This window comes from Capricornis sumatraensis, chromosome 20, assembly GCF_032405125.1.
Source record: "Capricornis sumatraensis isolate serow.1 chromosome 20, serow.2, whole genome shotgun sequence".
Taxonomy (NCBI): domain Eukaryota; kingdom Metazoa; phylum Chordata; class Mammalia; order Artiodactyla; family Bovidae; genus Capricornis; species Capricornis sumatraensis.
Genome location: NC_091088.1, coordinates 31,756,019 through 31,827,666, shown reverse-complemented (window position 1 = coordinate 31,827,666; position 71,648 = coordinate 31,756,019). Strand labels below are relative to the sequence as shown.

At 43.1% G+C, this 71,648-nt stretch overlaps 2 protein-coding genes across 3 annotated transcripts in view; both read left to right on the top strand.

Moving 5' to 3' along the window:
* Positions 1–20,923: 20,923 nt before the first annotated feature.
* CSNK2A2 (casein kinase 2 alpha 2) lies at positions 20,924–56,343 on the top strand. The gene is made up of 12 exons (XM_068993385.1): positions 20,924–21,027; positions 21,764–21,875; positions 29,920–30,021; positions 33,049–33,099; positions 42,324–42,383; positions 45,618–45,701; positions 46,509–46,619; positions 46,880–46,981; positions 47,816–47,916; positions 48,727–48,875; positions 50,285–50,378; positions 55,971–56,343. The coding sequence occupies exons 1-11, from the start codon at positions 20,924–20,926 to the stop codon at positions 50,359–50,361; spliced, it is 1,053 nt and encodes a 350-aa protein (XP_068849486.1). The 3' UTR covers positions 50,362–50,378; positions 55,971–56,343.
* A 6,335-nt stretch (positions 56,344–62,678) lies between these two features.
* CFAP20 (cilia and flagella associated protein 20) overlaps positions 62,679–71,648 on the top strand; it is a 13,044-nt gene continuing 4,074 nt past the window's right edge. For both annotated transcript variants that reach the window (XM_068992573.1, XM_068992572.1), the window contains exon 1: positions 62,679–62,965. In XM_068992573.1, coding sequence (XP_068848674.1) covers positions 62,882–62,965 — 84 coding nt within the window. In that variant the 5' untranslated portion in view covers positions 62,679–62,881. The remainder of the gene's footprint in view (positions 62,966–71,648) is intronic.

The window sequence follows — 71,648 nt, the reverse complement described above, 5'->3', positions numbered from 1 at the left end:
TTCCGGAGTCCTGCGCTTCTGAGAAAATGACTTACTCCTCTTTCAGCTGTTTTTCTGGTGCTTACCTGCATATTTATAAACAAGATGCTTATGTTCTATTTCCTGATTTATCAACATGACCTTCTGCCTTCCTGTGGTAGATGCAGATTTCTTGCTTTATATGCACCCGACCTACCTGCTTGCCTCCCCTCTCCTTGTCCTTCCCATATAGTTACATGACAATTTTCTGGTTAAGTCAGTATTTGAAGTATTTTTTCTTGCCAAGCAATGGTTCTCAACTCTAACTGCACCCAGGGAGCTTTCTGGGGGGGAGCTGTGCTGGGTCTTTGTTGCTGAACGTGGGCTTTCTCTAGTCACGGAGAGCAGGGCCTACTCTCCGGTTTCAGGGTGAGGGCTTCGCATTGCAGCGGCTTCTCTTGCTGCGGAGCGTGGGCTCTAGAGCGGGTGGGCTTCAGTACTTTTGGTGCCTGGGCTCAGTAGTTGTTGTGCACAGGCTTAGTTGCTCCGTGGCATGTGGGATCCTCCTGGACCAGGGATTAAACCTGCATCCCCTGAACTGGCAGGCAGATTCTCAGCCACTCGACCACCAGAGAAGTCCCCAGATCCTGTTTGTTTGTTTTTTTTCTCCCCCGAGTTTTTTCTTAAAAACCAGGATTTGTCAGCTTTGGCAGAATTCCAGTTGTAATCAGAGAATTCTTAGCTGTGGGCAGGTCTGTGAGTTGGAGGATATTTCACAGCATCCTTGGCCCCTGCCCACTAGGTGCCAATAGCATTTCTCCACACACACACACCACCATCCCGCCCCCAGTTATGATAAGCAGAAATGTCTCCACACTTTGCCTAATGTCGCCTGGGGCAAAATCACCCTCAGCTCAAAACCGATCTGAAGTTCTCTTAGCAACAAGTGACCCACTTAGCTGTTTCTTCTTCCTTTGTTTCTGGTAAAACCAGTTATTTATGATTTTTGAGGTTGTTGTTCAGTGGCTCAGTCATGTCCAACTCTTTGTGACCCCATGGACTGCAGCATGCCAGGCTTCCCTGTCCTTCACCATCTCCTGGAGTTTGCTCAAACTCATGACCGCTGAGTCGGTGATGCCATCCAACCATCTTGTCCACTGTTGCTCCCTTCCCCTCCTGCCTTCAGTCTTTCCCAGCATCAGGCTCTTCACATAAGGTGGCCAAAGTATTGGAGTTTTTTCAAGGACAGGATGTATATTCTCAGCCTGCCATTCTCCTGGGTGCCCAGATAAAGGGTGATTTTTCTCTTCATTTATTCCCAGATTTTTTTCTATCAAGTTTATTTGGGGGTTTTCTTTTAAATAACTTTGAGAAACTTTCAAATGTAATACATGTTTATGACTGAAAGTGGAAAGATACAGAAATACCCGGGAAAGAGAATTAAAATTTTCCCTTTAGGCTCCCTCAGATACACTGATAACATTCTTTTGGTGGTTCTCCTTAAGCCCTTCTCCTGGTCAAGGAACTAGATCTCATGAGCTGCAATTAAGACCCAGCACAGCCAAATATTAATATATAATTTTTAAAGTGTTTTGCAATCAGTCTCTGCTCCTGCATCCAGAGAGCTACTCCTTATTCAAGTTCTGATGGGTTTATACTGATTAAGGTGACCACTTGTCCATATCATTTTTTATATACAGAAAATGACCTCTGTTCCCTGTTAAAGTATAACTTTAAGAACATTCAAAACACGACTCATACAAATGAGCTGCACGCAAGATATGTTGAATTTGTTAGTGAGGGAAACAGCAGCATGGGGAAAGATGGTTCAAAGAGGAATCAGACTAAAAGGGGTTATCTAGTCCATCAGAAAATTCATGCTAAAATCAGTTTACTGGTTAGAGACAACATTAATCACTATTCTACAGGGCAATAAAACTGTGACCTTTGGGGTTATCTTTTCTATCAGGCAAAAATTATTTGCATCTCTACCAAATTCTACAAGTTAACAAACAACTTTGTAGAACGTGGGCTCCAAGCAACAGGAAAGTTTAAGTTGAACAAAGGTACAACTCCAGATAGTGAAATAATTCAGAGGTGGCCAGTTAGATAATGCTCCAGCATGAGCTGAAAGGAGATGTAGTCCTCCTTTTGCTCGATTTCCGAGTTTGGGGTAATTTTTCTTAATATCCCTGTTCTGTACCCTGGCTCCCCAAGCAAATCCTGCACAGTATTTCCCTAAGGGAAAGTGGACATGGATTCTTTGGTCTCCTTGAAATCTCTCATCTTCCTCCTATTCATCCACATTCTGGAAAGGTAAGACCAGTCCCCAGGGACCTGGGTATTTCCAATGAGCTGCTGTATACAGCAAGATTTCCTAGTCAATATGGCTGACTCCTTCCTTTCTTTCCCTCTCTCTTTCTTCTTCCTTTCATTTTCTTTAACATGTCATCCTATACTTTGATTTAACATGCTGATTTTCTTTTTTTTTTTTTCAGGCCACCCTGTGGGACTTGTGGGATCTTAGTTTTCTCTGATCAAGGATGGAACCTGGACCCTGCTAGTGAAAAGCACAGGGTCCTAACCACTGAACTGCCAGGGAATTCCTTCTTCTTCCATTGTTACTTGCATTAAAAATATAGAGAGAGATGCTATTTTCAAATATCTTTGGACATTGATTTCTAACATAATTCCACAACTATACGAGAACAGACTCTGTATGATTCCAATGCCTTTAGACCATGAAATGTTTGCCCCTTGTTTTATGTCCCTGGATATGTTTCAGTGTCTCCTAGTCTATGGTCTATAGGAGCTTGAATAGAATTTGTAGCCTATTGTGTGAAAATTGTATAGATCTTAATTATGTTGAATTGGTTCATGGTGCTTTTAAGGTCTACTATAACCCTAACCCACTCCAGTAGTCGTGCCGGGCAAATCCCATGGATGGAGGAGCCTGGTAGGCTGCAGTCCATGGGGTCGCTGAGTTGGACATGACTGAGCAACTTCACTTTCACTTTTCACTTTCATGCACTGGAGAAGGAAATGGCACCCCACTCCAGTGTTCTTGCCTGGAGAATCCCAGGGTCGGGGGAACCTGGTGGACTGCTGTCTATGGGGTCACACAGAGTCAGACATGACTGAAGTGACTTAGCAGCATCAGCATATCCTTCTGTATATTCATTCCATTAATTGTTGAGAGTTTGATGTTGAAACTCCAACTAAAACTCTTAATCCATCTACTTTAAAAAATAATTGTAATGTATACTGGAACTAAACTTTGTTCTGCATTTTCCAAGTCTTCTGTAAATCTGTTATACTTTCATAATATAAAAAATAAAAAAGGAAGAGATAAATATACATATATAAAACTGCTTTACTGAGATATAACTTACTTACTATATACTTATTTAAAGTGTACAATTCCAGGGACTTCCCTCCTGGTCCAGTGGTTAAGACTCTACGTTTCCACTGCAGAGGGCACAGCTTTGATCTCCAGTCAGAGAACTAAGATTCTGCAACCCAAAAAAAATGATATGGCCATAAAAATTTAAAAAGTGTACAATTCTATGTTTTTTGGTTTATTCACAAAATTGTGCATTGTTTTAAAACATTTTTATCACCCCACAAAGAAACCCTATCCCGATTAGCAATCACTCCCCATGACCTCCCAGCTCCTGGCACATGGTCGTCTACATTCTATCTCTGTGTGGTTGCCTATTCTGGACATTTTCTGTAAATGGAATCATACAACCTGTGAGGGTTTTTTTGTGTCTGGTTTCTTTAATTTGGCATTGTATTTCCAGGTTCCATCAATGTCACACCCTGTGCCAGAGCTTCATTCCTTTTCATTGCTAAATTGTATTCCATTGGAGAGATAGGTCACATTTTAATCTGTTGATGAACATGAATTGTTTCCATTTTGGGGATCTTATGAAAAATGCTTCCATAAAATTTAGTTACAAGTTTTTTTGTGGACACATGTTTCCATTTCTCTTGGGCATATGCCTAGAGGTATGATTTCTGGAACATGTGGTAACTTTATACCTGACATTTTTAGGAGCTTCCAAGCTGTTTTCCCAAGTGGCTACACCACTTTACATTCCCACCAGCAGTGTAGGAGGGTTCTAATTTCTCCACATCCTTGTCAACACTTGTTATTATCAGTCTTTTGATAAAAGCCATCCTAGTATTACCTAGGCAGGTTAATTTGCCCAGTGTGCAATAAGCCAAACACTGAGATACCAAGTTTTACCACAAAGAAACGGTTTATTTATGAGGTAGCCAAGCAAGGAGACAGGAGAACAAGTGTCAAATCTGCCTCCTCACCGGAGACGGCCTTGGGATATTTATGCAATAAAGAAGCAGGTTGGTCTTGCTGCTGCTGCTGCTGCTAAGTCACTTCAGTCGTGTCCGACTCTGTGCGACCCCATAGATGGCAGCCTACCCGGCTCCCCCATCCCTGGGATTCTCCAGGCAAGAATACTGGAGTGGGTTGCCATTTCCTTCTCCAATGCATGAAAGTGAAAAGTGAAAGTGAAATTGCGCAGTTGTATCCAACTCTTAGCGACCCCATGGACTGCAGCCTACCAGGCTCCTCCGTCCATGGGATTTTCCAGGCAAGTGTACTGGAGTGGGGTGCCATTGCCTTCTCCCAGGTTGGTCTTAGGAACAGGGAAAAGAGGAAGGGAAAAGATGAGGTAATCAGTGTTCCATGCAGATCTGTCTGAGCTACATGCTTCTTCATGGGATGCATGTTCAAAGACAGAGGTGTTTAGAGGGTACAAGGAGGATTGGATTGGGAGTTCAGGATGAGCAGATGCAAACAATTATATTTAGAATGCATAAACAACAAGATCCTATTTTATAGCCCAGGAAACTATATTCAATATTCTGTAATAAACCATAATGGAAAAGAAAAAACAAAAAGGAAAAAAAATGGAGATCACCTTAACATGATCTAAGAGTGGAGTTTTCGGCCATCTGACATCAAAAGGTCACTGAGCAGAAACTCATGCATGCTCAGTTGGAGCATCAGTGGTCCTGCAACCCCTTCCAGGGCCCCAAACTGAGCTCTTGTCTAACATTCGGAAATGACTTGTCTGAGGAGACACATGTGCTGACAAAGCAAGAGATTTTATTGGGAAAGGGCACCCCAGTGGAGAGCAGTAGGGTAAGGGAACCCAGGAGAACAGCTCTGTCACATGGCTCGCAGTCTCAGGTTTTATGGCAGTGGGATTAGTTTACCAGTTGTCTTTAGCCAGTCATTCTGACTCAGAGTCCTTCCTGGTGGTGCAGGCCTTGTTCAGCCAAGATGGATGCCAGAGAGAAGGATTCTGGGAGGTGGTCGGACACGTGGTGTCTCCTTTTGACCGTTCCCAAACTCTTCCAGTTGGTGGAGGCTTATTAGTTCCATGTTCCTTACCAGGACCTCCTGTCGTAAAACAACTCATGCAAATGGTTACTATGGTGCCTGGCCAGGGTGGGTGGTTTCAATCAATGTGCTTCCCCTAACAGTCCCATCCAGTCTTAACCTGCTCAGCTCTAACTAGACACAGCTGACTCCAAGTTTCTGGGAAACAACTCCAGCAAAAATCTTATTGTCTGGGCTATGTGCAACTTGAATGACATGCAAGGGATTTTGTAGCAACATATTACCTTGATTGGTGAAGGCAAGTTACAGGTGTAATGGCTTGAACTCTGATTATTCATGGTTTCACCAATGGGTCTGAAATGGTACCTCTTTGTGCTTTTGTGGTCTGGCCTCTTAAACCAGCCTTGCTCAGAAACCAATTTTGCAAACCAATCAGGACTTCAGCCCAGTGACCTCAAGGTTTAAGTCTCTCTTGGGGAGAGGAGCCTGATGTATAAGTGAAAACCACGCTGCTGAGCCATCTCATAGTTGGGGGCTCCCGAAGGGCCAGGGCAGCTAAACCACGCCCTGACCATCTTGGGGAAGGCACCTAAAACTCGTGGTCTTCTAGCCAAGTGGTTCTTGTGGTAAATGGAGGCGGGAAATACCCAGGTTGTTGTGGGAGGCAAAAGAGAGGAGGAATATAGTCTGTCCCTGGGCTGGACCCCTTCAAGGAAACTCCAGACCTCTCTAAGTTGTCCTTTGAGTACTGGCCAGAACAAAATGACCTCCTTCAACACCCTGCCACACTGTCAGAGACCCCACCCTTACCCAGTGCTAAGTAAATAAATTGCCACCTTTTAGAAAACGTGAATGCTTCTGGGAGGAGTCGGCATCTCGCTAGATGTCAATAGCTTATTGTGAATTAGTTTATCAGATGCTCACCCACATTCTGCAGAGACGGGGCTCAGAGGAAGTGGGAGTTTTGACTCACTGGGAAGGGTGGAGGGGACAGGTTGAAAGGGGTAGCTCTGCTCAAGGGGTAAGGTTGCTGGAGGCTAGGACGGGGCCAGAGTTGGAATAAGAAGCCTCCTGGGTAAGTTTTCACCTCCATTCATCAACTGATAAACAGTGATCATGATTAGTTTATTATATGTTCCACATTGTGCTAAGCGCTTTGAATACAAATGTTCTACTTTATTCTTTTTGTTTGTTTGTTCTGTGCTTTCCGGATCTCAATTCCCCTGACCAGGAATCCAGCCCATGCCCCCGGCAATGGAGGCAGGGAGTCCTAACCACTGGACCACCAAGGGAGGTTCCTCCTGATTCATTTCCTAACAAGCACTTCTGGAGCGCCATATGCCACCACCGATCTCTCACACCCCACATGCTACATCTAATTTATTACAGATTCCGTTGGCTCCCCCTGAAAAATGATTCTGGAATCTGACCCTTCCTTACCACCTTCCTAGCCCCGTAGCTCACCCATTGGTTTATTGCAGGGGTCTCCCACTGGTCTCCTGGCTTCCATATTTTCAGTCACAGCAACCCTTTTAAAAAGATTCCTCTCCTGCATGCAGAATGCTCCAATGGCTTCCTATCTCAGTTACTATAAAAACTGAAGTCTTCACCACGCAGGGTGCTGCTACCTGAACTAGGCCCTCTTACCTGGCAGATGTCATCTGCTTACAGACTCACCTACAGGACTCCAGCTGCTCCTCAGACACACCCATGGGCTTGTGCTCACAACAAGGACTGCAGCCTTCTGCCTGCAACACTCCCAGCATCTTCATGTCTCAGCGTAAACGTTGCCTCCTCGGAGAGACCTTTCTTACCACTCCCTCCTCCATCTAAAATGGCCTGCATGTACCAGGTTGCTGGCTGTCAGAAAAGAGGGTTACGAATGGAGAGAGGGAGAAAACTAGGATGAATTCCATGGCGTTAGACTGGAATTGGAGATATGGGGAAATCCACATTGCGCTAAGTGCTTTGCATACAAATGTTCTACTTTATTCTTTTTGTTTGTTTTATGCTTTCTGGATCTCAGTCCCCCTGACCAGGAATCCAACCCATGCCCCCTGCAGTGGAGGCGGGGAGTCCTAACTCATGGTTTCCAATATACACAGATATAGAGAGCAACAAATACAGAAGGAAATGAGGTGTGTGGATGTGAGTGCACTCATGTATGTACTCACACAAGCACACACACGTATTCTACATATATATAGCATATATATATTATATAGCTCAGTCCACACAAGAAGGCTCATTCCAAAAAGAATGTGCATACATTGCACCCAGATCTTGGTTTCTAAATACTCTTCTCCACTAAAAGGAATCAGGACACCTTGGAGAAATTCCAGGTGTCCTGGCCTGGGACAGGGAAAGTACAAGATGCACTTGCAACATTTTTTTTTGGTGCCAAAAAACTTCGAAAGGACACAGGCGCCAGCTTGAAGGAACTCCTACTAGCCAAATAAGGGACAGTCTTAACATCAAAATAAATAATGACAAGAAGTGATTATAACTCATAGAATAAAACAGGAATCTACGGGTTATGAATTCATACCAATGGTGGTGCTTTAGTCACTAAGTCGTGTCCAACTCTTGTGACCCCATGGACAGAGGAGCCTGACAGTCTACAGTCCATGGGATTCTCCAGGTAAGAATACTGGTGTGGGTTGCCATTTACTTCATATCAATATAAAGAAACAAATGGGAAGTCTGATGAAGACCAGGATAATTACAGTTTTCAAAACACTTCCCTATAGAATACATATCCCTTAAAAAGGTAAAAAGAGTGACTTTACAGTGGAGAAATTTGGCAGACACTACCATGATAATTGCTTCCCAGTTGGCACAGTGGTAAAGAATCCACTTTCCAATTCAGAAGATCAGAAGACTCTGTTTTGATCTCTGGGTTGGGAAGATCTTCTGGAGAAGGAAATGGCAACCCACTCTAGTATTCTTGCCTGGAAAATTCCATGGACAGAGGAGTCTGGCAGACTACAGTCCATGGGATTGCGAAGGGTTGGACACAACTTAGCAACTGAGCACACACACCATGATAAGCAAGTGATTGAAGTTAGTACCTCAGGTTAAGGGGACGATAGACTTCTAGGCTGCAGTCCATGGGGTCGCTAAGAGTCGGACACGACTGAGCGACTTCACTTTCACTTTTCACTTTTATGCATTGGAGAAGGAAATGACAACCCACTCCAGTGTTCTTGCCTGGAGAATCCCAGAGATGGCGGAGCCTGGCGGGCTGCCATCTATGGGGTCGCACAGAATCGGACACGACTGAAGCGACTTAGCAGCAGCAGCAGCAGGCTTCTCTGGTGGCTCAGTGGTAAAGAACCCGCCTGACAATGCAGAGATTCAGGTTCTCCCTGGGTCAGGAATATCCCCTAGAGAAGGAAATGGCAACCCACTCCAGTATTCTTGCTTGGGAAATCCCATGGACAGAGGAGCCTGATGGGCTATAGTTCAAGGGGTAACAAAAGAACTGGACATGATTTAATGACTAAACAGCAACAGCAAAATGGGACGATAGAAATGATACGTCACCTGACTGGATGCTACAAGAACGTGGCATTATTTCTGTAATATTTCTGTCAAGACTATACAGTCTGAATCAAATCATGAAGAAATATCAGATAACCCCCAAATGAGGATGAAGCTACAAAAGTACTGGCCCATAATTTTCTAGAACAAATTGAGGAACTGTCCTCAACTGAGAGAGATTAAAGAAACATGACAATGGTTACTGTATGGCAATGGATGTTATCAAGACTCAATTTATGTCCTTTATATCTCAACTTGAAAAAATGAGCTGACTCATTTGAAAAGACCCTGATGCTGGGAAAAATTGAAGGTGGGAGGAGAAGGGGATGACACAGGATGAGATGGTTGGATGGCATCACTGACTCAATGGACATGAGTTTAAGTAAACTCTGGGAGTTGGTGATGAACAGGGAGGCCTGGCACACTACAGTCCATGGGGTCACAAAGAGTCAGACATGACTGAGCGACTGAACTGAACTGAAATGCCACACGAGGTCCTGGAGGAGATGCTTTTGCCCTAAAGGATATTAGTGGGGCAAATGGAAAATTAGGACGAGGGTCTAAGGATTATGGTGTCAGCAGAAGGAACCAATTCTTGAGCTAATTAGGGTGAGTCCCTGCCTGACTCCACGATGGTTCCAGCAACGCCACAGGGGTCTACTGCGCTTGCCACCAGGGCCATCTTCTCCCTCCCATCTCTCTCACTGTGGTCTGGGTCTCCTCTTCCACTTTTTCAGTGAACAGATTGGTCCCCAGTTAGGGGTGTGGAGTTGTGATTTTCCTCTTGGGCCTGGAAGTCCATCCACAGGAGCCTCTGTTGTATACTGTGCTCTTGTGAGTGGCAGAGGTGGCAGCCCCTCCATTCGCAGGGTCAGCCCAATACTAGCATTTGGGCTTTCCGTGTCATTGTCCAGTCAAACAGAGAAAGGCTTCCTCAAGCATCCAGAAGATGATGCCCTTTCTAAAACAAAAAGCAAAGCTTGCAAGTACATCATCTTTTCGTTTAGTTGCTTCTTTATTGGTTTATGTGCGTGTGTTTTTTTCTTATTCCTCAGGGTATATCCCCTAGAATCTATTGGGGGAAATAAAAAAGTATCAAATCTCAGGTTCAGCGTCTTCTAAACAGAGGCGTCATGGTGGCAGAGTAGGGACTGGAATCCAAGGGGAAAAGTCCAAAATCAGGAGGATTCCACCAGATCCTTTTGCCTCCAACACTCAGAGCAGCTGGTCCTTCTGGAGAGCACACTTTTCTCATTTGCAATAATACCAAAGTGATAAACACATATCTGGGATTTCCACGGGTGACAAACTCACAGGGACTGCTAATACCACTGTGCTTTATTTGTTTTTACTTTTGTTTTTCTTACGACATCCATAATGGAAGGAAATGCTAAATTTTATTTAGATGTTAGTGAATAAAGATGTAATTTTTTTTACTCAAGGTTCTGAACCCACTGAATTCTAGCACACTTACCCAGGTTAAGGAGCCTCCTACACACACACACACACACACACACACACACACACACACACTGGTTAGTACATGGTAAGCCTGACAACCAAGAAATGGCTGCAGAAAAGGACCCACAGAAAAGCTAAGGAGGAAATGATTCAGACTTAATTCAAGACAAGATGGTGGAAGCGAGCTGCCAGCTGGACTTGGTGATGGATGAGAGGTGGGAGTTGATGGTAATTCTGGACAATTTGGAAGAGCAGTTGGTTTGCCCAGACGAGGATAAAAGTTTGTGAAGTACAATGGTCTTGCCAGGGGATGTGGTGGCTATTACCAGAGTTCAGCCAGTGCATGAATGTTAAGTCAGTCAATCAGGGTCTCACTCTTTGAGACCCTATGAGCTGCAACCCGCCGGGCTACTTTGTCCATGGGACTTCCCAGACAAGAATACTGGAGCAGGCTGTCATTTCTTTCTCCAGGGGATCTTCCCGACCCAGGGGTGGAACCCTCGTCTCTTGCATCTCCAGCATCACAGGCAGATTCTTTACTGTCTAAGCCACCAGGAAGCCTCCCCACCTTTTCACCTCCCACTGGTGAAAAGCTCCCATTAACCCATAGGCATTGGGAGAAAGGCCAAGATAAGTCAACAGCCACTAAACATTAGTTATTTCTTCAATTATATAAATAAATGATTACAAGACTCAAAGGCACTTAATGTATCTCCTTGCAGTCCCTTTTCTACGCAGTTGTTACAAGACTGGGAATTTACCTGCAAAATAAGTACATACATTTTGGTGCAAAGCAAAGCAGAAAAGCATATGTTGTATTCCATGTTCCATGGAACAACAGACTGGTTCCAAATAGGAAAAGGAGTACATCAAGGCTGTATATTGTCACCCTGCTTGTTTAACTTACATGGAAGAAGTTAAATATAGGCTGGAAGAGCACAAGCTGGAATCAAGATTGCCGGGAGAAATATCAATAACCTCAGATATGCAGATGACATCACCCTTATGGCAGAAAGTGAAGAGGAACTAAAAAGCCTCTTGATGAAAGTGAAAGAGGAGAGTAAAAAAGTTGGCTTAAAGCTCAACATTCAGAAAACAAAGATCATGGCATCTGGTCCCATCACTTCATGGGAAATAGATGGGGAAACAGTGGAAACAGTGTCAGACTTTATTTTTGGGGGCTCCCAAATCACTGCAGATGGTGACTGCAGCCATGAAATTAAAAGACGCTTACTCTTTGGAAGGAAAGTTATGACGAACCTAGATAGTATATTGAAAAGCAGAGACGTTACTTTGCCAACAAAGGTCCGTCTAGTCAAGGCTATGGTTTTTCCAGTGGTCATGTATGGATGTGAGAGTTGGACTGTGAAGAAAGCTGAGCACCGAAGAATTGATGCCTTTGAACTGTGGTGCTGGAGAAGACTCTTGAGAGTCCCTTGGGCTGCAAGGAGATCTAACCAGTCCATCCTAAAGGAGATCAGTCCTGGGTGTTCTTTGGAAGGAATGATGCTAAAGCTGAAACTCCAGTACTTTGGCCACCTCATGCAGAGTTGACTCATTGGAAAAGACTCTGATGCTGGGAGGGATTGGGGGCAGGAGGAAAAGGGGACGGCAGAGGATGAGATGCCTGGATGGCATCACTGACTCAATGAACATAAATTTGGGTGAACTCCGGGAGATGGTGATGGACAGGGAGGCCTGGCATGCTGCAGTTCATGGGGTTGCAAAGAGTCGGACACGACTGAGCGACTGAACTGAAATGAAGATAAAAAGGCCCGGAAGGAATCAAACTGTGGGAGTGTGGAAGAGAAAGAAGACACTGTTCACTTTTGACTTTGCTGACTGAGTTTCTTGAGGAATATTTAGTAACTATATTCTACTGTTTCTTGTAGAGTTTCTTGTTGAGTTATGAGCTTCTTGTTGCTGTTACAACAAATTACCACAAACCCGGTGGCTTAAAACAACACAGGTCTATTATAGTTCAAGAGGTCAGAAGTTTGAAATGGGGGTCATTGGACTAAAATCAAGGCTTCCTTTCTTCTGGAGGTGCTAGGTGAGCATCCATTTCCTTGCCTTTTCCAGTCTGTAGGCTGACTGCAATCATTGCCTCGTGGACCCCTCCGCCTTTCAAGCCAGCAATTGCATCATCCTGACCTCTGCTTCCATGTTCACATCTACCCGACTGACTCTCCTGCTTCTCTTTGTCATTTATCAGGACCCTTGTGATTACATTAAGCCCACCTGGCTAATCCTGGATAATCTCCCCATCTCAGAGTCTTTTATTTAATTGCATCTGCAAAGACTTTTTCCATGTAAAGTAACATAGTCACATGTTCACAGGTCACAGAGATTAGAAAGTAGATCTCTTTGGGGAACAAGGCAGGGATGGTGGTATTATTCTTCTATCACAATTACTTGTGTAATTTTTTAAAAACCTTATATAATAAAATTTTTCTCATCACTAAAAATCCCTGATAACTGTAATTTCTAATGATGCCTATATTTTACTGTAGGGATACACCACTGTTTATTTAATTGGTTGCCCCAATTGGGGATCTTTAGGCTGTTCTACATTTTCATGATTTTAAAGATGATAATTCTCTTTAAGATTTTTTTTTAACATGGGCCATTTTTAAAATGGTGCTTCCCTGAAGTTCAACCGGTGAAGAATCTGCTTGCAATTCGGGAGACCTGGGTTTGATCCCTGGGTCAGGAAGATCCTCTGGAGAAGGGAATGACAATCCATTCCAGTATTCTTGACTGGAGAATCTCATAGACAGAGAAGCCTGGAGGGCTACAATTCATGGGTTCACTAAGAGTCGGACACTAAGTGACTAACACTACACTTAGCTTCATTCTAGTTTAGTACTTTACCATAGCTTAAATGGTAAAGAATCAGCCTGAAATGCAGGAGACCACGTTTCGGTCCCTGGGTGGGGAAGTTCCTCTGGAGAAGGGAATGGCAATCCACTCCAGTATTCTTGCCTGGAGAAGTCCATGTACAGGGAAGGCTGGTGGGCTACAGTCCGTAGGGTCCCAAAGACTAGGACACAACTGAGTGACTAACACACACATAACATTTTTTAAAGTGTCTATTGGATTTGTTACAATGTTGCTCCTGTTTTATGTTTCGGTTTTTTGGACCCAAGGCATGTGAGATTTTAGCTCCCCAACCAGGGATCAAACCTGTACCCACCCCTTTGGAAATAAGGAGTCTTAACCCCTGCAAGAATACACAGAAGTACTGTACGAAAAAGATCTTCAAGACCCAGATAATCACTATGAACAAAGCTAGTGGGGGTGATGGAATTCCAGTGGAACTATTTCAAATCCTGAAAGATGATGCTGTGAAAGTGCTACACTCAATATGCCAGCAAATTTGGAAAACTCAGCAGTGGCCACAGGACTGGAAAAGGTCAGTTTTCATTCCAATCCCAAAGAAAGGCAATGCCGCAGAATGCTCAAACTACCACACAATTGCACTCATTTCACATGCTAGCAAAGTAATGCTCAAAATTCTCCAAGCCAGGCTTCAGCAATACATGAACAGTGAACTTCCTGATGTTCAAGCTGGTTTTAGAAAAGGCAGAGGAACCAGAGATCAAATTGCCAACATCTGCTGGATCATCGAAAAAGCAAGAGAGTTCCAGAAAAACATCTATTTCTGCTTTATTTACTATGCCAAAGCCTTTGACTGTGTGGATCACAATAAACTGTGGAAAATTCTGAGAGAGATGGGATTCCAGACCACCTGACCTGCCTCTTGAGAAATCTGTATGCAGGTCAGGAAGCAACAATTCAAACTGGACATGGAACAACAGACTGGTTCCAAATAGGAAAAGGAGTACGTCAAGGCTGTATATTGTCACCCTGCTTATTTAACTTCTATGCAGAGTACATCATGAGAAACGCTGGACTGGAAGAAACACAAGCTGGAATCAAGATTGCCGGGAGAAATATCAATAACCTCAGATATGCAGATGACATCACCCTTATGGCAGAAAGTGAAGAGGAGCTAAAAAGCCTCTTGATGAAATTGAAAGAGGAGAGTGAAAAAGTTGGCTTCAAGCTCAACATTCAGAAAACAAAGATCATGGCATCTGGTCCCATCACTTCATGGGAAATAGATGGGGAAACAGTGGAAACAGTGTCAGACTTTATGTTTTGGGGCTCCAAAATCACTGCAGATGATGACTTCAGCCATGAAATTAAAAAACGCTTACTCCTTGGAAGAAAAGTTATGACCAACCTAGATAGCATATTCAAAAGCAGAGACATTACTGTGCTAAGGTTCATCTAGTCAAGGCTATGGTTTTTCCAGTGGTCATGTATGGATGTGAGAGTTGGACTGTGAAGAAGGCTGAGCACTGAAGAATTCATGCTTTTGAACTGTGGTGTTGGAGGAGACTGTTGAGAGTCCCTTGGACTGCAAGGAGATCCAACCAGTCCATTCTGAAGGAGATCAGCCCTGGGATTTCTTTGGAAGGACTGATGCTAAAGCTGAAACTCCAGTACTTTGGCCACCTCATGCGAAGAGTTGACTCATTGGAAAAGACTCTGATGCTGGGAGGGATTGGGGGCAGGAGGAAAAGGGGACGGCAGAGGATGAGATGGCTGGATGGCATCACGGACTCAATGGACGTGAGTCTGAGTGAACTCCGGGAGATGGTGATGGACAGGGAAGCCTGGTGTGCTGCAATTCATGTGGCCGCAAAGAGTCAGACACGACTGAGCGACTGAACTGAACTGAACTGAACCCCTGGACCACCAGGAAAGTCTGTAAAGATGATGATTTTCATGATAAACACCTTTAGGTCTTTGGAGAGATATACTGAATCTGAAATGAGTTAAGGAAATGGACTTGGTGGTTAGAAAGACCAGCATTCAAATCCAGGCTCTGCTTCAATTATCCATGTCACTGAAGTCATGGTTTCCACAACTGCAAAAAAGGAGATCCTTACAATAGCCCCGATCTCGCTGGATTTTTAAACAGCTTTCTTGAGATATCATTCACATACCATACAATCCTGTCAGTTAAGGGGTTAATTCAATGGTTTTTAGCCTCACGGTTTTTGCAGGATTCAATGATATTGAACACACAAATTTTAATACTATTAATAATTCTCTGCTCATAATTTTCATCATTTTCTTGGGCTAGGTTCTTAGAACCAGCAATATAGCATAAATGCCTGTAAACCTCTCAAATATTTTGGAAATAAGCTTTGTGAAGACAGAAAGTGTTATTAGGACAGTTTTTTTAATTTGGGGGGTTGGGGGTTATTTTTTAGTATTGGATAAAATTTAGGGGCACAAATGCGGGTACAAAATTCTTGGGGTGGTTGATTCAAGATGCTCTCTTTCATTCTCCCTTGTGTAACCCTGAATTAGACTCATCCCCAAGCCCCCACACAGAGAGTAATTAGGGGAAGTCGATTCAGGTTCATGGAATGTCCCTTCCCTGTTGGCCACCCTTGTGAAGCCACTAGCCTGTCCTTCTCCATACCCAAGTGAGTCTTATTCCTTCAGTAAGAGCTATACTGGTACCATCTCCAGTTGCCCATCTTAATTGACACCAAGCACGCTGCACAGCAAACCAGCAGGAAAGAGAGGAGATGGATCTCTCTACCAAGTCCACTGTGTGCCCAACCTACCTACGAGAAACCACAAATGCATATTCCATTTGGCCGTAGGAGGGCTGACTGCAGGTTTCAGAGCTGAGTTAGCGAAGTGTCAGCCAAATCCAAGGGCATGTTGCACCAGACTGTTGTGTGGGTGAGTCTTCAGGCATCCCGCAGGTGTGGGAGCAGGTTACGTGAGATGGGTGTGCGTTAGGTGGTGAGGGTTGAAAGGAAGGTGCAGAGATGGTGGGTGGGGCCAGAGGTGGGCGAGGGTGGAGGTGAGGAATGGGGCCGCAGCTGGGGTTGGACCTAGTAGTTAGACCTGTAGCTTGGAACCATTTTTCGGTCATGGCTTCCTTTGAGAATTCTATGGATGCTAAGGAAAGAATGCACACACCCAAACACATACACACACACACACACACACACACACACACACACACACACACACACACACACACACACATTACTCCACAAATTTGCATACAGCATCAGGTTTCTGAAAACTGAGGAACTTCAGCCAAAGGCTCAGGATTAAAAACCTCTGTCTAGACTAGTTCACAGGGACTTGTCAGAAAGAAACCCTAGGGCTACACTAAGAATCTGAGAACGTTTGTGTCTTCTTCTGTAACAGAGGCTTGCAGGCTTGGGAATTAAACTCCAAAGCCCACCTAACCCATAAATACTTCATTTTCTTCCAGTTTTTATTTTGAAATTTTTCAAAGTACCAAAAAATCACAAGCTCATGTGATCTTCAATCACACTCTTTAATTGTCAACATATGGTCACCATGTTCCCTTAGTCTCTCTCCTCTCCCTATGTATGCGTGTGTACTCACGAACCCATGTTTTTCTGGAGAATCATCTGAGAGTAAATTGCAGAAGTTATGTTACCACATCCCTAAACACTTGGCTTGTAACTCCTAAGATCAGGAGAGTCACCCGCCTAAACAAGGCAATCCTCACACTCATAAAATTTAACATGGACACAATACTTTATGTAACTTACATCGTATATTTAAATTTCCCCAGTAGTCCCAGTAAGTGCTGACCTTTTAGCTGTATTCTTTTTTCTTCCCTTCCTCCCTCCCCCCACCTTTCCTATCTTTTTTTTTAAATTCAGGATTTAATCCAGGATGATACACTTCATTTAGTTATCTCTCTCAGGCGCCTTTGATTGAGAGCCCACAATTCCGGAGTTTTGTTTTCTTGTTTTCTCTTGTGACAGTGACCTTCTTGAAGAGTGTAGGTGCTGTTTTGCAGAATGCTCCCCAGTTTGGATTCAAGTTCAAGTTTTGGGGCAAATGCTGTGTCCCTTCTTGGTGCATCATATCAGAGGGTCAGTTGGTCCCTTATTGATGATTTAAGTTCGATTCATGATTAGAGTGATGATCTCCACGATCCCCTTTGTAATTAATGCATGCTTTGTTATCAGTGAATACAGTAGGGTAACACTGTATTCAACGAAAACCTTGAGCTGTGGCAAATGCTGGGTGAGCCAGCGGTAAGTATCTACTCAGTCTTTGTTCTCAAGCTGTTTTTTAAAGTGGACAATGTCCTAGGAAACTGGCTACGAAATATACAGTTTTCTGAAGAATGTGGGTGGGTGCTGATATAGAGCAGTATCAACTCCAACATTAAAAATGAACTGAAACCTGAGACTTGAAGAGGAAAAAGGAGTCAAGCACAGGAAGATGGGAGTAGAGGGAGTGGAGGTGACCCTGGCCACGCTTGGAGGCTAGAAAGAACTGAAAGAGGGGTGCATGGTGATCTCCAGGAGGGAAAAGTCATAGGAGAAGGTCCTGATCTGATCCTAATAATATTGAGCATGTAGCACGTGCTAGACACTCAGATTTTAAGAGTTTTACATGGTTTGTTGTTGTTGAGTCTCTAAGTCATATCCGATTCTTTTGTGACCCCCCCAGATTGTAGCCAACCAGGGTCCTCTGTCCATGGGATTTCTCAGGCAAGAATACTGGAGTGGGTTATCATTTCTTTCTCCTGGGGAATCTTCCCGACCCAGGGATCGAACCCATGTCTCTCGAATTGGCAGGAGTATTCTTTACCACTGAGCAACCAAAGAAGCCTCTTTTACACAGCTTCAGTTCAGTTCAGTCGCTCAGTCCTGTCCAACTCTTTGCGACTCCATGAATCGCAGCACGCCAGGCCTCCCTGTCCATCACCAACTCCTGGAGTTCACTCAGACTCACATCCATCGAGTCAGTGATGCCATCCAGCCGTCTCATCCTCGGTCATCCCCTTTTCCTCCTGCCCCCAATCCCTCCCAGCATCAGAGTCTTTTCCAATGAGTCAACTCTCCTCATGAGGTGGCCAAAGTACTGGAGTTTCAGCTTTAGCATCAGTCCTTCCAAAGAAATCCCAGGACTGATCTCCTTCAGAATGGACTGGTTGGATCTCCCTGCAGTCCAAGGGACTCTCAACAGTCTTCTCCAACACCACAGTTCAAAAGCATCAATTCTTCCGTGCTCAGCCTTCTTCACAGTCCAACTCTCACATCCATACATGACTACTGGAAAAACCATAGCCTTGACTAGACGGACCTTAGTCGGCAGATTAATGTCTCTGCTTTTGAATATGCTTTCTAGGTTGGTCATAACTTTTCTTCCAAGAAGTAAGCATCTTTTAATTTCACGGCTGAAATCACCATCAGCAGTGATTTTGGAGCTCAAAAACATAAAGTCTGACACTGTTTCCACTGTTTCCCCATCTATTTCCCATGAAGTGATGGGACCAGATGCCATGATCTTCGTTTTCTGAATGTTGAGCTTGAAGCCAGCTTTTTCACTCTCCACTTTCACTTTCATCAAGAGGCTTTTTAGTTCCTCTTCACTTTCTGCCATAACAGTGGTGTCAGCTGCATATCTGAGGTTATTGATATTTCTCCTGGCAATCTTGATTCCAGCTTGTGTTTCTTCTAGTCCAGAGTTTCTCATGATGTACTCTGCATAGAAGTTAAATAAGCAGGGTGTCAATATACAGCCTTGACGTACTCCTTTTCCTATTTGGAACCAGTCTGTTGTTCCATGTCCAGTTTGAATTGTTGCTTCCTGACCTGCATACAGATTTCTCAAGAGGCAGGTCAGGTGGTCTGGAATCCCATCTCTCTCAGAATTTTCCACAGTTTATTGTGATCCACACAGTCAAAGGCTTTGGCATAGTAAATAAAGCAGAAATAGATGTTTTTCTGGAACTCTCTTGCTTTTTCGATGATCCAGCAGATGTTGGCAATTTGATCTCTGGTTCCTCTGCCTTTTCTAAAACCAGCTTGAACATCAGGAAGTTCACTGTTCATGTATTGCTGAAGCCTGGCTTGGAGAATTTTGAGCATTACTTTGCTAGCATGTGAGATGAGTGCAATTGTGTGGTAGTTTGAGCATTCTGCGGCATTGCCTTACACGGTTTAACTTCCCCATAGCCCTATGAAGTAGGTGCCATTACAGTTTTTATGCTATAAAATCTACAGCACAGAGAGGTTAAGTTGTTGGCCCAAGGTCACAGAGCTTGTAAGTAGCAGGGCTGGGATTCAAACCTGGGATGGATCTGACTCCACAGTCTGTGCTCTTAACCATATCAAAAAAGGAGGAAACAGTCTCATCTAGAGAATAGAATATGAAAAAAAGATTAGAACAAACTGGGCTGTGCGAGGAAGTTGTGTTGATAAAAAAAAAAAAAAAAAAAGTGGTATGGGAAAGCAAGACAAAAGGCCCAGAAGATTATAGAGAGAAGAATGTTCAGGGCTAGAAAGCAAGATAATAAAATAGGCCAAGGTTTGGTTGGCCACCCCACCCTCAGTCCATGCCCAACCCCCAGCCCAACCCTACAGGCAGAACTCTCACAATTCCTCTCCTGGTGTGGTCCCAAACAAAACCAGAGTATTTACATGATCTCAAAGTATCGCTTATTAATTATGGAGGGAAAAATAGGAGCTTTACAGCGAGCAACCTGGCTGACTCCAGCTAAACGAAGTGTCCGATGTGAACATACAGAGGGGTCTTAGGGAAGGTTCTGGAAGGGAATTTTGGGGACAGTGTATGAGAAGGGTTTTATGAGGAAGGTGATAGATGAGAGAGACGGGCAAGTCTTGAAGTTCAAGGGTCTATGGGTGACCGGTCACGGTCCATTGAGGGGAAGACGGCGTGTCTCTGGGAAGGAAGGGGAAATCTTATGACGGAGGGGTTCTGAGAGCTAAGAGCAAGTCATTAGGAAGGGACTTGTTGGGAACAGTTTGGGTGACAAAAAGGTCACAACAGGGTCAGTCCGGGAGGTTGGGGTGGGTAAACTCTGGATGACTAGAGGGCAGAGCGTTTGGGGCAGGGGTCTCTAGGGGAGTCCTAAAACGGTTTACGAGGCAGAAGGCCCCAGGGCCACAGCCTGCAGCTGGGGTCGACCCTGTGGGGAGCGCGGCGGGCCAGACCCTGGAGGGGGAGATTGGAAGTGGGCCTTGAGGGGCGGGGCCGGGGCGGGGCCGGGCCGCCGGGAGGGTCCCCCCGCGCTGCAGGGGGCGCTGTGAGCCTGGGCGGACCCGGGCCGGGCGGCGGCCGCTCCTAGTGAGTGCGGCCCCTTTTCCGGGTTTCCTCCTCCTCCTCCTCCTTCTTCGCCGCCGCCGCAGCCGTCGCTGCCCCTTTCCCGGCCGGCGGCTGCCGCTGCTGGTGCCGCCGACAGCGCCGCCGCCTCGGAGCCGCGAGCCGAGCGGAGGCCGCCGCGGAGCGCGAGCGCTGCCCGCCCCGCCGCCCCGCCGGCCGCTCCAGGGCCGGGCCGGCTCGGCCGGCGCCCCCCGCGCCCCCCAGCCCGCCCGCCCCCGCGGGCCCGGCCTGGCGCGGCCGCCCGCCGCCGCGCTCCTCCTCCTCCTCCTCCGGCGGCCCGCTGCCCGCCGCCTCCTTTGCCCGTCGCCCCGCGCCCCTCGCCGCGCCGCCACCCTCGGCGCCCCGCGGCGCCCCCCGGTCCCGCCCGCCATGCCCGGCCCGGCCGCGGGCAGCAGGGCCCGGGTCTACGCGGAGGTGAACAGCCTGAGGAGCCGCGAGTACTGGGACTATGAAGCTCACGTCCCGAGCTGGGGGTAAAGCCGCCGCAGCCCCCCTCCGGGCCCTCGCACCCCCACCCCCGCCGCAAACCGCACTCGCCCCCCGTGGTCTGTCTCCCCGCTGGCCCCGCGCCTCTTCGGCTCTGGGGTGGGAAGCAGACCCTCCCCACCATATTCTCGTCTCCCTCTCCCCGCTTCTCGTTCCTTCCTCTCAGCGGTGCGCACCCCTCTCACCTCGGGGAATGCTCTCTTACTGACAAGTGTAGGGATCCAGGGACCAGAGCCTGGTGGAAGTGAAGGAGCAGCCCTTCCTTCTCACGCGTTGGGGTTTCTGTTGGGGTGGGAAGTCAGCAGCTGTCCTCTTGAGCTATTAAAATTCTCTGCCTTTTTGAGGTTTTTGAAATGAGGCTGGGTGGGAGGAAATTTTTTAAAGACGTCCAGATTCTCAAAGCGAGCGCTGCCTACCTTGCGGGAGTGAAGTAATAAGGCAGGTGCTGTGGGCAGAGGGGCACTTGTGAGCCTCCAGGATGGATGCTCTGATCCCACCTTGTCTCCCCCTAGTTATGAGGGACTAGTTAGGTTAGGAGCTACGTCCAGTGAAAAGAGCCAAGTTTATGTTGTGGCTTTCATTTAGGGAATAAGTTATGGCATGAGGTATATAGACACTTCCAAGTGCTTGATCAGTGGAAGCGCCTGGATGAGGATGTGTAGTGGGCATAGCCGTGGTTAACCCCAAGTCCTGGCATTTATGTGTCCTTCTTGTCTTTCCCAGTAATCAAGATGATTACCAGCTGGTTCGGAAACTTGGTCGAGGAAAGTATAGTGAAGTATTTGAGGCTATTAACATCACCAACAACGAGAGAGTGGTGGTAAAAATTCTCAAGGTGAGTGTCTTATGAGTGGCATTAAAATTTCTTTTTCACAGGTCAGAAGGATACAAACTACTCCAACCACATTCTAGAATGAGCAGGACAAACTCATTTTAAAAACCTTCTGCCCCATGTCCCTCTGCTACTCCTCCCACAGCTGTTTTTGTTTGAACTTTTTTTCCACACAGACCTTTTTCAAATCTAAGCATGGTAGTTCAGGAACATCCTTGTTCTAAAATGTAATTGTGGGCTCCCAAAGTGAATATTCCAAAGAGCCTCCATTTGTTACAAACTAAATAGGTATTCACATGCAAGAAGAGCCTCTTCATGAAGAGCCCAGTTGATACAAAGGCTCCTTGAGCACTGAATTTGTTATTCCAGAAAGAAAGATGGAAACAGAGTAGCTTCAAAGAGGAGTTTGAAGGCTGAGTGGAAGGAAACACCCCAGTGAATAATTGCTTGTTTTTTCTCCTTTGGTGCTAAACGGTTCAGATGGGGTACATACAGTGAGCTAACAGGGCCAGGGAGGTCATAGTTGCTTATCAGCCAGTAAAAGTGAAGTTGGGAGCAGTAGAGAGTACGCTTAGAATCACTAAAATAATGATTGGAACAAACCAGCCTGAATCTGGTTTAGCAGCCTAAGTTTGTAGCAGATACACACTTTGTCATCTCTTGGAGACATGATCTTACTAAGTATGAAGAGTTGGCTAAATTCTCTTCCAGGTAACTGGTTATATAGCTTTGATAATGTTTTACAGGGTGGACTAAAAAAGAGTTCTTAGAATCTGTGAAGGGTATTCATCATTGCCAGATTATTTCATTTGTGTGCATGTCATTTAGTGAAATCTTGAGGTGACCAAAGAGTTAATTAATATAAGCACTTTTACACAAACAGGAGTTCCAGTATAGCCATTTTGGAGAGATTCTGTGGATAAGAATATAGGATTGAAAAGCTGTTTTTGTCATCTTAAGTAGAGTTAGGGCAGCTGTGTCCCTATTTAAAAAGAGGGGTCAGGCTTGGACTGTCTGAAAATCGCTTTTCAGAAAAATGAGTGACTCTACTGATACTCAGTACCAGTCTAGCCTAGTGATGAAGAGACAGGATTATGATTGAGAGAAATAGCCAAGTTACTAATTTATGCTGTCAGAAACGCTGGGGGTAAGAAGTAAGGAACTGATATTGAAAATGTGGAGTTTTTTACTCTCCTCTTCCCTAAATATGAGTTGCACCCACAGAATCATGTCATCTTTTTTGTTATTGTATTTCTTCACAAGCATAAATATTTAAAAAGATGCTTTCTTCAGAGAAGTCACCTGGGAAAGCCATACAGCTTTTTTCTTAGTATATTAGCATAAATGTTTTTACTATAAGCTGGTTAAAAATCTCTCTAGGAAGTAAGCAAGACATAAATTGAAATTAGGAATATCCACATTCCATTGCTGTGCATTTGGAAGGACGAACTGCTGACACTAAAGCAATTTCAGAAAAGTGTCTAAACTTTCACATGATGGCAGCATCTTTAGAGTAAGCGTGCAGCTTCCTGTGGTGTCTTTTTGGAAAAGGAACAACATTGAGGTGTACATGGAAGTAATAGTATGTTCAGTTAGAGAAGCGTCACATTGCTCTTTGGTCATCTTTGTATAGAACTTCATAGCCTCAGTTACTAGATGGTTTTTTCCCTGCTCTGAAGGTGCACAGGATATGTTTAGGGAACCCTGTATGGAAGCCGAAGGTTATATTTAACCCACAAGAAATGTAGGCACAGAGAAACATACCTGACATCACTGTGTTGAAGTAACCCTCAGCCAGGGCTCCTGTTTGCTATTTCTCCCTGTCTCTTACTGCTCATTTTGGCATTGGGCTGTAAGATCTTAACGTTGAGCACAGAAAAAGTTCCACTGTTCTGAAATAAGACTTGGGAGGCCCCTCTAATGTTCTAGCTGGCTCAGTGTTTCTTGTATCTTTTCCACACAAGTCCTTCTTGGGGTACAGCCCACACCACCTTGTTTCTGCTGATGAAAAGTACACTCACTTTTGTTTTTCAAAGCACTGTGACATTTCTATCCAGATTTTGTTCTGTCTGAAGGATGGGCTGAGAAACTACTGATGGTATTGTTGGCTTTTCTCTTTCCGACAGGCTGAATTAAAGTAGATTAAAAATATTGGGTTTTTTTGTTTGTTTTAAAAAGAATAGGGCTTTTATCCAAAGTTATGTGCCCCTATTCAGATAAGTCAGAGTTATGACTAATCCTACTATTGTCATGTTTGGCCACGGGAAATTAGTTCTTTAACAGAATGCCAGTTGCTCATAATTTGAAGGACTCCAGAAAGAGCTTGCTCTTCATCTTGGCCTACTGGATTTCAGCCGCAGGAAGGAACTTCTGTGCTGATGTGCACATGGTGACCGAGACAGAGTACGTTCTTTGAGGACAGGAACGGCCTGCTTCTTTGGTGAATGTTTCTATCCAGTGCTTTCCAGCATATGAGAATGGTTGGATGACGAATGACCACAGAGGAATTTCTTATCTCTTCATTTACATCAGTAGATGTCTAAACATTAATAAGAGGTTTTAGGAATTTAGAAATTGGTGAGCAGAATGTTTCTATCTGGCCTGAATTGAGATTCTGAAACAGAAATCTTCAAAGAACACTCCCAATCAATAGAGAGGTTGTGTCTTTTTTTGGCAGAAATTGTTTTGAGAAGGGGGAGTGGTGGTCAGGGTTAATATAGCAGGGCAGAAAGCCACTTTCATGCCTAAAGTTTCATCTTTTGATTTTGAGAAATCATTTTTTCAGTTCCTTTGTAGTACCTTTTAGAAGAGCGTACACAGAAACAAAAGCATCTGGCCACTTTGGACAACTTTTAGCACTTTGTGAGTATCACCTCTGTATATGGATGTCATCTCTTCTTGAAGTCCTTGGGAGGCTGCAAATTCAGCTGTTTTCCAACTAGAAGTTAAAAGCAATACCAGATTTTAAAAAACAAAAGTGCAGGTTTTTGGACCCATGCTGCAAGTACTGGAAATCCTCATCTTAGGCTTCCTGTTGGTATTACTTCATACAGAGTTTGTCCGTTCCCTGCCACCACCACCCCCCCCCCAAATTAATTATCAAGCTTCAAACAAAGCGTGGTGGTAATACAGGTTTAACTTTGTACTGTCAGGAGGTAGTGTTAAAGATGATTGATCCCAGATCCTTTTTAGTTACTTCACAGTGAGCTGGTGCTATGGAGGTTTATGAAAGTGATGTTTTTTCCTATTTCTACTTTCTCAGCTGGTAGGTTTTTTGCCCTCTGTTTGCTTTATTAGGCAAGTGTACCAAGACATCCACTACGTGAAACAAGACATTAATACTAATACGTCTCTCGGTATAAAAAGAGGATTGTTAAAGTATTAAAAATAATACAAATTTTAAAAATTGTGACTGAGTCAGTGCTGTATCCAGCGCTGCGAGTGTGGGGTCAGAGATGCAGAATGTGGCCAGCCTGTGGGACAGAATCACATTAGGGGAGCATAGACATTATTAGAACCCAAACCTGCTTTTACAGATAAAGCAAGACCCAGGAGAGCCTGCAATTTGCTCAGGGTCCCATGGCCAGTGAGATAGAAGCATTGAGTTCATGACCTTCAGTCCCTGCTGCAGAAGCTTGGTAGACGTGAGAGGCACGAATGGGACATCAGCTGGGTGTTTTGAACTGACCTGGAAAGATGGACGAGCATGCACTATAAGTCAAATGGAATTTGTTTATTTCTAATGATTTTTGGAGGTGTTCTTCTGGAAGGAAATACCTGACATCAGTGGGTTGCTGCTTGACATGTTGGGTAGATGAAAGCCTGGAGAGCTATAGGGACTCGGACTTGGCTTCTCTGGTTTGTATCCACAGCAGCATATTTAACATATAAGTGAAATGTTACTTTCCTTTCTTGTTTGACATCATAAGGACCGGTGCTTTTATACTTTTTTTTTTTTTAACATATACAGTACCTCCAGGTCTCATCCTAATCACTTGCTAAGAGGGCAGAGCCAGTAGGAGAAAGGACTGTACCATCCTCTCTGTGAGATGCAAAAGGCCTACTATGTGACTCACTTTTAAATTAAAATTTTTTTAAATCCTGAGGATAACAATTGCCCTCAAGAAATTGATCATGTATTGGGGAAGATGAGAGTTGAAAAATCAGGGGGAAATTTGTTGTGAAGAATAAACCCTGCACAAATAATGTTGATATTTAGGTCAGTTGCAGTGGGTTCTGCCAGGGTAATAAAAGCCATCATCCAGACTGAGCATTCTTTCTGTTCTATCCTGCAGTCCTGACAACCATTGTTCATTGTAATTGTTTATTGCAGGTGATGAAATTAAAATCTTTGTGGGGCAGTTGTTGATTTGGTAGTGGAACAAAAGTAATCCCAGGTTTGAAGGTTCTGAGCTGTGTTCCTGCCTTCCTTGAATGTATCAGTTAAGTTGTGCTTGGAAAGAAATTAAAACAGGACTTTGCCTGTTAATATTTGCTGGGATTTATTGAGGTCATAATTCTTAATGCCTTTTTAGACATTAGCTTGCAAATTCAGTCACAATTAAATGCTAGCAGTTGGAATCATTCTCAGATCCGGCTTTTTAAAGATCAGCTCTGAGTAAATATATAGGACAGATAACTTACTTTATCAACTTTCGTCTTTCTGAGCAGCCATCACTAAATTGGTCTTTGTTTTAAAATGTTTAATGTTGCTGAATAGGGAAAGAGAAGCAGGACCACATTGAACAAGATTTGAATCACATTCAACCAAGACTGCTGACTACCTTGGGACTCTTCACCTGAGGGCAGAAACCTGAAAAAAATCTTATTTTTCTTTCTTTTCAGAGCTCTTGCACAGAAAATTTTAAAGGCGTTTTTCTGCTTTAAATACTCTCTTTACGTGTATGCCAAAATACCTTTATTATTAAAACTTGAATTAATACTTTAGTTTCTTTTGTTTAGCTTTTTTATCTACTAGACTTTGAGTATAAGTTTTTTTGTTTTTTTAATAGCTAAACTGATTCAGTTAGAGCCAGATAGTCTCTGAATTGGGATAAATGAACCTTAGGTGAGAGAAGGGCTTTTAATCTAACATGCAGATGAAATGTGAAATGGTGGAAATGTATTTTCCACTTTAGTGGTGGTGAGTGAGTGTGGACAGTAGGCTGGAGGATTAGAGCAGCCTTATTTCTGTAAAAATTCATGGTCTATCTTTCTTCAGATGCCAAGGATCCTCCCTTATAAATTCTAACTTTTTCCCTTGAATTCTATTTATAGAATGTAAATCATCGCGGTCATAAATATCTGGGCATTCATTGGTTTTTCGGCTTCTGGAGGTCTCCCAGGTTCAGAGGAGTAAGCTTGAGGCTAGAGAGAGTTGCCTGAAGCCTGGTTCCTGTAGAGACTTGGTGCCCCTGCTCTGGAGTGAGTCTCCTGCACCGTTCATCACTCCTCTTACAGTCTGTCAGTCTTTTCTCAGTATGTGAGGACTCCAGCTGCAGTGTGGCTCCATTTTGCCACTTCAGATTTGTCCTGCTGTCCCCAGTCTGACAGGTGACAATTGGGCAGTCAAATGTGCTTCACTTGTTCTGTGAGTTACCTTAAGACATAGTGAAAGATACATTCATCTGAACTGGATTATCCAGGAACTGCGTGCCTGCCGGATACGTTGCTGAATAACAGAACAAGGCAAGGCTCTATATGGGACATTGTCATAGGAGCAGCTTATTTAATGGTTACCTTGTACTTGTTCACTTTTAGAGGGAGAGGGGGCTCTTGGTGAACACAGGCTTCTGGCCGTTGTTTTTTTTCTCCCTCTGTTGCCACTCCCACAGATTTGTAACTACTATCCAGGAGTGGATGATAACTCTAGAATTTGTTGGGGCTTCCCTGGTAATTCAGTGGTTAGGATGCTGAGCTTCCATTGTGGCAAGGGACAGGTTTGATCCCTGGTCGGGGAACTAAGATCTCACATGCCTCACAGTGTGGCCACAAAAAACCCCAGAATTTTCTTATGTTGAATATACTGGTTGCATTTGATTTTTCTTTTAACTTTTTGACAAAATTTCAGACTACTGAAAAATTGCAAAAGTTCCCATGTATCTTTCATGCAGATTTCTTAAATATCCTTTTCTCTCTTTTATTTATATATATACACACTTGTTATACATACAGATATGTATGTGCTGATATATACTTCTTTTACTTAAGTGCTTGAAAGAATGTTATTTATCCCTAATTTCCTATATTTCCTAAAAACAAAAGCTATTTCTTACATAACTCAATGCCATGATCAGAAATCAAAAGTTAATATTGATGCATCTACAACCTCTGTTCTCATTTGCCAGTTGTCCTTGTAATGTTCTTTATAGCAAAGGAAAATCCCAGATCATGCGTTACATTCAGTTGTCATATTTTTTTTAATCTGGAGTACTTGTTCAGTCTGTGTGTTTCATGACATAAACATTTTTAAAGCTTGTAGACTACTTATTTTGTAGTATGTCCTTCTCTGGCTGTTTTCTGACCAAGTTTGTACTTGATGTTTGAGTGCCTCACTTTTCCAAAGTATTGAGTTCTGTAATTATGAAAAAGGGAAATAGTAAAATTCCTAAGTGGAATGGAGAAAGAACCACAGTAGCCAGATCTGTTCTACTGAGAATGCTGACAATGGAATGGGCGCGATTGTGGCAGCTGGCTTGGAAGAATGCAGCCAGACTCCAGCCTCTCAGTTGAGCGCCCTCCTACAGGTGATGCAGGTGCTCTGTGTTTTACAGTTCCTCTCTGGTTTGTGTTCAAAGCTGTAGCTTGGTGACCAGCAAGAGATGCTGGTTCCTCTGGCTTGTGTGTATCTTGCGTTTCACCCATCCCACTGCCGCCGCCACCACATAGACACGGTCTTTTCCATCTTTTCCATCACGGCTAACCCACGGGGCCGTCTTTGTCTTTGCCTGCACTGCTGTAACAGTGTCTTGCTGGGGCAGTACTCCTTTTCCTAAGTTACGGTGCTCCCATGGCCACACTTGGGGAATGAAGGCCCGGTGGCGAAGAGTGAGGCCTGCAGAGTCAAGCTGACTAGATTTGAATCCTGCCCCTGCTCTTGACTGCTAGCTGTGTGATCTTGGGCAAATAGCTCAACTTGGCTGAGTCTTCTACATAGGAATTTTGTGAGAATGAAACATGAAAATAATGCACATAACATCTATTGACTGCTTCCTATACACTAGTTGCTGTTTAAGTACTTGATAAAGCATAATTGATTGTGATAATGCTTATTTTTCTAGAGCTGCTTTAATTATTCTTCAGACTCTTTAGCCCATTTATGACAAGAAATAACATGCATAATGCTGACATTTTTGATTAAGGTTTCCGGTTTGCCTATCCAGCAGATTGAAAGGTTAGTGGGTAGCAGGGGTTTTCAGTCACTGCTGTGTCAGAGATTGGTCTTTTCCTTTGCTGATCCATCATCTCTTCCTTTAGGAATGGGGTCTGTTGGGAAGTTTTACTGGCTCTGAGCTGATTTCAGAGTCTAGATATTAAGGAAATGGGAGTGGTGACAGGAAATGGGAGCCAGCAGCTGGGAAACAAGTTTGTAACTTGATGTCAGTGAACTGGTCTTCACTCCTAGAAGACAAAATTACATGCGACCCGTTGGAAGAGCAGGTGTCTTAGCAGTTTGTTTCAGTTTTTCCATTTATGAGTGCATGATAGACAGCTGTTAAGAGCTATAACGTTTTCCATTGGGCAGTTAACTAGTAAACATTTTATTTTTAAAGTATGACATAGGCATTCAGAATTTCATGTGTCCTAAATGTAACTACTTAAAAGATTTGACATGTAAGCTGTATGAGTCTGTGAATTATTTCATGTAATCTTAAAAATTCTTACGGCCAGGCTCCTCTTAAACCTCATTTTATTCCCCCATCTCTTCTAGTTTAGACATGCCCTTGTGCAAGATAGTGCAATAGCCATTTGATAGAAACAGTGTTCTAAAGTTTTATTTATTAACTTCAAAAGGAGTCTTACTTCTCATTACTCTTGTATATTTAAGCCAGTGAAGAAAAAGAAGATAAAACGAGAGGTTAAGATTCTGGAGAACCTTCGTGGTGGAACAAATATCATTAAGCTGATTGACACTGTGAAGGACCCTGTGGTAGGTGCCTAGCTGTTGAAGGGGAGAGGTGGGGGGCTGGTGTGTGTGTGTGTATGAGAGACAGAGAACCTGAAAATAATGGGAAACATTGTTACAATATGCTGGGAATGATTGTGTTTGTCTTTACTGCTAAAGGATTTGAAAACCAGAAAAAATCATGGTGGCCCAGTGATACTACCCACTACCACTTTTATGGAACCTTAAAGTATTTGTAGAAAAAAAATCCCTTTCCCAGTTTTATAGCCTCATTATTTTGATTCAGTCCACAAACGTTTGCTTCAAAGCTCCCTTATGCTCCTGCTTTTCTCCCAACTTTGAAAGCTTATTACTGCCAATTAACATTATTTTACCTCACTTAAGTAAGCCTGACATTTGAAAATCTGGGTTTACAGAAGGAGATAGGAAGTGTGGCCATGTGGACACTTCCCGTGGAGAACTGAACAGATCACAGACCCCTTCAGGTCACTATCTTGCTGTTTCTCATACTGGTCTTTAATTTGGCATCCACCATTAGGGCTCACATGGTATATGCAGATGCAGTTTAAATATTTTTATTAAAATGCTTAATTTTTAGACATTTAAAATACGCTATTTAATTTTGTTTTCTCTCCTCCTCGGAAATAACCTAACCTTAAGTATTTATGATTAGGCAAGCTTCCCATCCAATTTCTGTTCTTTTACCTCTTGTACCTGAAAATTTTCTCTGTTCTCCCATGATAGCTTTTTAAGAACATGTTTGCTTCTGTCTGCTGAAGACATTCTCATAATAATGTAGCTAGCACGCATTGAACCCTTACTATGTGCCAGGCATTATTCTGAGTGTTTAATGCAATTATATCGTTTAATCTCTACAACAGTCCAGTTGGGTAGGTACCATTATTGTCCACGTTGTCACAGTGTACAGATAAGAAAACTGAAGCCTGCAGAGGTTAAGTAAGTTTCCCAAGATTACAGTTTTTCTTTTGGATCCTAAAAAGATTGAGAAGGATGGTTACATGCTAGATTATACCTAACTGGCATTAAAAATATATCCCAGCCTGGGCTTCTCAGGTGGCTCAGTGGTTAAGAATCCTCCTGCCAATGCAGGAGACGCAAGAGATGCGGGTTTAATCCTTGGGTCGGAGCGATGCCCTGTAGAAGGGAACGGCAGCCTGCTCCAGTATTGTATTCTTGCCTGAAAAATTCCATGGGCTACAATCCATGGGGTCGCAAAAGAGTCAGACACTGCTGAGCACACGCATACACACACAAGTTGCAAAAGGAGGAATAATGACTGTTAAGTGGATGAACATTAAAGTTTACTATGTTTAAAAAAAAAAAATGTATCCCAGCCTAATCAGTTCAGACTGATTTTACAGTAACTCAGGACTGCATGATCCTTGGAAATGGCCTGCATTGTGAGCCAGTATGTAGTTTTTCACCTAGTGCATCTCTATTTTGCTTTATATGTGTGTGTGTGGGTGTGTGTATTAACAAAACTTAGCGGTTCCTGTCATTATTTTTGTAATGTTACTTAAAGCATGCGTGTTTTACATGATACATAATACAAGTAAATCAAAGTGAATGAAAACCAACGGGAACCCTCGTCCCCTAACTTTTAGGGGGACAGGCTTGCTTCGAGCCTGTAGAGAGATCTGGTGGTCTTGTTGAAACCTTTCAACATTGGGCTAACAGGGAATCCTTGGGCTGCTCCTTGTTCTGGTAAAGACATGCATGTGTGCACTGTGGCCTGTTTGCTTTGTAACTATTACCTACTTCGTTGAGCAGAACTGCACAGTCATAAAGATTTTCATGATCTTATTTCTTCTTATAGCCTTTTCAGTTCAGTTCAGTCGCTCAGTTGTGTCCAACTCTTTGCAACCCTAGGAATCACAGCATGCCAGGCCTCCCTGTCCATCACCAACTCCTAGAGTTTACTCAGATTCATGTCCATTGAGTCAGCGATGCCATCAGCCATCTCATGCTCTGTCGTCCCCTTCTCCTTCTGCCCCCAATCCCTCCCAACATCAAAGTCTTTTCTAATGAGTCAGCTCTTCGCATGAGGTGGCCAAAGTACTGGAGTTTCAGCTTTAGCATCATTCCTTCCAAAGAAATCCCAGGGCTGATCTCCTTCAGAATGGACTGGTTGGATCTCCTTGCAGTCCAAGGGACTCTCAAGAGTTTTCTCCAGCACCACAGTTCAAAAGCACCAATTCTTCAGCACTCAGCCTTCTTCAAGCCCCTGCTTTTCTCTCAATTTTGAAAGCTTATTACTGCCAATTAGCATTATTTTACCTTACTTAAGTAAACCTGACTTTTTGAACATCAAATGTTGACCATTTTATACTCATTACATTAAAATTTATAGTGCTTTTAAAATACTTGATTTTATATGGTTTTGGAGGGGAGCACATCTTTGAAAAGAGACATTCTCTAACTATCCCTAGCCACGGCGTCATTTCACATTATACCTTAGTGACCATCATACACTTGGGTGGTTTTTTTGATTGTGGAAGGACTAATGGTAAATTCCCAAGACCTATGATAATTTTGTAAAATGTGTCTGGTTCATGAAACCAAGGTGAAAACTTACTACTCTGTTTGTAGTTGGCAGGCTGGAACACTGCAGAGCATATACATCTTCACATAATGTGCCAGGCCCACTGACAGGTTGGTCAGAAAATAGACTCCTAAAAAACAAAAACAAAAAAACACAAAACCTTTATAATGAAAACTGCAACCATTTACAAAAGTAAAATGAATAGTATAATGAACCTCTTTGCACACATCACCCAACTTTAGCTCAAGTTAATCAGCTTAAGGCACTTGTTTCATCTGGACCCCACCCACATCCCCACCACCCACCATCCCCAGTTTTGAAGCAAATTTCAGACGTAACATTTCAAGGGGATTCTTTCTTAATAAGCTCTCCCTAATGAGTGAATCTCTCTTTCATCTAAGTGGGATTTGGGGATGGGCCAGTATGACAGAAGCAAATTAAATTTATTGTTTGAATACTTAACGAAGCATTAATATTCTCTCTTGCAGTCAAAGACACCAGCTTTGGTATTTGAATATATCAATAATACAGATTTTAAGGTGCGTATATGCTGTTTCTTTCCGGCATGGGGTTAATGGGGAGTGGGGAGGTGGGGATAACTACTGTTGCTGCTCTGGAGCACAGGGCCCAGGAAAGCCCATGGCTGAGAGCAGGAGATAACACTGGGTGGATTTCTTACAGCATTAGTGCAGGATACAGAAAGGGGTTAGATTCTTGCAGTTGGTGAAATTAAGCATTACTCTTTGCCTTGCTTACTCTGGGAATTACTGCTAGGCTGGGTCTAAGTTAATGCCTCATCTATAATGCTCATGTTGTAGACATGATGGGTGGATGTTAATTTTAATTTTCATAGGAATCTTACATTCCTAATAGGAAGTGATAAATGGATACAGAACTTGTGTGAAAAGAGTCAGTATTGTACCTTGGATTCAAGCTATCAAATGGTGTGTGTGTTCATGCACACTGTATACAAAGCAAATGACAGAATCACTGTGCTTTTAGGAAAGCCCTGTTTCGGGGGCTTTTGTCTGTTTATAGTGCATGTTAGTTTAGACTTTAAAGTGTTTAAAAGCATGGTTTTAAGCTGATTTTTCATGAATTTGTGTTTCTTATTGTTCAAACACTGCAACCTTCTGATAAGAGATCAGACATACTGAGCATGGTAGAGCATAATATGAAAACCAATATAAAAACAAATAGTGTTGATTTTTAGGGGCTTTTAGGTGATTATAATTCTTCATCAGTGTAGAAAAGGCTTGTGATTTTGTTCTGTTGTGGAAGTTAGGAAAAAATCCAGTCAGCAGTCGAAAGACGGGGAGTGATCCTTTTGGGTGAAAATAAAAGAATTTTATCCTCACATTTACTTTTTCTTAAGTAATCACTCTAAAATAAAGTCAATTAGTGAAAATATGCACAAACGGGTATTATGCCTTATAAAAACAGTAAGCAGGTTTTATATTCAGTACAATCATCCCTTGTTATCCGTGGGAGATTGGTGATTGGTTCTAGCCCCCATCCCCAGAATACCAAAACCCAAGGCTAATATAAAAATGGCATTTATATTAAAATGGCACAGTATTTGCATGTAACATATGCACGTCATAAAAGATGGTACTTTAAATCATCTCTAGATTACTTGTTATACCTGCTACTACTGCTAAGTCGCTTCAGTCCTGTCCAACTCTGTGTGACCCCATAGACAGCAGCCCACCAGGCTCCCCCGTCCCTGGGATTCTCCAGGCAAGAACACTGGAGTGGGTTGCCATTTCCTTCTCCAATGCATGAAAGGGAAAAAATCATCTCTAGATTACTTGTTATATCTAATACAGAGTAAATGCTGTGTAGGTAGTTGGTGGAGCACAGCAAATTCAGCATTGTGGAATTTTTGTTTTTTCAGTCCATGGTTGGTTGAATCCTCGAATACAGAGGGACAGTTGTATAGCTTTTCCCATATTAACAAATTTCCTTGTGATGTAACTCCTTAAAGGTAAACTCTGAACAGTGGGATATGTATTTCTTCATTAACTAGCAGAGCAGTGCTTAGCTGGTAGAGTACTGTGCTGATACATGTAACTGATCACACTTTTGCTGTGAACAACTGAGGTTTATTAAGAATGTCTGTGATTGGGAATGTGTGTGTGTTTCTTAAGAAACAGGCTTTAATGAAACCAAACATTTTTGTAATGCAAGTTTAAAAGCTCGTCTTAATGGAACTTCATAGTGAAATCCCTTAGGTTTCAGTGCCTCTGCTTCCTTAATGAATGTTTACCAGTTACATAGCCACACATGTAAAAATTTTACTTCACCATTTTTGTACTTCTCAAGTTGATAGCTGCTTTGTTGATTTAATGACATACAGAGGATCAGTTTTGAATTCCTAGAGAAATCTGACTTCGTACAAAGGAGATGTTTTGATGGCATATATTCTCTAAAGGATTCCTTTAAAAGGAGCTTCCTTTAAAAGGATCATGGGAAATTGATGTTTTTTGAGGCTTGCATATCTGAAAACATCTTTATTTTATCCTCCCAATTAATATATTTGCCATGATAGAGAATTCTAGGTTGTAGTTAAGGATTGCCTCAGAATTTTGAAGGGATTGTTCCACTATTAACCACTGAAGCCACTGGTTTCATCTTATGTGTGATCTGCCTTTTTTTTTCTTTTCCTTATGAAAGCTCTTAGTATTTTCTCTTTATTCTCAGTCTCTGAAATTTCACAGTGATGTGCTTTCATATGGGTCGCTTTCATCCTTTGTTCTGGGGACTTTTTAGTTTAGAAACTCTGTCCATTTTGAAAAATATTTTTAATGTTCTTTTCTTCCCTTTCTTCTTTGTTCTCACTTTCTAGAACTCATTCAAATGTTAGACTTCTTATCTTGGAACTCTACTTTCTTCTCTGAATTTTTAAAAATAGTATTCTGTTCTTTTATGTTTTATGTCATATCGTCTATTTTCTCACTGAGAATATGTCCCCCCTCCCCCATTATGTTTTCTTCTTCCTGTCTTTTTCTGTTTTTCTTCCAGATTCCCTTTCTGGGGGTGTTTTTGGTTTTTGTCTCTGTTGCAGTTGTCTGAAACGTCACAGGTTTTGAACGCCTGTGCCTACTGTAGTGTTAATGAACTGACTGCTGATTGTCAGCTCTTGTCTCGAGGATGCAAGCCTGCCTGCCAGAATCTTAGTTGAGGAGAGCTATAGGAAGTGCCTGTGGACTTAAGACTTAATTTCCCCTTTCCAGTGTGATGTTGAAAACATTTTCCTACTTGCAGTTCAATCTCTCTGCCCTTTTTCAGTGATACCTGGAGTCGCCAGTTCCTGAGCCTTTCGGTAGTTTTTCAGTGTGAAGTGTTTGCTGCTTACTGGGCCCCGTCTGCTGGCAGAATGTTGGCAGAATTCTCAGCTTTTTTGGTCCGCTCAGTCAACTGGACATCTGTTTTACAGCTTCAAAATTGGTTGTCTCTTCCATTCTGTTAGTATTGTGGATGAATCCCCCCCTCCCCGCTGCTTCTTTTGCAGATATTTTTGAGGAACTTTGGGAAGAAGCAGAGGTAGGGATGGGTTGGTTCTGCCATGTTATTAAACTGGAGGTCCTTTTTGAATGTTCAAGCCATGCCATCATAGTCAACTTAAAAGATCTTAAGTATCAGGTAGCATATGTGTGTTTTGGAAGAGCAGGCTGCAACAGAAAAATCACTTTCTTTTCTGGATAGTAAACAAGTGGGGAAATTGGTTGGTTTAATGTCTGTGTTCATCAGGCTTTTTATTTTGTCCTGTGTCCATCTTATTAGGAAAGGTTTTTATTTATTTTAGAGTCTTTCTGATTTTGCTGTCAAGGTTATACCAACTTCATAAGTTAGATAACTTTTCCTTTCTTTTCTCTGAAAATTTACATAAAATGGGAATGATCTAGGTGTCTTCTGGGGTGGGGAGAAGAGACTTTGGACTACACTTTCCTTTTTAAAATATACTCTTGGTTAAAGTTTTATTCCAGTTTTATATATCTTCCTAGGTCTATTTAGATAATTATTTCTAAAGCTGTCTAAATTATATTCACATAAAGTTATTGACAGCATTCGCTTAGAACTTAAAGTTTTAGTGTGCCTATAATTATGCCTTCTTTTACATTTGTAATATTATTTGTACCTTTACTTTCTTTTTCGTCTTTTTTAAAAAACTTCAGATTGTTAGTGATCTCTTATTAATGCTTTCAAAAAATCAGTTTTTGGTTTGTTCAGATAGTTTTTGTTAAGTTGTTTATTTCCTTCTGTTTCTGCTCCTGTATTAATTATTTTCTTCCTTCTTTCTTATTTTCTTTTTTGGGTTTTCACTATTTTTCCTGTTAACTTCTTGAGTTGAAGTCAGCTCATTTGATTTGTTTCTGTCTTTCTTGATTGGTAGTAAGTGTGCTTTAAGTCTATACAACCCTGAGCACCATTTTAGCCACATTCAATGGTTATGTAACTCATGCCTATATAGTTTTCAGACTACAAGTACAAATTCCAAACATGTGAATTTGGAATTTTTCCCTCAAACCTTTTGACTTTGAAAATTTTAAAATCTACTGAAAATTGAGAACAGTAGCACAGTTAATGCCCTTTCGTTACCTAGGTTACCAGTCGGCACTGTTTTGCCACATTGGTAGTTATTTCTCCCTCTCCTCCTCCCTACCCTCTGTCTTTTTGTTGAAATTATCTTAGAGTACAGTTGTAGACATCGCGATACTTCACTCTCAGAAATGCCAGACCTGGAACTAGGTAGGCCATTTTCCTACATAACCACAATACTGTTACTACTCTTAAGAATTTTATATAATAATGCCATCTAATATACAGTATAGAGTTTATATTCAAAAGTTTTCCAGTAATTATTGTCCTGGAAATGTCCATTCAGGATCTACTTGGCTTTTTTGTTTGTTTTGTATTTTAAATGGTTCTTGGGACTTCCCTGGTGGTTCAGTGGTTAAGAGTTCGAGCTTCCACTGCAGGGGGCCACAGGTTGGATCCCTGGTGGGGAAACTAAGATCCCACATGCCCGAATGGCATGACCTCCCCCCCAACCCCGCCCCCCCCCAAAAGATTCTTTTAATTGCTTCTTTATTGATTGCATTGTGTCCAGAAAACATGATCTCTATAATTTTGATATTTGGGATTTGTTTATGGTTACTTTGTGGCTTTGGTACATGGTCATTTTTTATAGCAAGCTTGTTAATTTAGATCTTATTCAGATTTTCTATGGCCTTTTTTCCCTTGATATTTTATTTTGTGGTAGAAGTAATGGTTTGGTGGTTTCTCCTTAAAATCATCAGTTTTGATTCATATATGTCAAAACGATGATAAAAGATACATGGTGATATTTAGAATACAAGACAAAGCTTGAAAACAAGTGAATAGAAAAAGCCAGTTTCTCGAAATTGGAATGAGTAGTTATAGAAAACTCCCAAACTCAGAATTGTCTCAAGAAAGCTAAGGTACTGTTTTAAGGTAGAAAGGGTTTTTGTTGAGACATGGGTCTCAGTTTTCCATGCCTTTGGAAAAATGTAAATAAAAGTGAATATGCATTTTAAGTAAAATATATATCATTTGGGCATTTAAAAAATTTATAAGACATCCCAAATGGATTCCATCCTGAGAAGATGGTAGACCCATATTAATCCATGGAAAATGTCATATCACTCACATAAAATTAGGCTTTGACTACCTGATTATCTTGAGGCCTTATTAATGCTGTTAAGGTTTGATGTGGAGATGGTGCATTCACAAACTAGAAGTTTCCTTAATTGGGGGAACAAAATTTACTTTTATTATAGATGATTGACATTTTGTTATTTCTCTGTAAGGCATTTTCAAGTAATTTGTGGTAACTTTGATGTGCTTGATTAATTATTTGTTCTGCTTCCTTAAATTTCTAAAAAATGTTGCCCTTGGTTTCATTCTGGCTTTTGGGATTGTGTGTAAACAGTGCCTGCTGCATTCGACACCTTTCACTTTCACACTCCCCTCACTTTTTCTTCTCCCTTCGCGGGGACCACTGGTTTCTGGATGTAGACCAAGCTGTGTACGGCAGGGAATGTGCAGACTGTGTGTGTAAGTTGAGAGTTTGCTGTGTTGGTGATTCCCATGTCTGGTTGCGAACCTTCTTGAAGTGAGAATTCCTCTTGAATGACCGTTGTCAGGAATGGAGGCTTGGAATCTGAAGCTGCACTGTGACGAGACCTCAAGAACTGTCTGTGTGTGGACAGCATGAGTGAGGCCCCCTTGTGGCCGTTCCTTTCTTGGTGTTGGTTTTATATCAAGTGTTTGGTTTAGTCGCTAAGTCGTGTCCGACTCTTGCGATCCCATGGACTGTAGCCTGCCAAGCTCCTCTGTCCGTGGGATTCTCCAGGCAAGAATACTGGAGTGGGTTGCCATTTCCTTCTCCATCAAGAGGGCACTGTGATTCTCTTAAGCAGATTTCATTTTTCCCATTCTCAGACTTTCTGAGGTTAATTAAAAGGTCCAGGAAATTTCAACCTTGGGCCCTTTGAATAGTCCTGGTGTGTAACTGACTTGTAGGTCAATGCCAGTGTGTTTGAGGCTTTGGAACCAAACTAGGATTGGTGAATAGTTTCTTCCTCAGCACCTTCGTAGACTTCCAGGAAGCGTAGGGTTGTTTTGTTTTTCAAGGTCACTTACTTTATGAAAATGTAAGTAAAACTAACTTCCTGTCAGTATTTGGCAGTTGGTTAGTTAGTGTTCTCCATGTTAGCTAAGAAGAATGGAGGAGAAGTGTGGTTCTTGTGAAATTTCTCTTCCTAATTTGTCATGAAGCCTTAGTACTTGTGTTTCTTGAAGACGGTTTTAATTCTGTTCTGTTGACTAGTGAGCATCATCAAAGACATGTTTATTGACAGCCTTCTGTGTGCAAGCACAGAAATGCCACATGTGGTGTGAGGTACATAAAACATGTCATTCTGCCATGCAGGGACTTAGAATATAGACAGAGTTGTACCTGGTTATCATGATTGTACCTTGACAGCCTTGGTTGGGGGAGGGAAAGTTCAGAGGTCTTGAGTCACCAGATCAGTGACTGCCAGCAGCCACGGCACCCATTTGACCCCTCATGCATATGCAGTGTGATATGCAGGGGTGGCAGCATAGGACTCAGCGTGTAGGACTCACTGTTCACAAGCAGAGGGAGAAAGTATCTTGAGAATTCCAGGTCACTGCCAGTGCCCAGGTGCAGACGGTTAACGCGGGACACTGCTGCTGTCAGTGTCCTGTGAGCGCCCCAGAGAACAGTGGCCTGCTGGGGATTCAGAAGAGGAGGAGACCTCCGTGGGCTCTGGGGAGCCTGGGTAGGGTGGTTAGGACGCCACCGGCTCAGGTAGCCGGGCAGGCGTTCTGGATTTGCCAGAGGGAAGAACAGAGGTGAAAAACACGGGTTTGTTTGATCAGAGTGGGGAATTCCTCAGGGCTTCGGTGAAGAAAGAGCTACAAAAGCTGGAGGAAGCCCGACTCTGACTCTTGAGTCCTGTTGCAGGTGTGGTTTGGTCTCCTCCTTCCCAGAGCTGAAGAATGAGAGGGAATGTCAGTCAGGACTTTGTGATGCGTTAGACCTAAACACTATAGTCAGCAGGTGTTTTTTTGTATCAGTATTGCATTAAAAGTTATACTAGTTGGAGTAGCTGGAAATACTGTGTTGGCAGTGCAGGGACATTTGTTTTATGCCTTACGCCATTGCTTGGTATGGATACCACATGGTACAAAAGGAAAGCCTTCCATGCATGATAAAGATCCAAATAATAGCCCACATTTGTTTTCTGGAAATAGAATATTCTAGCCCTCTGAGGATTATTAGAAAATGCTCTTTCCACTTTCATGGTCTGTTTATTGACTTGAGGTTCAACTTGCCACTATCTATGGGTATGATCTCCTTAACTCTCAGAGGAAGAGCTGATTTGGCCCTTAAGGAGATGGTATCCCCGGCCTGTGTCTGTACACATAGGCTGTCGGTTGGTGTGCTTCTGAGAAGCCTTTCTTGCTATGCAGACTTGGGGGAGAACAAAATGCCTGGGTGTTTTGTTATGAGTGAGTCTGTCCTGAGCAGTAGTAGTGGCATGTTCATGCCATTGGGCCTGAAAATGGTTCCGTCCAAGCAGGGCCAACCTCCAATAGTGGAGCAGCTCCAAGGCACCACCAGTGTACTGGGAAGGATGTTTCCATTCTCTGTGGTGCTCTGAGTGAATTAGATACTCTTACTAAACTGGAGGGAGAGTTACTTATACTTAAAAGAGGAAATTTGAGAAAGAGACTTAAGTCCTGGTGGTAGAAAATGTTAGGTTTGATTCTTGGAAAATTTTTTTTTCCTAAAAAATTTTTTCAAACAGGTAGTATGTTTACATGGGTTTAAAATATTAATATATGGGCTTCCCAGGTGGTGCTAGTGGTAAAGAACCCACCTTATGCACGAACTCATGCAAGAGACATGAGTCGTGGGTTTGATCCCTGGGTTGATAAGATCCCCTGGAGAAGGAAATGGCAGCCCACTCCAGTATTCTTGCCTGGAGAATTCCATGGACAGAGAAGCCTGGTGGGCTACAGTCCATGGGGTCACAAAGAGTTGGACACAACTGAAGCAACTTAGCAAAATATTAATATAAAGTGATACACAGTGAATAGACATTCTTGCAGATACAAATACTCATATGTTGTAGTTTCCCCCCCTTTTACACAGATGCACTGTATATACACTGTTCTGTTCCCCTTGAAGAGAGTCCCTACGTGGCTTGAGTCTTCCAGTAGAGAAACAAAATAGGTTTGATAAAGGTGTACTGATTCAGTTTATAGAAGATGTGAACTGATAGGAAAAGAGTTATTATTTATTGTCTAAATAATAATAATACAGTTTCCGACAGGGGTTTGTGATGATTTAAATGAACCTGGATATGCTAGATTCTATTCTGTCTCTTGGAAATCGACACTTAAACAAACAAAATTCTCAATCCAAAACAAACTTTGGATTACCAGTTACGAAAACTGTCATTTGTGTCAGTTAGGCCTGGAATCATTTTCAGAACCCATATCCATCCATCCCTCCCTCCTTTCCTTCTTTTTTTTTTTTTAACATCTCACCCTACCACTCCTCCCCCGCACCTCAAACATTTTGCATCTTTAGTTATCATCAGTTTTTGCCTATAAAATGTTCTTTTTTCCAGCCTGAAACTGATTTTTGGAGGATTGGAGAGTTTTTTCTTTTTTTCTTATTTCGTTAAGTCTTCTGCCCTCTCCAGATGCTATAGCAGTTCATTTTCCTCGTGGTCTGTCTTGCCACCATTTTACCATGTGGGCTGATGAAGTTTTCCAGGTTCTACTGTCCACTGAGAACTCGGTTTTCTAAAGTAAACTGTGGTGCTGCAGTGGGGGTCATTTGCTTGAAGTTCATTAAGAATATGAGGACAATTGGACAACTTGGACTTCACCTCTACAATAATGTAATTGTGACTGTTGAAATCATGGAGCACTTACACAAGTTTTTAAAAGATGCAAGTTGGTGTAAATTTTTTTTTTTATATACCTTTGGAATTTCTTCCATTTTTTTCTTCTGAAGACTGAAATATTAGACCTTTGTCTTTAGTCTTTGCCTTCATTTGTTCCAAATCAGGTAGCAAGAGGTTCTGGGGTTCTTGCGTGACATAAGCACCAAGTTTACCGAGAATAATGACAGACTTCAGGATAGCACCAGGCAGTAAGGCTAAATTAACTTTCTGTTTTCTGAAATCCATTCCAGCAACTGTACCAGATCCTGACAGACTTTGATATCCGGTTTTATATGTATGAACTACTTAAAGTAAGTAACAGTCATAAACAGTGAATTTTTCTCAGGATTATTCATTAAAGGAGTTTTTTGAGAGGACATAATAGAACTCAAGAAGAATATATCTTGACACCCAGAGAATTTAATGGGTTTGAGGTGGGGGTGGGTGGGTAGCTTACTGAGGCCTTCATTGTGGGATCTTTACATAGAAACTTTCCAGTGGACCTGAGAAAAATGGCCAGGTTAGAGGTACTGGGAACATTATACCACAGATTAGAATCTCTGTCTTCATAACTCTTGTTGGTTCTTGGTTTTTAAGTTTGTTTTGTTTTTTGCTGTTTAATTAATGCTTATTAGTTTTCATTACATATCAAATCACCCCAAACTTAGTGACTTTTGGAAAACAGTTAGCTTGACTAGGGCAAGAAGGTCCAGGCTAGGATAGCAGCCGGTGTAGCTTGAGGTCTCATCCTTCAGAAAGTTGGTCTGGGCTACTTCCCGTGGTGGTCTCAAGTCCCAACAACAAGAGAGGGCAAATCTTGATAAATGTAAGCTCTTTACAAGCCTCTGCTTTTGTTACTTTTGCTAATGCCCTATTGGCCAAAGCAAGGCACGTGGCCAGGCCTGGATTCAAAGGGTGAAGTAGTAGATGCCACTTTTTCATGGGCAGAGCGTTAAGTTACATCATGGAAGGACATGCATACAAGGATGGTGGACATTTTACAGCCATCCTATTCTTGCCATTTCTCATAGTCCCTTTCTTTTTTTAAAAAAACTTTTTATTTATTTGGCTGCACTTGGTCTTAGCACATGGAACCTTCCTTACCACATGCAGGATCTTTAGTTGCAGCATGTGGGATCCAGTTCCCCGAGCAGGGATCGAACCCAGGCCTCCTGCATTGGGAGCTTGGCGTCTTAACCACTGGTCCACCAGGGAAGTCCCCATAGTCCCTTTCTTATATGAGACAACCTACCCTGTAACCTACGTGTTTAGCCCTGGCTAATTAACGGTGACATGCAAGGAGAGGCGATGAGTGGATTTTCTAGGAGACTTACTAATCCCTGGACTGAAATTTTCAGATGTTATTGATTGACTAAGGAATGATCTTTTTTAGTTTGTCTAGGTAAAAACTTAAGAATTCTAAAAAGGTTTGTACAATGGAGTAGACTAATGTTTTTTTATGGTCAGGGGTCACTAAGAATCTAATGAAAACTGAGCCACCCCCATGCATATAAAAATATACATATAACATTACATAAAGTTGTAGGATGGAATGCATGGATCTCAATTTAAGAACCTCTGGAAGAATGTAGAGGTGTCCTTAGATTAGGTCACAGCGTCCCAATAACTAATAATACACGTCTTTGCAGGCGGGTCATTTCAGTGGCCCCCAGTGTCTGATGCCCTCTCTGCCTTCTGGAGGCAGCAGCTACATGGTGGGGGTCATACTTTCTGCTAATGAGGCAGAGAATCCCAGATGAAACTTGAAAAACATCTTTCATGCCTAATGGTCAGAAACTATGAGGTTTTTAAATTGAAATAATTCCCCCAAGGAATTTAAGAGCAGTCAGTACCTCCGCAGGGAAGCCAAATAGTGAACTTGGTGAAAGAATTCATCACCTTACTATATTTGTTCAGCTGTTGCTTTCTTCAGGTATTTTTCACACCTTAGGTATTGTGGTCCTAATTAGTTTATTCCTTTGGGCAAAGACTGGGCAAAATGACAGAATCAGCACTTGCTAAGTTTTCTCAAAGACGGGGAAAAATAGGGATAGGGAAGAAGTGTAGAAAATGTTGAAGGAACTGAGGTCCAGGGCTGCAGAGTGATTGCTTGGTGACTCACTCAGGCTTCCTGTCCGAGCTCCTGGTTCAGGTTTAGGGCAGTGTGTCCTCAGGAGCCCTGGTTCCCTACACACTGCCCCAGATCCCGTGTGGAGTCTTGCTACCACTGTTAACAGAAAACAAGACAAAGAGAAAAATTAAATTGAAGTGCCATATAGGACAGTGCAGTTACAGAAGATTTCTCTCCTTGCATAGATTATATGTTCTCACCTTTTCCACCATAGTTTGGTTTCATCTGTTCTTGACCTTCATGTGAAAAGCGTCATATACTGTATATTCTTTTGTGTCTGGGAAATGCAAATTTGCATATTCCTAGAGCGCTGGTTGTATGGGTCATATTCTGGCTCATATATTCCTAGTGCCCTTGCTATTCTAATCCCAGCGGTCCTCAGTCAGGCTCACTTTGTCCCTCAGAACGTTTGGCAATGTCTGGAGCCATTTTTGGTTCTCACAATTGGAGGGATGCTGCTGGCATCTTGTGGGTAGAAGCCAGGGATTCAGCAAAGCAACATGGGTAAATCTTAGGAAAATTGTGCTGCATAGGAGAAGATAAAGTACTTACATTGTATCACTTCATTTTATGAAGATCCAGAAAAGGCAGACCTGTAGTACAGGTGGTAGAGCAGTGGTTGGGAGGAGAGGAGAGGAGAGGAGGCGGCAGACAGGATTGGAAGCTTAAGGGAGTTCTTGGGATGATGAAAAAATTCTAAAACTGGATTGTGGTCATGGTGGCACGACTTGAGGAATTTACTAAAAAACCATTGACTTGTACATTTAAAAAACTTAGCTCCATATCAGTGATCTTATAGGAAGCAATTTTCTCCCTTGGAGTCATAATCATAATTTGTGAAGCCCAACTGGCTCAGGGATTGTTTTTAAGGATAATACTAATATTAGAAGACATGTTAATCTAGAAAACTCATATGGGACACTTACCTGAAAGATGAGCCGTGTTGCAGATAAGATTGGGATGTCATTTTTCATGTCCATGTGGATCCTTCATGTGTTGTTCGAACTATTATGAGAAGTGACTCCAGTGTGGTTCCTCAGTCTGGTTTTTAAACACATCAAATTAAGCCAGCATATGATTTCTAAATCCAGGTGGCTGGTCTGTTGCTACCAGTGCCAAGTAGGAGAGGAATGCCTGAATAAGTATTAATATATCATCCCCCTTTTAAAGAAACTTCTATAATAGCCCTTGGTGTCCTCTCCACAGCCCCCTTTCTACCAGCTGCCAGCATAGTGTGCCCAGGGAGCAAGGGGTGCCTCCTGAAGCATGTTTTTTCTCTTTTACTACAGACAGTAAGACTACCCTTTGGGAGATTGTGTTCAAATCAAGCTGTCACAATGAGCATATACTTGCACTGGGGGGCACGGGTGGTTGAGGGTTTGCTTACTTTTCTCTGTGCTTTCTCATCTAATAGGCTCTGGATTACTGCCACAGCAAGGGAATCATGCACAGGGATGTGAAACCTCACAATGTCATGATAGATCACCAGCAGAAAAAGGTACCATTACAGCCAGGCAGCAACAAGCCTTTCATTGGAAGGCTCGACCCGAACTCTGGCCAGTACCTAGGTGGTTTCTAAAGACCCATGCTGTTTCCTTTGGCAGACTTATGACACTGTTATTTCTCCAGACTCCAGTGTTGGTTTCTACTTCACATAAGCGTAGCACACAAGGAAAGTAGACAGCTGACTCTTAACTGTAGTCACTTGTTTGCTGTGGTCATGGTTTTCCTAGAGGGCCTCAAAAAGAAACTACAGCTGGTGATTTTTACTTCCTTTCTTAATGACCCTCAGACCAATCTGCCTGGCCTTAAAAGTACACATGGGGCCCTCCTGTTTTTGAAACTCAGTTCTGATTGCCCCTGACTGGTGAGTAAATGAATCAACTAGTGTTAGATTAGTGAAGAGCTAGAGCAGTGCTTCAATCCTGGAGTGGGGCACATGTCCCCAACCCTTTCTGTTACGACTAGAGCTTGTAATGGAAACTGTTGAGTAATGAGGGATGTGTTAACACTTGCAGCTGGTTATGGGCACAGAAGACAAGCTTAAGCTTTATTGATCTAGAGAAATGATAAGCCAGGATAATTTAAATGTTAAGGAAAAACAACTAAGATTCCAACCAAGTGCTCTGCTCTAGAAATGACCTCTTAGCAGTTCCCAGAAGGTACATGTGCCTTTTTAAAAGCCAGTGCACTTGATAACATTTTTTATGTGGCCAAAGATTATCAGATGGGATGTGGCCTTGTTGTAAGACAGAGGCGTCTGGAGACACTCCCTTCACATGCTTTGCTTCTGTCATATTGATAGCTGCGACTGATAGACTGGGGTCTGGCAGAATTCTACCATCCCGCCCAGGAGTACAATGTCCGAGTGGCCTCCAGGTACTTCAAGGGACCAGAGCTCCTTGTGGACTACCAGGTAAAGCTGTTAATGAGGCAGCACTGAGTTCTTACATTTGCTTAGGGCTTTTCCTGGCTTTTTCTTTTTCCTGGTTTTTATTTATAGTCAGTTTGGTTACATTCAAAATCCAGTCTATATTCTACCCCAAAATGATAAAATGATAATGATGGATTTGTCTCAGCTACTTTTTTTTGGCTTTGAATTTTAAAATATCTGTAGAAAATTAGAAACTCAGGTCAGAAAAATGACATTTGTAACCCCCTTCTTTATTTCCATAGATGTATGATTATAGCTTGGATATGTGGAGTTTGGGCTGTATGTTAGCAAGCATGATCTTTCGAAAGGAGCCCTTCTTTCATGGACAGGATAACTATGACCAGGTAAGCAAACACCCATCTGACTCCCATCCATTTTGGGGCAGATGCCAAGAAAATAGCATCCTGATAGGAATGCTGTTGTTGAGCCTCTGAATACCACTCAGTGTAAGCTTTTCTTCAGGGTAAAGAATTTCACAGAATCTTATCTATGGTCCCAAAGATAGAGACAGACAGTGCTGTGTTATGCCCAGCTTTCAAGCTGAGTCTATAAAAGAGCTAAATACCTCCTTGTACAAGATTCTAGTCATTCGGTTTTGCTTTTTGTTTGTTTTTAGGCTGTGCTGGGTCCTCATTGCTGCACATGGCCTTTCTCTGATTGCAGAGAGCGGAGGCTACTCTGTCACTTTGGTGCGCGGGCTTCTCATTGTGGTGGCTTCTCTTGTTGCAGAGCACAGCTCTAGGGCTTCCGTAGTTGCAGTTCCTGGGCTCTAGAGCACAGGCTCAGTAGTTGTGGCTCATGGGCTTAGTTGCTGCATGGCATGTGGGATACTCAGGGACCAGGGATCGAACCCACGTTCCTCGCACTGGCACGCAGATTCTCAACCACTGGACCACCAGAGAAGCCCATAGGTGTTAGGTGTTATGTCCCCATAATCACCAGCTTCTAAAAGATTACTGTCATAAGTTGTGTTATCCTTTTAAAGGCATTTTGAAAATGTGCGTTCATGTGAACTTCATGTCCGTGAGTCTGCTGCCTGTCTGCCCTGGGCTCAGATCTGTATCTGTTCCCTGGAAATGTAGTGATGGGGAAGCCTTCTAATTCCTTGGTCCAGCATCCCTGCGGGCTTCCAGTGAGTTCTGTGCTCAGTGATTTGGTCAGTTTGTTTTGTGTTTCAGCTTGTTCGCATTGCCAAGGTTCTGGGTACAGATGAGCTGTATGGGTATCTGAAGAAGTATCACATAGACCTAGATCCGCACTTCAACGATATTCTGGGACAGTAAGTAAGAGAGAGAGAAAGAGGCTCTTAATTTATCCCATTTCAGAAGGGGAAAGGGTAGCCGAAATCACTTTCTGAAGCTCTTTCCCCTTTCTAATTATATCAGAATTGAGATATTCTTTTTTTCCGCCATATATATTTTAACTTGAGCTATTTTGGCATTGTTTACATCTGTCTTCTAATCATTTTACTTCTCTAAGAGAGAACCTGTTAATAGAAAATGGAAGACAAAAATCATGCCACAGGAAAGAACTTTCTCGAACAGCATCTGCTTATTTTAATGCAGAATCTTAGAATGCTGTGATTCTTCTTTGAATAAGAGGGTTATAGTTTCTTCTTTATTCTCTATAATGGGTTTTCTGTAAGAGCAAGTTTTAAAGCATATTTTCAGATACAGTACAATGGTGTTGAGAAGTAAATGTTGTGTTGACGATTTTCAGAGAGTAATTTTATGGAGCCTCCATGTTTCTGCGGCCAGCTCTCTAAATATATCTGCTAAACAGTAAAGATTACTCACCTACTTCCATGCCTCACCCAGAACTGACTCAAAGCCTGACGCATAAAACATTATCTAGAAAGGTTCCACAAATTTTGCACCAAATGTAGATATTTTAATTATGTATCCATCTCAGAGTACTGTTTTGTTTTGAGGGTGCTGGTGGGTAGGGGTGTGACAAGTGGTACCAATAACAGTGAGGTTTAACCAGCTTGTAATCAGTGCAGTACTCTAAGACTTTGCTGGCTTTAGCCCTAAAAAGGATTTTTGTGATATTTAATCTCAGAATACTAATGCTTTACTTTTCTTCTCAGACATTCACGGAAACGCTGGGAAAATTTTATCCATAGTGAGAACAGACACCTCGTCAGCCCTGAGGCCCTAGATCTTCTGGACAAACTTCTGCGATATGACCATCAACAGAGACTGACTGCCAAAGAGGCCATGGAGCACCCATACTTCTGTGAGTCTCCAGGGGCCTGGCTTGTCAAGGGGAAATTCTTCCACCTTCTATCTTTGAGGCCAGACAAGAGAATTCTGGAAATTTGGATGAATTGTCCTTGGGTTTTGGCCCCATTAATTCTAGACTCTTAAAATAACTCTGCAGATCTGTTTCTTGATACTCACAGGTATTTGCTTGTTTGTTGCTATAGTTCCCGAGTCAGGTCTGTTTGACCATTGCCTGTGACCCCCAAGTTGACAGATCAGAAGTATCTAAAATTTAGTTTTAAAATATATACATTTGTGTGGAAACCTAATCAAAGATTTTTTCCCCTCCAAAAAAACAAGTGACTTGTTGAAAATAACAAGGTGATCATAGCATATTTTTAAAGAAGGAAGTTAGTTAAATACAAGGAATTTGAGGAAAGGATAGCAAGTATGGAAAGACCTCACTAAGATTCTACCTGTATTACTGACTTCTTAGGTCTCACTTTGAAGTATGTCTGTATATTCAGTTTACGTGACTGCTTATTTATCTGCATGCATGTGATTCTCCCTCTGATAAAGTATGTCCCAGACTTTCATTAGAGACAATGTGAGGTCATTTAGTCCAGTCACAGAGGAGACTTGAGCATGAGGGAGGTTAAGTGACCTGTTGTAGTTTTCTCTCTGAAGCAAGATTAGACCTTTCAACCTGTCTCTTGCTTAACCAGTGCGCTATCTTTCCTCGATATCTTTCCTCCTCCTTTTTTCCCCCTCTGGAGATTAAGTAAATCTTGCCCAAAGAATTCATGCTCTCTGGTTGTGCGCCTGCTTGCCCATGAACTGTAGTCGAAAGCAGATTTTAAAAAAATCTTCATTCTTCAAGTGCAACTGATGTCGTCTCTCCAGGTTCCATCACAGAAAGCTATTTTTACCCTCTGAGTTTGATTGGATTAAGAACACTGATGTTTATATTATACAAATCATGATCTGTCTGCTTTTCCAAATACATGGTATACTTCCAAAAAATTTTTTATGCTGTTGCTTAAAATCCATAGATCTTCTAATGGTTCCTTTTATTCACCCTTTCCATTCTCTGAAGTGTATTATCACACGTACTTTGAAGAAATTAGGAGTTGGATATGTCATTAGTATTCAAGGAAAATAACACATAAGAAAATTAGTAGAAATTTTGAACAGTGGACAGTGGGTGTTTCTGTGCCTCTCTTTTCCCGAAATCTCAGCAGTCGCACTTGTTCTCTGAAGAGCTATGAGCTGACTGAGAGCGTCTCCCAGTCATCTCTCAGCATCTGTGACCTCTGTTGCCCTCTCAGCCCTGGTTTCCTGTGTTTCTGCCTCACTGAGGAAGGTTGGGTCTGCCGTGGGGTCTGCCCCAGCCCTAGCCCGGCTGGTCCTGCCCCTGCTGAGTGTCTTCCTGGTTTCTTGCAGACCCTGTGGTGAAGGAGCAGTCCCAGCCTTGTGCGGACAACGCTGTGCTTCCCAGTGGTCTCACGGCGGCCCGGTGAAGGCTGGAAAGCGACGGGTAATGCAGCACTGATGCTTGCCAATAAGACCGACCAACCAAACACAAACCTTGAAGGAAAACTACAGTGTGATAAAAAGAGATTCTAGCCATTCCTTCTAAACGCAAAGAAGAGTAAAGACCTAAAAGTCTGTCAAAAAGAAACTCCCCAGCACTAGTCTACAGGGAGCTGCCATTGGGCAGCCTGACGATGCACATAGTTGAGAATCTGAGGGGGACTCTCCCTTTGGAATGCATGGGAGATGAGAGACTCGGAGTTGTTGTACATTTCCTTTATTTAACAGGAGACCACTGTTGAATTAACCTGTTGAAGTCAACAAGCTCTGAATATCTGACTTCCTATCTATTCCACTGTGGTCTGGGTTTCCTTTGGTGAGATTCAGGCTCAAGTTTTAGCAAAATGTCAGCAGTCTGAACTGACACACCAGCCTCATTTATGAAAAGGAGATACTAAAACAGTGACAGTATTCTTTTTTTTCTAAACTCTTTTACAGATTCATGTTTTACGTATTTTTTTCCTTTTTTTTTTTTTAAATGACATGAGCTCTCTGGGAAATGTACCTCATCCCTGCCGTTTTCTTCTAAGTGTATTCATTTGGGAGCAAACTGCAGTCACTCTCGCCAGAGTCCCATTTGATGTCAGGAGGCATTACTTTAAACCTTGTGATGCCTCGGACAGGTCCATCTGTTCCATCAAAAGTTGAATGCTAAGTTGCATAACTTGGAGCTTACTGTAACCTTCGTTGATTTGCCTAACCTTAAAATCTTGTTGCTGTTTTTTTCATGTAGCTCTTTTCTTTTTCCAGTCTTTTAAGGAAAACTTCATTTCCCAGCACATCCCTGTATGTGCACCTAGTTTAATGCACATCTCTGAAACGAAGATTTTTTGTTCACAACTATGACTAAAGCTGGAAAGTCAGTCTTCAGGGAGGGAGGATAAAAACATCCTATTAGAATTTATTCAGGAAAGACAAATTGGGTGGCAGGGGAGGGAAAGTCCTCCTTTCCTACCCTTTACCCCTTTTTATCCCCATGAGAAACAGTTTCCCTCTATAATCAGGGTAATCTGGATTTTTGAGCTCTGATAGGTATACATGAATGTGTTGGCAAAGAAAAGTCTTTCTCACGTGCAGAAACTGGCATTAGGTGGGCAGGGCCACCCATAACCCAAGCGACCAGAGACAGTAACATACAAGGGACTTGGGGAAGGTAGTGGAGCTGCTGAGACAAGTGTCAAAGATTGGGATCCATTGTGCTAGCCTTCATGTTAAGCAAAGGAAGCTGTATTTTGTTTAAGAAGATTTAAAAAATGGGGGCTGATGTTACTCTGGGGACCTGTTATCAGCATGGTTTGCACGCAGCCCCCTGACCCCAGCTGCAGAGCCATGCCACAACTGTGGGGACCTCTCACACTGGGCTAGAGCTCAAGGTGTCTACCACCACATCACACTTTAGGATTTCTTTATTAACTATTTAATAATGCCATACATTTTTATAAGGTTAGATTGATTGTTTGAAAGCATCTGTTTACATTCCGTATTGCAATAAAATTGTATTGGTATTGGTAGCAGGTCCTATCTCTAAATGTAGATTCTATTTTTGTCATTTGGTCAGTGGGAACTTAAAATACAAATAAAACAAGATCCCAAAGCCAGGAAATGCATTCAGTTAAGGTTCTCAAACCAGTGCTTCCTGCCTTCATTGCACGTCCTGTATATTAATGTACACATTTGTTCTACCTGAAAATGAGAAGACAGCACTTCTTGGCTGAACCTATATTGATAAGGCAGGCAGCAACATTCAAGTGTTTCGGATTGCCAGACACCTTCTGACGTGCCCTTCTAGGCAACACTGAGCTGTTGCTTATTATTTATTAGGGAGATGTGCCACTGTGTGTCTTTCCTGCCCCACCCATCTCCTCTTTTGTCGCCCATTCCCTTCCCTCACTCTTCTCTTTTTCTTTAAGTCACCTGTCTGGACCAGGCAGGGAGAGCCCGCTGAAGAGTCTTGATGAAGTAGTAACCCTGCTTCTTTTGCTTGAGTCCCCCAGAGGCAATAAAAGCATCCGGAGAAGGGTCAGGTGACTGACTTCTGCCTTTCTCTCCTCATCATGATGTAGTATGTGCAAACACCGCTCACCTGCCTGTCCTCAGGTTCTGTGACTGCAGCTTGGCAAAGGAGTAATTTTTCCATTTTATGCATACAATTTACTTTTTCGCCACCGCTACTTTTTACCTCTGTTCATGCCTTAGACATAAAGCATAACTGAGTTTAAAATGCTCACTCCTTTCCAAGGCTGGTCTTGACACCCAACTTGTGGCTGGCTGACTATGACTGGTTCTTTCCCAAACTGAACTGAGTCTAGTCCAGACCTTTCCTCTTTTCCTAGCTCCAAAACCATTTTGTGTGCAGATGGACCTAGCTCCCCTGAGATTTTAGTCTTTTCCTGGATTAGGAAGCAGTCTTGGAAAATTCAAAAGACAGATGAGAGAGTGTGTGTGTGTGTGAGTCTAGTCTTATATCTAGACAAAGCTATGGTAGATTCACCCACCCAGTATCCTTTCCAGTTAGCATATTATTTCTTAAATTCATCTCAGTAATTTTCATTAGACATTTTGTTTCCTTCATTACCTTATAACAGGTTAAAAGTGCCTAAGATAAGGATTTACTGTTTCCTAAAGAAAAGCAAAAATAATGTGGGGAACAGGGTAGTGTTACACTGTCATCTCAGGTACTGCCTATGTTCAAGAACATAGACCTGGCGTGGCGAGAACAGAAGGTTCCTGTGCCAAATAACAGATGGGTGTATCAGAGGTTAGTGGCCACAAGTGGGCCTAACTGCAAGGTTTGGCTTCAGCTGAGAAGTCCCGTGGTGAGAGCAGAGCTGATGAAGTGCTAAGGCTTTGATCAGGTTCGCTTGCAGCTCACTCCCCAGGATCCTGTCAGCTGGCCCACCCCTCTCCTGTGCTAGCCAGCGTGGGTGACTGGGCGGGAGCAGTGCACATGGAGTGTGTAATGCAGACCAAGCATTCCCAGTTCTTAGCACTCAGAGGGGTGTCAGCGCCCGTTCCAGGAGGCGCGTGGACATCGGTCCCTCTGCTGGGCGCCCTCACAGGCATTCTTCAGCACACCAGTACTCGTGAGGCTCAAAGCATGTGTATTCCCTTGCAGAGAAGGAAGGTACTCTCCATCTGATTGCTTAGAGGAGACAGAAGAGTTTGTAATCCTTGGGGCAGGGAGAGGGGGTTGTTTAAAGAAGACAGGGAATCCGTTTAAAAATAAAAGAGTGCAAAGGTAGACCTTGAGAGGAAGGAACATGACTTTTGAGGGGGGAAAGCAAGGCAGGGCACAGAGTTCAAGTTCTGGAACACGCCCTGAGATGGGCACGCCCCCACGGGTTGGTTCCAGCGGGACCACACGGTGGTGCTCTCGAGGCAGGTGCTGAGTCCCAGAGAGAGCCCGCGGCCGTGGGCCTCCGCCTGCGCCTACTCAGGGAAATGACTTAGCTTCTCCCAGGTGCTGCTGTGATGAGGATGGAAGCAAAATCATTTTGGGACACAAACAATTGGAAGAATTTTTATATATGCATTGAAATGGATCTGAGAGAGCCCCGTCGACAGTCTCCTTTAATGCCAGTTCAGGTTAATGATTCATCTAGAAACCTGTGTTACTGCACAACCATACACAGGAGAAAGCAACCTGCCCTCCTGCACATGAATAGGAGTGGATAGTAACTGATCAGAGTCAAGGCCATTGAGATGTAAACCCAAAAGCAAAAGCAGGGTCCATATGAGCAGACAAGAAGCCAGAGTTTGTTTGTCAGTGAGCTTAATAAATCTATGACTGAGTGACATCTTGCCATTAAAAAGTAACCCCAGGGTGGGGATGAGGGGAGGGTAGGTGGCGAGGAAACATCTGGCTCAAACCCAGTAATAAATGCTTTGGAGCTATATGGATGTGTCAATGGAAATAACCCCAACCAGGTATTACAGAGGCTGGGGGAAGTGATGGAATGGGATTATACAGGTGATACATACTTTTATGTAGAGATTCAACAATGTGCTGCAAATGTGATACTTAATCCTGAACTGCATGTATTGGGGATTGTTTTTTTTTTTTTTTTTTAAGTTCACTGAATCAATAAATTAACAGTTTTTCACTTGCTGGCTTTTCTTGCTGTAAATGGTGACTAAGAGGTTGGGACAGAAATCTTGACACCCAGTGGAAAGCTTGAAAAAACCTTCCAGAACCACGGAGCCGACTGTCTCCTGTTTGCAGAAAAGCAACACTGCCTGGGTTGTGATCCTTTACTAAAGAGTATTTTAGTACACCGTTGACCACCACTTTGTATCACTAGATGACTGATGTATAATTTCTATGCTGCTGCCCTTTAGAGGAAAGAAAAACGTCATGTGAAATCCTGTTTTCATAAATAAAAATGCTGACAATCACCAGCTTTGCCAAGTGGGACACAAGCCACTGCCATAAGAGGACCTTAAGCTTGTACTTCCTGTCTCTTGGGGGAGAGGAGGAATAACCCTGGAATTGAGAAGATGTGTGGGTGGGCGGTTACAGTTAATCACCTTGGTGTGAAGACTCCGTTAGCAGAAGTGGTGGAACTAGGGTGGTATGGGGACAGTCCTATTTCTTGGTACTTGCTCCTGAATTCAGGTACAACTCAGAACCTGCTGCTTGGGGTTGACTATTTTCGCTGCACAACTTTAACCTTTGTGGCAGTTTTCTGCATTTAGGAAAGAAAACCTCCCCAGCCCCATTCCTTGCAACTCAGGCAGGCACGTGCTGTCGTGTGGCCAGTGGAGTCTTGTTAGTGCCCTTGTTCTCACTGCTCCCTTGGTGGAATTGGACACTTGAAAATCATTTGCTGAAGAGTCATTTCTTTCTTGGCCTATGCACCATGCAGCCTTTCTCAAACACTAAGCAGTTGAACCCTTCCTATATCCAAAGAAAGTGGGTCATGAGATGATTCTATACAACAGCTTCCCAGGTGCACTGTCCCTTCCATTACTGCTGTGGTACCATTCTGAGATGCTGCTGCTAGAATTCCACTGGCATCTCAACCACCCACCCTCCGGTGCTGGACATGGCAAGAGGAACAAGGTTTTCAGGCCATGCCAGACAGCCACTTCCAGGGGAGAGTTAAAAATACTTGAGCTCCCATTTTGCTCTCTATTCATCTGGGGCCTTTCCCTGTGTAAACAGTCATCTGATTCTTGGTCCAAAGACATCCTGAGTAAACCGGGTCAGATCTAATGAGGACTCGAGCTGGGCTACTGAACTTGCAGCTGGGCTCGCCCAAGATGGTCAAGAGTGATGCTTCTAGATGAGCATCCTGGACCTGAGAGCAGAGGAAGGGCCAAGACTGCCTCTGTAAGTGGTGATGGGAAAGGGCACTAGTTGAAACCTGAAACCAGTCAGCCCTTACCTGGTTTTCCACATAGTGCCATGTGCAAGTCAGGCTTGTAGACTATTTCCAGCGCTCCCCAGAAGGGAGCCACTTGCCAGTGGAGGCCTCTCTTCACGCCCAGTCAGATTGATTAATGCCGTCTTTCCCCTCCTCCCGTCTCTCCCCAGGTCTGTTGCTGTTCCTCCCACTTTTCCATAAGCAGAACAAGAACCAAATCAAACGTCTTAACGTGTGTAGAGAGATCACGTTCCGTGAGCAGACACAAAACGGTGGCAGGTTTGGCGAGCACGAACCAGACCAACCGAAGGGCAGCCCACCACCGTATATCAAACCTCACTTCCGAATGTAAAAGGTTCTCACGCCTTTGGCTTCCTGTTGACTTCCTCCTGACCCAGAAAGCATGGGAAATGTGAAGGGTATGCGAAATGGTTGTTGGTTACTGTTGCTCCCCCGCTCCCTGGTTCGTCCCGTGGCCACCTGTTTTTCCAGCAGACCACGTTAACCAGCCGACCAGACTCCAGTGGGGGCACGGGGCGTATATGGCATGACGGGCGGTTACATATTATAATTTTAAAAGTATATATTATTGAATAAAAGGTTTTAAAAGAAACGTATGGTGAGTTTTCAGTGTGGAAAGGGCCATTAAATGAGACCCCCATGGCCACAGAGGAACAGAGCGAGATAGAAGAGTGTTTGAGCCAGGTTCTAGCCAAAGGGAGGAGGGCAGTTTCCAGGACAGATGAGAAATGAAAGAGGTATGTGAACCCGTCTTGGTGATGGGGCACTGCAGGTGATTCCAGCAAGACGTGGCGAGCCAGGAAAGCGGGCCTTGCCTCGAAAGCATTCATCTCCCTAGACCGCTCCTTCCAAAGCAGGTGAGTCACCCAGCCGTTCAGGTGACGGGTAGACGTTATCTCTCATGAACTCAGGAAGCTGCCTTAATCCCTGCTTTGCTTTCCACTGCGCATGTTTCAATATTCCATTCCATCCCCAAATCCTATCCACCCTGGCCCCCTACTTCAGAAAAAGCATCTGACCTCGGAGGCTGGTTCAGTTTGTTGTCTCAAGGTGGGGAAGGGGTCAGATCTTGGGTTCAGAGCCTCCTGAGAGAAGAAGCAGCCCATCAAAGGTGAAAGAAAATGGAACAGGAGCTCCAGACATGTCTGTTGAGGGAGAAAATGAAACCACAGTCAAATTTGATGTGTACCTTTCAATTTTTTTCTATGCATTTACTAACACTGAAATTATAATGGATTTTATCAGAAAGGTAGATTTCACATTCTTTTTCTGCAACTTGTGCTTTCACTGCTAGCATGTATAGATATACCTCCCCCCTTTTCGTGGCTGTATATTATTCCATTGTGTAATGTACCATAGTTGAAGCAGTCCTTTATGGATAGACTCTTACCAATACTATTGCCAGTATTGCTGCAATGAACAAATTTGCACAATATTTTTACACAATCTGTATGTTTGTGAGATAAAATCAAAAAAAAAAAAATTACTGTGCCATATCTTTTTCTTTCTTTTTTTTATTTTAGGAAGGGCATTGTTCAGAAAAAGCAGTCTTCTGTTCCCTTCTCTTACTGGTGTAGGCTGGCATCATGATGCCTTAAGCTATGGAATTCTTGGGCTCTGTCAGGCATGCCCAGGGTCTATGAACTTTCCAGGAACCTACTGGATATTTGAGACTTGAAGAAGGGGTGTTGGCTCTAATATAGAAAGTTGCAAAATAATAATAAGTGTAACTAAATGTTACTCCAATCCTGTGAACTGAGAATTCAGTATTTGCTTTTAAAAATATTTTTTTCAGGAATTTTCTGGTTGCCCCAGTGGTTTATACTCCAAACTTCCAATGCAGGGGGAGTGGGTTCAATCCCTGGGCAGGGAACTAAGATCCCACGTGCCTTGCAGTACAGCCAAGAAATAAAAATTTTAAAATGTTATTTTTCTCATGATAATTAATGATGAGTCACAGACAATCATGAAATAATCACATAATTTCAGAATCAAATTCTAAAGTTCTTTTCCCAAAAAAGTACAAGGAAAAGTTATCTTAAATATGAAAAACGGATACCTTTTAATGTTTGAAATGCTATGGAGAAGACTTCAAAAGTAAGAATGCAGAGAGGTAGTAACGTTTGAAAATATTCCTGGCCAGAGGGGGCTGGGTGGTGGAATGCATGAGCAACTCTTCGCAGAATCTTCTGCAATGTGCATCTCAAATGCATTGTTCTAAGTGCAGAAGCCAGTATCAAAAGGCTGGATGATTCTATTTATATGACATTAAGGAAAAAGAAGCTTCCCTGGTGGTTCGGTGGTAAAGAATCTGCCTGCAATGCAGGAGATGAGGGAGACAAAGATTTGATCCCTACGTTGGGAAGTTCCCCTGGAGGAGGGCATGGAATTCTTGGGCTCTGTCAGGCATGCCCAGGGTCTATGAACTTTCCAGGAACCTACTGGATATTTGAGACTTGAAGAAGGGGTGTTGGCTCTAATATAGAACACACTCCAGTATTCCTGCCTGGAGAATCCTATGGACAGAGGAGCCTCGTGGGACACGACTGATGCGACCTAGCATGCACATAGGCACAGAAGAGGCAAAGCTGTTGGTATGGAGAATGGACCCACAGTTGCCAAGGGTTAAGGTTGGGGGGTTGCGGGGTTGGGGGTCTTGACTGCAAAGGGACAGACAGCATGAGGGAATTTGAGGGCGATGTATCCTAAACATGGTGATGGTTATATGACTTTGTCAAAACCACACCCAAAAGTGTACTAAAATGTACACTTTTATGTAAGTTTTTTAAGTGTATGTAAGTTTTGTAAGTTTTATGTAAGTGTACGTAAGTTTAAAAACAAGTTTTCAAAAATTACAAAAACGTGCAGAGTTCCAACACAGTCCCCTTTGAACTTCTTTCTGAGATTAGCAGGAGCTTCATCTGTCCAGCACTGGCTCTTTTACCAATGTCTTCGGATATAACCGCTGGAGCTAGGATTCAGCAGTCTACCAGTTGAGCACCCCAGTCATTCAGGTGCTCTTCCATCTTTGCTCCCAGCTAAGGGGACTGTCCAGGCACAATTCCTCATCTAGTCTCTATACCTCCCCATTCCCATCAGCAAGGAGGGGTGAAGAACAAACTGCCTTACAGTGTGAGGCAAGTCCCTTGTGTCCTTTACTGGCCAGGTGCTTGGAGTTCTGGTCTCAGACTGACATGAAGAGATGCTGTCCACTGGTTTTTCACAAGTAACTAGGGCTTTTGTGCACTAAAAGGGATTTTTACAGTTCCAGGTGGTTTTTTTTTTAATATCTTAGTTATTAAATTGTATGATTAAAAGTCTAATTTGTCTTATGTCTTTACAAATCCTGTTACAACTACCGACTGCTTGGTTTTATATGTAAATCTGAACGTTTATTTTGGTTCATCTTTGATCGATGTTCAATTAATTCAAAACTTAATGGGTTAAACCAGCAGTCCCCAAAATTTTTGGCACCAGGGACCAGTTTCATGGAAGACAATTTTTCCATGGACCGGGGGTTGTTGAGGTGGGGGTGAGGGGTGGTTTCAGGATGATTCAAGAGCATTTTTTGTGCACTTTATTTCTAATCTAATGCTACCACTGATCTGACAGGAGGTATCCATACTGGTCTGAGGCCCAGAGGTTGGGGACTTCAGGGTTAAACCATACACGTTGCCCACATACTTAATCTAGTTTCCTTAGACAGATTGAAAGTAAACTACATATTTAATCTGTTTGATTTGCACAAACACTTCCCATAGTTAATATGAAAGATCTAAAATCTGCTGAAATCTTCCTAAGCATTCAAACACTAACATATCTAAGTCTAAACTCATAGATTTAATTAATCAAAATCTTTTAAAACATTGTTTATAAACTTAATTAAACTTGCATAGCATTTTAAAATTATAATTATAGGTCTAGTTTCAAATTCCTTTAAGCATTTCAAATTAAATTTGAAGTGCCAGATCCTCTAATCCTTTAAATGGGTTAACTATTTCAAATATCTTAAACAACAAAACATCACAATAATCAGCAATGTATTCCTCTGTTTGACATGGATTACTGACATTGTGTGTTTGATTTACTTCCCATAATCTTGTGAGTATTTTGACACCTATGCCACCAGGTGAGCTATTCTGTCTAAACACAGGACTCTAATTCGTTCATGGCCAGAGATTCTGGGCTGGCGCAGAATTGGTTGCTGCTTCTGCAGTGGTTCTACCCTCCTGCTCATATTGGGTTGGCCAAAAAGTTCATTTGGGGTTTTCCCATACAAGCTAATGTATGAAAAACCTGAACGAAAATTGTGGCCAATCCTATAGTAATAGTAATGGGATTCTCAAGACCACCCACCTCCTATCTTTTACCTCGTGCAGCTACTTTACTTTCACCTCCTCTGCATCTTTTAATGGCCTGATTAACATCAGTTGAGCTTCTGCATACACTACTTAGATCGGAATTACTACCAACTGACTCATCCACCTTGCTCTAATCATAATCGTTGAAGGAAGCAACATATCAAGATTTTTCATGTATTTAGTCCTTAGCTTTCTTGATGAAGAGAAAACAATCTTGAAGAAATAGAGTTGACCCTTGAACAACTTGGATTTGAACTACAGGGTTCACTTATATGTTGATTTTTTTCAATAACAAATACTACATGATCCAAAGTTGGTTGGATCTGAGAATGCAGAACTGGGGATATGGAGGAAGCAGTCTATACAGAGGGACAACTATAAGTTACACACAGATTTTTGACTGCTGGAGTGGATTGGTGACCTTAATAACCCCTGTGCTTGTCAAGGGTTAACTGTATAGTGTTTAACGCATGTTTCTGTGAGAGACATCTGTGGTTTAGGTTAAATTTGTTCTACATTACTTTGGAAAGAAGGCAATATCAGAGGTAACCATTTAGCACTAATCCATTCATCCATCCATTCACTGTGTATCTGTCATGCTGGTACTGTGGTAGGTGAGGGGATGTGTACCCAGAAGACACAGTCTGCCCCTGGAAGGAGCTTGCCAAAATCAAGTCTACAGTAGGAGCAAACAAACTCACTTATGTCCTCCATATCTTTGATCAAATCATCAAATCATCTTAGCCAAGGCCATAATCATAGTAAACTTTGAACCCCCCACATAAGGAAAAACTGAACAGTTTTCACGTGGATACTCACTGAGAATGAGTAGTTAAGAGAAGCAAGCACTTTCATTTTCTCCATCAGCTTGCTTGATTAATCTCGTTGGGTCCCTTCCAAGGCCCTGGCAGGGGCCTTAGAAATTTATTCAAGTAGTTCATGTGATTTTGTAAAATCTGCAAAGGTAAGCAGAAGATTTGAGTCTCATCAAAGCTGGATCTAAACAGAATTTCCTTCCCATCAGAAATAAAGTCAATAATGCAGGTTATATAGTTAGACATATCACATATTTTTTCTCCTTTTTAAACTTAAAAAAAAAAAAAGACTCATGCAAAAGAATTGATCAATCCCTGTGTTTGGAGGGCACAAATAAGGAGCAGTACTACTAGTACAAACAGCAGCACATATGTGGGTAAAGTTGCATGTTTTATGAATCCTTCTATCAGTCATGATTAAGAAGACTCAAATATCCTATTCTCTTAATTACAAAATGATATTACAAAGCTGTCTTAAATAGAAGTGGTCAGTGTGTGCATGCTAAGTCACTTTAGTCATGTCTGACTCTTTGAGACCCTATAGATTATAGCCTGCCAGTCTCCTCTGTCCATGGGATACTCCAGGCAAGAATCCTTCTCCAGGGGATCTTCCTGATCCAGACAACTAACTCAAGTCTCCAATGGCCCCTGCATTGCAGGATTCTTCACCCCTGAGGCACCGGAGAAGCCTGATCACAGCAGGCACCACAAAGCCTGGATGCCCCACCTGGTGAGTTCTGAAGACTTTAAATATGGAACAGGATTTGGACTTTACCCAGGGTAACAGGTTAACAGGAGAAGAGAATGTTGTAGGCTGACTGACATGGAGCCTGGAAGGAAAGCTGGAATCAGAGGGACTGGAAGTTCATACACCAGAGGCTCAGTGAATGTTGGTTTCCAACATTTGATGTTTCTTCCGCACTTGAAATATCATAGTTTATGTCTTTTTAAAACGGTTCTAAGAATTGATTAAAAAAAAAAAAAGCTGTTGATTCAACTCAACCAACTTTATTTTAATTGCATTAATTTCTGCATTTAATGTTCAGACCTTCTTGTTTCTAATCACCTGTTTAAGGTGGTAACTTTTCCTCAAGGATTGCTTTGACTTCATTCCGCGGGTTATGCTGCATATTCATAGCGACCCGGTCAATAATTAAAGCAATGATGCCCACATGGCGTTTAGCACACTTACTGCGCAATACTGGTTAGCTGCTTTACCCTTATCCTGTACTCGGCCAACAAGCAATTATTTGTTAGTCTCAGAACACCAGGTCCTGCCTTTCTCCACTTTTCTCCCGCTTGTAACTCCTCCTAGCCCCTAGTGGGCGGAACCTGGCCTTCACGCCCTTAGACTCCATCCCCTCCAGGTTCCCTTGACACCACGCAGGTGCTAACCCATTCTATTATCCTGTCTCCTTCCGCTTTCTAAAAGCGGCTCTGGGACAGCGATGGGAAAATAGTCCCTCGGCAAGGGCGTTCTTTTCCCAAGGAGGCGGCACTAGGGCGGGGCTTAAGAGCGAAAGGAACAGGAAGTCCGTGATCCCTGTGGCGGGATTGGGCTCTGCTCTCTGAGGGGGCGGGCTCAGGTGAGCGGAGGGATTCATCTCTGGCGGCGGGAAGCCCGCCGCCTCCATTTAAGGAGGGGAGTGCGGTGCTGGCGGTAGTTGCTGTGGTTTCCGTGTTGGGGTGGTTTGGTTTTCTTGGGAGCGTAGGTTCACGGACTTAGTGTCCTGCGTCCAAGTCCAGCTATCTGTGGCCGCTGATCTGGAGGTCAGGGGCTCAGCTTCCCTTATTTGGACCAGCCAGCCCCCTGTTTTGCCTTCGCCAATTGGTGCCCATATTTAGGTCGGCTTCGGCGAGGCTGAGGAGAAGGCCGCCGGCAAGATGTTCAAAAACACGTTCCAGAGCGGCTTCCTCTCCATCCTCTACAGCATCGGGAGCAAACCCCTGCAGATCTGGGACAAAAAGGTCAGGGACTGAGGGCGGCGGGGGCGCGAGGTCTCGGAGCAGGGTCTGGGGTGGCAGGTAATTGTGACGAGCTAGGGCCTGGGGGAGGCCAGGCGGTCTCTGCTGTGCCCTGGCCCCAGCCTGGGGTGATTGAGGCGCGAGATGAGGGCATCGTGTAAGCAGAGGAGGTGCATGTGGGGTGGGCGTGGCTGGAGTTTAAGTGTCCTACGGCCGTGGTGTGGACCAGGGTCCCTCGCCGCAGACTTGACGGACAGGCAGTTTTTTAGCTTCGATTTCCCCACTTACATGGTGGGGTTGATAGTACCCATCTAACAGCGTGAGAAGCGTCAAGTCACATGAGGTTGCTTTGGGAAAGTGCAGATGAAAGAAACTGCTGTTCACCGATTTCACAAGTATTTACTGATATCCTGTGTTGTGCCAGGCGCGGTGCTGGGCACTGGACACAGAGCCATTGTCCCAGGCTCCCTTACAGAGATACAGCCAGAACTCGGGTATGTTTGGGTTTCATTCATTTGCTCCCTTCCTGTCACTGATCCCAACGGAGCCGGAATTCAGTGGTCTTTGGCACCTGCTCCACACTCACTGTGACTTGGAGTCTGTGCTCTGCCTTCAGTGACTGATCTCCATCAGGAAAGTTGCAAAATGGTGATAAAGTGTTGTCTAGGTTAACGTGCTCAAAGCCAAGTACAAGCTTCATCGTCTTTATTCAGGCATCCACTGGGTGATGCTTCCACCGACTCCAGAGGATGGTGACCCTGTCCACATTCTAGAGATGTTGATTAGCGGGCATGTGTGCCTAGCAGTCTATGAGTTGGTTCTCACTTAACTACTGTGCTATTTGCTTTCTTATGCAAATTCTCAGTTTTCTGTACTCTTTTTTTTTTAATATAAGTTAATATAAAGCACTCTTACCATGGAAGACAGGTGACTTAGTACTGCACTCCTCCGGGGAAAATGGAGAGAGGTGGTATGTTGAATGCTGTTTTTATAGAGAAGGATGTGGGGTCATCTAAATAAGCAGTTTACTGGCAATGAAGCCAAGAATCTTGGATTTCATCTCAGAACAAGTTCTTGTTTTCGTCTTCCCACATCCACAGATGAAGGTTTTTCGGCCACAGAGAGACTGAGAACACAAACAGCCTTCTTTCTGCCTGTTGCTGCTACGGAATTCTTCATTCTGAGAGCAGCTTTCTGGGTGGTGTATTCACAGTGTTATTTTTATAAGACAGTTGAAAGATCTGAATGTAACGAGTTTGGCCTTATGCATGTGTGAGAAATCTGACCTTCTTTCACAGTGATTCTGTTCCCAAACTACATCTAATGCTGGGAGTTACTTTTCACACAAGAAAGCGGTTCCTTAATTGCTTTCCTACATTACTGAGTTTGTCAGTTCATGGTTTTTGTTCACATTGGATTAAAAAACCTTGTAAACTCTGAAATTGCACCTCTACAAAGAGAGCTCAAAATGAGTGTTCCTGGGAACTTTGTAAGCATGATGGCTTCTCAGATGTTGTGGGGGTTGTTATTTAGTTGCTAAGTCATGTCTGACTCTTTGCAACCCCATGGATTTTACAGGCAAGAATACTGGAGTGGCTTGTGATTTCCTTTCCCAGGGGATCTTCCGGACCCAGGGATTGAACCCACGTCCCTTTCATTGGCAGGTGGATTCCTTACCGCTGAGCCACCTGGCTTGACTTAATTATGGACTGTCCAAAGTCTGGAGAGAGTGGATTGTGTGCCAGTTGAACTTGGGGTTGTAACAAAAGTGTCGGTAGTAGGCAAATGAAATAGAGAATGGGACTTGATATAGGAGAAGAGGTTTTCAGAGCAGGTCAAAGAACTTAAGTCCAATTCCAGTGTTAGAGAGGCTTCAGCATTTCTATTAAGTGAAACGTCTATCAGAGTTGGCCCGTTTTAACCTTTCTGGGCTTGATCTTTTGTGGTGTGTTTTATTTTTCAAATGCAGTTTTTGACTAGGCAACATGTTTACATACAGAATATAAAAGCAGAGTAACCATAGTGCACTGTGTCCCTTAACAACGCCACTAGAGGTCAGATGGTACCTTAATGACATAAATGGGTGTGAAAATATTGTTAGATCAACTGGCAGGGCTATGTGGAGTAAATTAAGCAGACATTTTGGCAAAGAAAACCTTTAGAGGAATTGTCATCTTAAGGGAAATTCTTGTAATAGGGAGTTAAATGTTTCTACTCTTTTTATTTAGACTAGATTGAAAAAGTGTTTATCTGTGAATTTTTCCCCTTGGGACAAGGGAAGGAAAGGAAGGAAAAAAGGGAAAGTTTGGGGCCAGATCCATAGGCTTTGGTGTATATGTGTGCCTTTTCTCAGCTATATTACGAAGTCCTCAGACAGTGTTGGGAATCCAGTCCAGAAGGGGAAACGCTGGGAACTGATATACTTAACAAGGATTTATTGAGCAACAGCTAAGTGAGGCATTGTGTAGATTTGGAAAGATACAGTTAGAGAAGACATTTTCCCCACTCCCATGATTCTGAATAAGGCAGAGTTATAAGGAAGGAAGGAAGGAATGATTGTCCACACTTACCTAGAAATGACTGTGCCCTCTGCCAGTAGGTGCATTTTGGCTATAAGCGCCTGTTTTTAGTTATTACATATTTTGGTTTCACAAAACTTTACTATTCTCCTTCTTGAATTTATATAGAGAGAGTTTCTGTCATTTGTTTACAGCGAAGAACAGTCTTGGAAAAATTAGGTTTGGCTCTGTGTCTTGTGAATGTGAGGAGTGAATGCCATAGTCATAGTAATAGTGAATTTGCAAATTCATTTTGTGGTGTGGCTACATTTACAATATCTGCGTTTATCTGACGCACTGAAGTTAGCCCTTCCCCCATGTCATCCTTCAACTCTCAGCTTAAACATTATTTCAGTGGGAACTTAAGTGATGTCTCCTGTGTGCTCCTGTGGTGTTCCGTATCACACCGCGTGGCAGTTGCCTATTTATTGTATGTCTTCCGCTAGACTACAGGTTCCTTAAGGGGAAGACTAGTATCTTACCTGGAAACCCCAGTGCTAGGTGTCGTCAGACACCTTGAATTTGCGTCCTAGCTATGGCATCATGTCCTGTGCTGTGTAACCTTGAGCAAGTACTTCACTCAGTTCTCTCATCTTGTAATAATGCCACCTGCTTCTCCTGGCTACAGTGATTAAATGAAGAGGTATATAAATGCTTAGCAACAGTTAGGGCATACAGTATTAAATAAAGCAGGGAACCGAGGCATTTGCTCAAGAGTAAAGGAATAGTTTATAACTGCGCCCAATATTCAGATGCCTAGAATAGGAAGTCCAGTAAATTCAGACTTCTGAAATTAGGGTAATTTAGTCATTGTGCCATGGCTTTCCCAGTCCAAAACCTTCACATGGCTCTCAGGACACATAGCCTGTGGGCTGGTACCTGCTTAACTAGTTCTCCAGGCTCATCTCCCCATCTAGCAGTGACTTCCTATTGAGCTGAAAGAAGTCTGTTCTCTCTCAGCTTCAGGGTTTTGCACTTGCTGGCCCCTCTGCTGGGACCCACTTCATCAAACTTGAAATTAGTTTCTCAAGATCTGTATTCCTGGCTGGATGGTAAGCTTCCTGATAGAGACCTTTGTAGTTTTTCAAACCAAGAGTTTAGGAGAAATTAGGGGCTTTCCCAGTGGCTCAGCAGTAAAGAATTCACCTGCAATGCAGGAGAGGAAGGTTTGATCCCTGAGCTGGGAAGATCCCCTGGAGGAGGGCATGGCAGCCCACTCTAGTATTCTTCCTGGGAAAATCCCACTGACAGGGACAAAGGAGCCTGGGAGACTGCAGTCCCTGGGGTTACAAAGAGCCAGACTCTACTGAAGTGACTGAGCACACACACACTGATGGTTTAGGAGGTAAAGAATCCACCTGCAGTGCAGGAGACACAGGTTCGATCCCTGGGTTGGGAAGATCACCTGGAGGAGCAAATGGCAGCCCACTCCAGTATTCTTGCCAGGAAAATCCCACGGACAAAGGAACCTGGTGGGCTACAATCCAAAAAGTCACAAAGAGTCAGACAGGACTGAGTGACTAAACACAAACACATACACGGGGATTTCTTAATAATCCCTTAACTTCTGGGATCAGCAAATACTACATTATTAAAGGGCTCTTTATGTTTAATGTAAACATTACTTCTGGTTTGTAACGAAAATACCAGGAGATTCCATTCCCACTTAGACCGGTGTAAAACATATAACTTTCAGGCTTTACTGGCAATATCCTTAAAGTCTGCTACATGAGATTGATAATTCATACAAGCGTCTCTGCCTTTCTTTCGTCTTGTCTTTTTCTCAGCTGCTGCTGATCCTCCACATTCCCAGAGTATTAGAACCATAGTTTTTGTGGTTGTTGCTGGAGGATATTAGATTCCCATTCAGTTCCTAATTTTAAAAATGAATGAAGGCTCTTTGCAGAAAAAAAAGTTCCCACACCCTAGTTTTTAATTAGCAAACCTTGTTAGTACATGTTAAATTAATGCAGTTTCCAGAGTAGACTTAGAGCATTTGGACATGAAAATACTAGCACTTTTTTTTTTTTCCCAGATTATCCCTGGGTCAGTCTGAGGATGTTCTTCATTATTCCAAATGATAGCTTTTACTGTAATTGGGCAAAGGCCTGGGTTTTACACTTGCCCTTCCACGGCATTGTTAGGAAGAGACTGGTTATGGTACACAGAATCATCTTTACTTTAAAAGGCTGCTTGTAAATGCAGGGTTGCCTGTCTGCTGTTTAGTTAGTCCCTGTTAAGTGCCACAAAGGGAGAGAAGCCTTTGACCCGCTGGCGCCTGCAAGGCCCAGGCCTTGAGACCGCTATGCCCAGCTCTCCCCACAGAGGTCTCCCTCTGCCTGTTTTCTGACCTAGAGCCCAGCCCCTAGCTCAGGGTGGAAACTTTCCCGCTGAAATGGACAGCTCTAAAGGCTTAATGTAAATTGGAACATGTGTCATTAAGACTAGGGTGCCAGATGGCCCGAGGGCTCAGCTGTCTGCCACGGTAAGTGGTTGGAGCCAGTGAAGAGGAAAGGGGAGTAGGGAGTGGACGCAGCGCCTGTTATCTCTAAAGCAGCATTGGACAGCCTCCTCCCCATCCCAGCAGTATTTTCCCCGCCTCAGCTTGACCCTCCTCCCTGGGGCTTACATTGGGAAAGAAAAAAAATCAGTGTTCTTTATTAGTTGCCCCAGCAACCATGGAAAGCCTGGGAGAGTTATTGCCAAAAAGGGCTTGAAGGCTCCCTTTTGCTGTCTGCAGAGGCTGAGACCCATTCTGATTGCTAATTTGCTAGTAGCCTGGGGTTCTGAAGCTTCTAAAGTACTTCCAGCTCATGGGTGGGGGTGGGAGAGGGGGTGGGAGGGGAGGTGTTCATGAAATTAAAAAATGTAAGATTGGCTTTATTTATTATTATTATTATTTTGGAGGAATGAAACACTCATAAGTCACACTGCAGGAACGTGTCATGAAATAAAAAGAATTAGCAAGTCAGAGGGCTTTCCCGGTGGCTCAGTGGTAAAGAATCCACTGGCAATGCAGGAGATGCAGGTTGGATCCCTGGGTCAGGAAGATCCCCTGGAGGAGGTAATGGCAACCCACTCCAGTGTTCTTGCCTGGAGAATCCCATGGACAGAGGAGCCTCGTGGGCTGTGGGTCCATGGGGTCGCACAGAGTCGGACATGGCTGAAGCAACTGAGCACACACAGCAATTCAGAAACAAAAGACACTTCCTAATTTAGATGAAGGAAGTAAAATAAAACCTCCTTTCACCACGAGCAATAAATGCCGCCTCATTCGTTTTATCTTCATTTCACAGCGAGGCCTGCCTGGTGGCCTCTGAACTGGAAGGAGGTAAGGAAAGGAAGTTGATGCTTTCTGAGGCCATGTGTCTTATTATCCATGTTTGTCAGAAGCTGTACTGAGGAGGGGGTTGCTTCCTGGAAGACCTTGACAAGCTAAGGCAGTGACAGGCAGATTGCCAGGGAGGTTGGGAGGCCTTGCCCCAAACTGACGACCTCTCTTTCTCCTTTGATCCTAGTTTGAGTCTAGAAAAAGGTTTTGGGAGGTTTCCTACTCTTTAACTGCTCATATCTGGTTAATTGCACCCATCCCCACTCCACTCTTTTCTTCCAGTGAATTTGTATCTATAGTGCTTAAAACTTAAGAAGAAAAATCATAATTCACTAAGAAATTAACTCAGTTTAATTTTAAAGCTCTGGCACCTTGTGATATGACCGTACCTGTGCTTTTCTTTGAGGATTGAACTTTGCTCTTGGGCATAGCTCTATTTAGACTCTGCTCACCACTGGGCAGGTTAAAACTCTAGAGAGACTGGTGGGTATTCCTTCAAAAAAACTACCTTTTTCTCCTCTGGGTTTTTGAGTTTTTATGGGCTGCATTAATTAATTTTGTAAGAATTAAGTTTGTGAGTGTGGATGTTGATGTGAAAGAAATTCCCCTTAAGAAGCTCTGACAGTCCAGCGTTAATTTGCCTCTGGGCCAGAAGTCTGTAAGAATACACAAAGTCTGTTTTGGCTTTTAGTCTCTTGGCTTCTGCTTGCAGTATAAGGCATTGTTTTCTTCTGTAAAGACCTGAGTGGTCACTGAGTGGTTACTGGAGTGAAGTCCTATGCTGTAAACTTTGAGATGGGCAGAAGGCAAGTTTCCTAACATTTCCTCTCTGTGTAATCTGGCTGAGTTTTCTGGAGCTGAGGGAGGCTTCCTGTCCACTGTGATCTGAGAGACCATCCAGGATATAAGATCTGAGGTCACGCTGCTTTTTTTTTTTTTCTTTTAATTTGGCTGTGCCAGGTCTTGTTTGCAACACCAGGGACCTTTCATTGTGGCATGCGAACTCTTGGTTGGGAGTTCACATGTGAGATCTAGTTCCCTGATAGGGGATCGAACCCAGGCGGCCTACATTGGGAGTTCTGACTCCTAACCACTGGACCACAGAGAAGTCCAGGAGGTCACATGTTTAAACAATGTTGGATAAATTGCAACATGTTGCCTTTTAGCAATAGTAGTTTCTGGACCCTAATTGCTTAATTCTTTGTTTTTAACCACCTGTTTGGTTTGTTGCATTCTGTACCTTTTTAAGAAAGAATGAAGTTACTCTTCAGAGAATAATTAGTGGTGTGTTATAAAATTAGTGGGGCACTGTCAGCTCTTATCAATGTGACTACATCATATTATATGGAAAAATTTCTGGATGAATTCCTCCTTTACCGAGTCAGCCTGATTTTCCACAGCAGCTGTGGGCTAGCAAATAGAGGAGGAATATTGCCACTTTGGGAGCATTTATATGGGGAATGAGGTGGGCAGTGTTGGCATGTGCTACACAGATCCAAGTCTTTGTGCTCTTAATCTCCTCTGGAAAGAGGCCCGGAATTCAAAGCAGGAGGGCATTGGATGTTGCCAGCTTTGTTTGAGAAGCACTTCAATGTGGTGTCTGTGACTTGAGAATCCAGAAATGCTGCCTTGGCAGAGACCCGGGGCCCATGCACCCAGCATTCCATTTCTGACAATGGGTCCCGAAGGATGATTTGTGGGAAGGCATTCTTGATGCTGGCAACTGCACTGTCTTTGCGATATACCCTGGGATCTCTGGCCTCCCATAATAGTCCATGGTGGATATGTCATCCAGGAATTTTTTAAAAACCCTCCTTGAATCTCTTCAGATGTGCCAACTCTTAGCATGACAAATTCCAGAAGTCAGCAAATATTTGAATGCTTAGTTTATGCCTAGCAGAGTACTAAGCATTGTAGAACATACAGTGTTTCATATTCTTTCCTTACCGTTGAGCTTTTGGAGGCAACAAGACTCAGTAACATCTTGCAGAAAAAGATGGGCAGTAATACCCGATGTCACCTGGGGAATACCAAGCACACCACAAGTTCACACAGACTGAGCTCACAGAGACTGAGGTCTCAAGACAGAATGCCGTGTTACCAATAGTCCATGTTGAACAGTGTAACTGTCAGTCAGTGTGGTGTTCTCTCCCTTACGCTAGTCTAATGGCGAGCCACGTGATAAGCCATTGACTGTGAGCGCAGGCAGCCATTTTCCCTCTACCCATTAAGAGACCACGTGCTTACCTTTCTGGGCATGCAGTTCTAGCCCTGCTTGATCTTTTTCATGTGTTAGTTAATACATTCAGCCCAAAGAGGCCAGACCCATCTCAGAAGTGCCTTCGTGTGTCTCTGTTTTGTCCATATAAAGTGCTTGAATCTAATACTTGAAGATAATTGTGCTTTCCTAAATAATTTTTGAGAGGAGGAGTCCATACCGATAATTGATTCCTCTCCATCATGTACCCCTACATATGCCGCCAACCATGCAAAACAACATAGGGTGAAGTGCTAAATTACGTAGTCTGGGCTGCATGAGCCACAGAAACAAATCAGAAGAGAGGTCAGTGTAGGCTGAAAATGCTAAAGAAGGCCTCTGCGTGTGGCTCAGATGGGACTTGAGTTCATACTTGAAAAAGTAGAAACTTAGGGAAAAGCAGGTAGGGAAGCGTGAAGTCAGCGTCGGGGGATAATATGTTCTCTTTTGGGTGCCACCCTCCCTGTCAGTGACACTCAGCATTTGACCTTTCTGGCCAAAGAACCATCTGTGTGAGGCAGAATCGGGCAGTGGAAAGCC

What these genes read in the sequence shown, in the direction of transcription:
- CSNK2A2 (XM_068993385.1), top strand. Translation starts at nt 20,924, where the DNA reads ATGCCCGGCCCGGCCGCGGGCAGCAGGGCCCGGGTCTACGCGGAGGTG. An exon ending in TGGTGGTAAAAATTCTCAAG is followed by an intron (nt 21,876 to 29,919) that starts GTGAGTGTCTTA and finishes TGTATATTTAAG; the next exon opens with CCAGTGAAGAAAAAGAAGAT. An exon ending in GACAGGATAACTATGACCAG is followed by an intron (nt 46,982 to 47,815) that starts GTAAGCAAACAC and finishes TTTGTGTTTCAG; the next exon opens with CTTGTTCGCATTGCCAAGGT.